General features: G+C 35.7%; 5 protein-coding genes across 5 annotated transcripts; all 5 read right to left on the reverse strand.

Moving 5' to 3' along the window:
• Window positions 1-5,433: 5,433 nt before the first annotated feature.
• LOC106830152 (olfactory receptor 52A5) lies at window positions 5,434-6,384 on the reverse strand. The gene has a single exon (XM_014839578.3). It carries the CDS (start codon window positions 6,382-6,384, stop codon window positions 5,434-5,436), a length of 951 nt encoding a protein of 316 aa, XP_014695064.2.
• Window positions 6,385-18,550: 12,166 nt separating this feature from the next.
• Window positions 18,551-19,489, reverse strand: LOC106830371 (olfactory receptor 52A1-like). The gene has a single exon (XM_014839953.1). It carries the CDS (start codon window positions 19,487-19,489, stop codon window positions 18,551-18,553), a length of 939 nt encoding a protein of 312 aa, XP_014695439.1.
• Window positions 19,490-32,875: 13,386 nt separating this feature from the next.
• Window positions 32,876-33,826, reverse strand: LOC106830372 (olfactory receptor 52A5-like). The gene has a single exon (XM_014839954.3). The coding sequence runs from the start codon at window positions 33,824-33,826 to the stop codon at window positions 32,876-32,878; it is 951 nt and encodes a 316-aa protein (XP_014695440.3).
• A 13,472-nt stretch (window positions 33,827-47,298) lies between these two features.
• Window positions 47,299-48,249, reverse strand: LOC106830153 (olfactory receptor 52A1). The gene has a single exon (XM_014839579.1). It carries the CDS (start codon window positions 48,247-48,249, stop codon window positions 47,299-47,301), a length of 951 nt encoding a protein of 316 aa, XP_014695065.1.
• An 11,350-nt stretch (window positions 48,250-59,599) lies between these two features.
• Window positions 59,600-65,508, reverse strand: LOC106830155 (olfactory receptor 52Z1P-like). The gene is made up of 2 exons (XM_014839580.3): window positions 65,480-65,508; window positions 59,600-60,512 (listed from the first exon to the last, which is right to left on the reverse strand). The coding sequence occupies exon 2, from the start codon at window positions 60,488-60,490 to the stop codon at window positions 59,600-59,602; it is 891 nt and encodes a 296-aa protein (XP_014695066.2). The 5' UTR covers window positions 60,491-60,512; window positions 65,480-65,508.
• Between the last annotated feature and the right edge of the window lie 6,581 nt (window positions 65,509-72,089).

The raw sequence follows: 72,089 nt of genomic DNA on the forward strand, positions 1-72,089 counted from the left end.
CCATCAAGAAAACAAAAAGGCAAGCCATAGACTGGGAGAAAATATTCACAACATATATATCAACAAAAGGACTCGAATCTAGAATATATATACAAGAAAATTTAATAGTAAGAAGATAAACAACCTAATGAAGAAGTGGGCAAAAGATTTGAACAGATGTTTCACAAACCAAGATATAAAGATATCAATAATCACAAGAAAAACTGCTCAACAGACTTGGTCATGGGGTAAATGCAAATTAAAACCACAGGAATATACTGCTTCACAAACATTGAAACAGTTAGAAACTAAAAAAAAAAATCATCAAATACTGGCAAATTTTGAAATTCTCATAAAATGTTGGTGGGGATGTAGAATGTTTTTGGAAAACATTTTGGCAGTTTCTAATACAAGCATACACCTATCTACAACCTAGCCATGTTATGCCTATGTATTTGCCCAAGAAAAATGAAAGCATGGGTCCACACGAAGATTCATAAATTTATGTTTGTAGCAGCTTTACTTGTCAGTCAGAAATGGGAAAGAACCCAATCCTGAACAAATGAATGGGTAAACAAATTCTAGTAAATCCATACAATGGAATACTATTTAGCAACAAGCAGAAAAGAACTATTGATGAATGAATCTCAAAATCATTATGGTAAGCGAAAAAAATAAAAGCAAAAATATAATTACATCTTGTATCACTGCATTTATATAAAATTCTAGAAAGTACAAACTGATCTTTAGTGATAGCAATTAGATACATGCTTGCTTGGAGACTGGGGTAGTAGGAGGGACATATTACAAGGCACATGAGGAAACTTTGAAGAGTAATGGATTGACTGTGGTAATGGTTTTATGGATATATGCATATATAAAGACTCATCAAATAATACATTTTAAATCTGTACAGTTAATTGGTTGCCATTTTCTAGAATAAAGCTAAAAAATTATGCAGTATACCCTAATGCACCTGTCACTAAAAAGCACTTATAAGTAGATTTTACATCTAAATATGAGAGAAAAATAAAGTGATTCTATCCATAAATACATAACAGTCAAAGAGTTCTTCAATCAGCATGGAAAACACTAGCCATTATCTAAATGTTTGGTAATTGAGCTTCTATTGAAATAAGGACACATTTAAAACTACATAGCAAGAAGATAAGCAATCCAATGAAGAAATGGGCAAAAGATTTGAACAGATGTTTCACAAACCAAGATATAAAGGTACCAGTAATGAAAAGAAAAATTACTGAACACTATTAGTCATGGGGGAGATGCAAATTAAAACCACAAAAACATAACACTACACAACCCTCAAAACAGCGAACATTTTTTAAAAAGTCCAATATTGACATGTTCTGAAATTCTCATAAAATGTTGGTGAGGATGTAAAGTTTTACAATTTTTGGAAAACAGTTTTGCAGTTTCTACTAGGAAAATGTACTTATCCTATGACCCAGCCGTTTTATATCCAGGTATTCGCCCAAGAAAAATGAAAGAGCAGGTACAACCAAAGGTTTGTAAATGTGTGTTCATAGCAGCTTTAATTGTCACAGCCACGAATTGGAAAGAACCCAAATCTGTGAACAAATGAATGGTAAACAAATTGTACTATATCTACACAATGGAATACTATTTAGCAACAAACAAGAGAGAACAATTGATGAAGGAATCTCAAAATAATTATTGTAAGCGAAAGAAGGCAGAAAAAAGTATTACGTATTGTATCATTACATTTACATAAATTCTAGAAAATGCAGACTGATCTTTGGTGACAACAGGTAGATACAGGGTGGCCTGGAGACTGCAGTAGATGGAGGGATGTACTACAAATTAACATGGGGAAACTTTGCAGAGTGATGAATTGATGGTGGTAATGGTTTTATGGATATACGCATATGTCAAGATTCGTCAGATAGTACATTTAAAATATGTAGAATTAATTGTGTGCCTTTCTTTATAGTAAAGTTTAAAAATTATGCAATATGCTCTAATTTACTAAAAAGTAATTCTCAATGAATTTTGCGTCCAAATATGAAAGAAATACGTCTGAGGTGACTATATTCATAAACATAGAACAGACAAAGATTTCTTCAATAGGCATGGAAAGTACTAGCTCTTATTTACATGTTTGGTAATTTGTATTACATTGAAATAAGGACATCTGTTCTTCAAAAGTACAACAAGAGTATCCTACAAAGAAGCAGAAAATGTTTTCAATGTGTATAACATAGATAAGGATTACTTCTAAAATATATAAAACTCTCACAAATATTAACTAAAAAGTAATATAGGCAATCCAGTATAAAATGGACAAAGGTCTCTAATTTGTGAAAAACAATATCCAAATGTGCCATGAGTGTATAAAAATTTGATTCAATCTAATTAGTTATCAGGAAAATGTCAACTAAATCACAAAGAGCTACTATTATATACGCACTACACAGCTAAACTTATTAAGGGCTGTATCAGGTATTAGGAAAGATGTTAAGCAATGCAAATTCTTATATTCTGCTAGTGAGTTTAATTGATCCAAGCATTTCAGAAATGTGTTACGTTTTCTTCTAAAGCTGGAAGATGTCAGTACCCTATAAATTAGCAATTAGAATTTTCGGTTCAGAAGCCGTCATTCTAAGTGCACCAAGATACATATACAGGGATACCTACGAATATATTCTTCATAATTGAGCCTTTTCAATGTCCGTAAACATAGGATGAGTAAAGAAATCATAGCATATGAATACCATGGTGCATTATGTAGGAAGAAAATGAGCATAATGAGGTACAAACAATATTCTGGATGAAAATCATGAAAACAAGACAGAAAAATATGTACTTTGTTATTCTATTTACATAAAATTTAAAAAGAAGTACAACCAAAGTATAAGGTTTAAGAATGCATGCTTAGGTTGTAAACATATATAGAAAAACAAGGAAGTAATTCTATTATCAGATGTTAGTACAAAGATTCCCTTTGGAGAGAATGAGAGATTGTGCTGACAAAGGGGCACATAGAAGGTGTGCAGGTAATGAATAGTGATTCATTTCTTCAGCTAGTTGGCAGTTTCATGGCTGCTTCCTTTATAATAATTGTTTTCACTTTTCTGTATGCGAGTTAGTTTTCCAAAAACAAAGAGAATATGACTGCACTTGTGGCTCTATTACTTATTTGTTTCCAAGCACGTACATCAAAGATTAAATTCTAACTACCTATTTTATGCAAGGTGACGATATTACCTTGTTTGTATTTGAACTGAACTGTCTACTCTTACAAACTGACCTATGTTTAAAAGTAGTTGTCAATTATTATACTTTGTTATTGCTCTCTTTAATTAATTATAGGCTTAGGTAGCTTGACTGCCAACCCACAGTCATATTATACCCTACATTCTTCATTTAAAAATTATTTTGACATTTCATAATATATATTTGTAAGGTCTTTATGGTTTACCTTCTCTCTTACTCTATAGGAGAAATGAAACCATGTGTTTCGAAGCATAGAGGATGTGTTTCTTTTTTTCTTGATACACATAGGGAATTTTTTTGCTTTTTGACTTGGGCTTTCCAAATATAGGTGTTTTTCTCATTTCATTTATGTACTTTTGTTTATTTTTTTACTTTATACTTTAAAATATGGTTTTTCAACTCACTCATGATTAATCTATTCTCATATTCTGTTTGTTTTGGTTTTCTCATTCAGGAATATCACACACATCATCTCCATTCTTTATCCTTTATGTACAATAATCTCTCATACGGAATTCATATATTAGCCATTTTTCTTATCAGTCATTCATTATGGATGTCACAAATTTCTGAACATTTAATGCTGTAATAGAGAATCAAAATGAATTAAGTTTTTATCTTATTAAACTTATTTTTAATATGTCTGATAGCCACTAACATGTTGTATTATTCCTTTTTTCACTGATTTTCATTTCTTACCTCAAATATTTCATATCTACATTAATTTTATTAAAAACCAAGAACACAATGAACCAAATTTATGTCTGTTTATTCAACAAGATTTTCTTTCCCAAATTATCCTCTACCTCTGCCTCTTGAAGGATATGGTCCCTTCCTTTCTTTGTAGTGAGATGTTTTCTTGGGTTATTTGTTCTTTGAATGTGAATCTACCCAAAATTAGAGATCCAGATGTCTCTCCTTGTAAACTTGGTTCTTCTTAAAAATCATCTTATTGGTTCTTAGTCTTGAAGGTTGCTTGAAGAAATTAAACCCCATCTCTATTGATGTAGCATCCTGAAAGAGGTCCAAGGTGTGGACAGAGCAATAGCAAAGAGTGAGGAAAGAGTCCAAGTATCTGTTTTAGCAGTTACTTTCTCAAGAGCCAATTTTGTGTTTGGGCCATACTTTATTTCAGGATTATGTAATGATTCATTCAAGCCATCATTGTTGTTTAAACTCTCTAGTGTGCAGATTTTCTGTATGGTGGTGTTGCATGTTACCTTAAAACCTCCAGATGGGTTGCTTTTGATACCATTGATGAACAGCAAGAAAATGATTAAATTTTTGTTGTTCAATGTTATTTTTACCGAGGTTCTAGGAAGTCTCAGACATTCTCCTATGTACTATTGATGCAAGTGTATATGAGACACAGGTCCAGTACTCAAGATACTTACTGTAGGCAATTACTAAATGCAGTGGAATTGTTTTTCTATGTGTTCCATTCTGGAACTTTAACCTGCAAATTCAGGTAAAACTCGAATTGGATAAAATCATTAAAATGAGTGTGTCTGGAAGGATCTTTCCTATTAAAACGTCTATGACATTTTTGTTTCCAAAAAGTATATTTGTGAATACATCCAATTTTTTTCTGTCAATATTCTTTTGTGCATTCTTTCCTTTGCCAATCCATCACTGTTTATGGTATATGAGATGCATCATATATTTTCTGCTTTTCTGATATTGGTATTACTGATATTATATTATTTTTATATTCAACAGTTTTTCAGAGAAAGTAGACAAAAATAGGTAAATGGTTATAATTTGTTGAAACATAGATTCACAAGCAGATATTAGAAAATGAGACATAGCCAGAATTAGAGCTATGGGTTGGGTTATCAGTTTGAGACTATTGAGTTGTGATGTGGTCCATGGAATTTACCTAGAATCATGTTGTTTTCTGCAATTTTGTTTCTATGTAGATCTAAGTGTTGCCTGAGAGGGGCCTCCAGGTTTAAGCAGACAGGTCAAAAACAGAAGAATAATGGAAATAGTTTGAAATCTCAGCATAAGAGGGTTCCGTTCTTATATGAGTAGCAAACCAAGGCTCTTAACAATTTCATGATTTCTCATATACCTCCTTCAATTATGAGCATATGATATTTTTTCCAGATATAGATATTTGTAGAAGATATAACTTTGCCAATTTCAATTTGCTACTTTGAACAAACCTAAAATCTTTATAGAAAGAACCACTAATCATCAAGGTGTTTTTTTGGAGAAAAACATTTTCAGGACGTGGTCGCGGATTTGTTTGGTCTTCACTCCATAGACAATAGGGTTGAGAAAAGGTGGGGCTAAGAGGTAAATGTTTGATAGTAGGATATGAACATATGGTGGTATGTGTGAACCAAACCTATGTGTGAAGAAAGAGAAGAAGGCGAGGAGGTAGAATTGTAGGAAGACACAGATGTGGGCAATGCATGTATTAAATGCTTTGAATCGTGCCTCCTTCTGGGGCAGTCGAAAGACAGTGATAAAGATTTGGACATAGGACAAGGTGACAAAGATTATGTCAAATCCTAAGATGGTGAAGGCAACAAATAGACCATATATCTTGTTGATCCGAATATCTTCAATAGCTAGCTTCACAATGGCCATGTGCTCACAATAAGAGTGGGAGATGATTGTAGTCCGATAGAGTTTCAGACGACATTTGATCAGTAAGATGGATGGTGCTACAAGAACAGCAGCCCTGAGTGTCACTCCAACTCCAATCCTAGTCAAGAGTCGTTGGGAAAAGATGGTGGCATGTCTCAAGGGGTCACAGATGGCCACATAGCGATCTAGGGCCATCACCAGGAGGACCCCTGATTCAACTGCCTGGAATGAGTGAATAAACCACATTTGTAGAAGGCAAACTTCAAAAGAAATCTCTGGCAAATTAAACCAGAAAATGCCTAACATTTTGGGAAGAATACAGGTGCTAAGCACCATATCTGTGGCCCCCAACATGGCCAAAAAAATGTACATGGGTTTGTGGAGGCTTTTTTCATATTTGATTATAACTAAAATTAGGGAGTTCCCGATCACAGCACTGAGGTACATGACAGAGAATGGAATCCCAATCCAACACTGCACTGACTCCAGGCCAGGAATCCCAATGAGTGTTAGCACAGAAGGCATGAAGATGGAGCCATTGAATATGAGCATGGTGGTGTGGTCAGCAGAACCAAGGAGTGACAATCTTGTTTCTTTACCTTGTCAACACTACGTGAATAAAAAATAAGAAGAAATTAATTTATTTAATTTATTTTAGCAAGTTATACTTTAGTTAGATTAGCAGTATACCATTTTAACTTTTCTAGCCTAACTACTCCTATCTAATTTTCTCTCTCTTTTCCCAAAGTCATTGAGAGGTCAACCATCAGGTTCAATGTTTCTACATGTCTCAATCATTTTCCATGAGTAAAAATAAATGAATTGGGTTGCCCCTCTAGCCCTCTCCCTCCCTTCTCCCCCTCTGGTAACCACCAATCCAATCTCTGTTGCTACGTGTTTGTTTGTCATCATTTTTATCTTCTACTTATGAGTGAGATCGTATGATATTTATCTTTCTCCCCCTGACTTATTTCACTTAGCATAATACTCTCAAGGCCCATTCTATTCATAATGCCACAGAAGTCTCTATGAAATATTATGTTTTCTTTGCTTATAGCCTTTGCGTCTTCTATCCACTCAAAATACAATTTCTCTGAGGTGACATTTTTCTTCTATGCATGTTTTTCATAGGACTGGATCCATCCTGTTCATGTCCCAGTCCTCCACTGGTTACTTCAAAACATAATGCTGTATGCTTCCAGGGCCTTCTGTAAGTGGCTTTGCCTTATCATTTTCCAAAGTCCTTGGGAGTTTTCCTCACTGATTCCCTGCAACTTGTACTTAACTTTTCTTCAAAAAAATATTTCCGCCACAGTATATGCAAAATGTTAAGCTACAAATTTTAATTTTTTTCTTTAATTATTTGCAAAGCTCATTTTCAGATACTATTTAGACAAATTATAAAACAGACAGAGGTAGAGGAGGACCTGAAACAACAGACTGGGAACGAGAAAAATTTCAGAATCATGTGCTGTCCATATTCTTTCAAGTTTTTTTTTCCCTTTGATAAATTTTGGTTGGGTCTGTGTTTGGCATGTGAAACGATACCTATAACCTCCCCCAGGTCAACTGTAGAAGCATGTATTTCTTCTTTTCTTAAACCTTAGTCAACTCTGAGCAAGGCCTTCCTTTCTGAGACTTTTTGTTCAGGAACTCCTCCTTCTAGTAAATACACAGTGTGCCAATGTAGATCTTCCTCATGTCAGACTGTACGCAAATTAGAAGATTATTTCCAAATGATTTTATTCAATACGCATTAATTTAGTTGCATAATATTCCAGAAAGCAACTGGGGAACGAACACAAATTTATTTTTCCTCCATGAAGCATGGACATAGTGCTGAGTGCTTAGAATTCAAAAAGTAACCTCCACTACTTATTAACTATGTATTATGTTATTCAACTTAAGATTTTTAAACATTTAGATTATTTTATTTCCCTTAGTTTATGATATTGGTGTCATTACACTATTTTATTAAGTAAAACTAAAGCTTATTTTTGTTATAAATAAATCTACTTGAATACAAATTCCATGGCATATTGGCCCTGAAAGAGCAACAAAAACAACTGTGTTCTTGAGATTTTCTAATTATATTCAGTAAGTTGGTGAGATATATATCAGTGTGTAACTAAATCAGACTGGGTTGTACAAAAGTATTCTAAAGACTTTAATCATTCTGTGCCTTTTAGATTCTGAAGGAAATAACCTCTATATTACCTTCCTAATTCACCAAATAGCTATAATATATACAATATAATATATGTTTATTAGTTGCTGCATGTCTGATATAAGAAATTTGCAACATCATAACATTCCTACAATTCATATAGCTGCCAAAAATCTCTGTGATTTGACTCAAAATATATGATACTGCCTTTATTAGGAATACTAATGTAGGAAATAACACAGGGCCACGTGAGTAATATTTGATCTAGAGTATTCTTGGAGAATAACAAGGAAGCTGAAGCTCTACAGAAATATATAACGTGACTAAGTGGGAAAGGGAGCAAAAAGATAAGAAGCAAGTAAACAAACTAGCGGACAAATACAATCAAAAAGACTGTCTTCAGATGCCAGCCCAGTGGCATAGCTTAGGTTTACGTGTTCTGCTTCTGCTGCCTGGAGTTTGCTGGTTCAGATCCCAGGCGCGGGCCTATGCACCGCATACCAAGTCATGCTGTGGCAGGGGTACCATGTATAAAATAGAGGAAGATGGCACAGGTGTTAGCTTAAGGCCAATATTCCTCAGCAAAATTAGGAGGATTGGTGGTGGATGTTATCTCAAGGCTAATCTTCCTCGAGAAAACAAAAACTGTCCTCTGTCTCAAAGACCATACATCATGTGAAGAAAACAGTTACCTTCCTTCTTGACAGTCTTATATTTCCAACTTCATGAGACCTGATTGATATTATTCTAGGGCAGGACAATTGCCATTTTAAGTCAGATAAATTTTTACTGTGGGAGTTATTCTCTATATTGTAGGAGATTTGGCAGTATTCCTGAATCCTACACATTAGAAGCCAGTAGCATTTTGCCTTTTAAACATTCAATCTGCTAGAAGCTTGATGGATAGCATGAAGGACAGGAAAACTAGGCATAAAGAGATCAAGTTAGAAAGATATTTGGGGTAGTTCAGAGGAGATATCATGGAGTGAAGTGGCAGTATCAGAGGAGTACCAAGGAAGCACTTTCTGTGAGACTCACTGACTTGATGTAGGAAATTGAGAGAGATGACGCTAAAGATGTTCTTGGGTTGAGAGTTGCAGCGCCAGATAACAGAAGACAAGGTGGAAGCAATTTTGTGCATACAGATAGGTAGATGTTTAGAAGAGGGAAGAAAGATTTCTCAAAGCCTGGAAATTCATACCCCAGGGAAACAATTATGAATCTTATGTATATCATCAACCCTGAACCATTAATATTACGTAAAACTCTAATTCTGACTCAGGATGATTCTCAGAAACAAAAGATTTAAGGGATTTAAGATCTAAATCCAGCTTCCTTACAATTTCAGGAAGCTTTTTTCTCTATAAAGTCTCTGACATTCGCTGTTTGATCTTTGCCTCAAGACCTCCAGTAATAGAGAACTCTGTTTTCTGAGACGTCTTGCCACATTGCAGCACAGCGCCAAATGTCAGATAGGTCTTCTTTCTATTAAACCTCAAATTGTCTCTGTCTTTATTTTTCAGCAAGGTTCTAAATCTTCATTCCAAGTTCCAACGATAAACATCAACCATAGATCATGGTGGTTAAAGCACAGGTTGTTAAGTCAACTGAGAGTTTAAATACTAGATGCTACTGTTTAGCTTTCAGGCAGTTATGAAACTTCTGTGTGTCTCAATTTCTTTATTGTTAAAATAAAGTTAATGGATAGAAACACAATACTGGGTGACAGAGAGGACTAAATGACATAATCCATCTGAATATTTAGAAAGAAATTTAAAATGAATTGAAATGTTAATAAATGCCAGTTACGAATCCACAGACATATATTCTCTCCTTCTCATGAATATCTTCAGATGTTTTATGAGTCTTTCACCTGAATTAGCCTTTCCTCTAAATGACTTGAAGGGCATCATTTCCCATGAATCTTTCCCAGTCTAAATATAGATAACTTCCTGATCTTTTAGCAAATAAGCTTTCTATTCATGTATTAGCCTCGTCTCTAGAGATCCTCTGTCACCTTCACTTTGAAACTTTTCAGCCATTGTGTCATTAACTGATTCAGAAATATTCTGAAAAGCATGAGACAAAAACTTACCAGCGCTGAACAATAAACTATTGTAAGATCTGTTGCTTTTTTGCCATCCTGGCCTCATATTGGTTCACATGGGATATTTATTCTCTTCGAAACCAGTCCTCCATTTCTCCACACCCGGTGCAGGATTTCAAGCTCAAAGACTTACCAGGGATCATCTGTGGTAAGACACATAGAAGCCATAGAGTGGATCTTTTGGATGTTTCAGTTAGTGAAGGATGATGTTTTGTACTATAGGACACACCTAGGGAACTATTTTTCACCAATCCCTGGTGAGCGTTTAGGTTCACCTGGGACAAGGGCAAGACAGGAGTCACCATATGGTTCAGAACTTTAAAAGAGTCATTGTCTAATAGAGGTTCTGCACCTAAAAAAAAGTCACAAACTCTAGTTTCTCTTTGGGGCTGTAAACCAAAATGACCCTTCTTTTAAATATTCCTAAGAGAGAACAGTGCCCCAAGACAACACAAATTAGCCAATGACACTTATTTATAAAAATAATGTGCCAATTAAGGGAAATAAAAATATCTTGGGATATTCACACAAATCAGTGTACACACGCTGACAGAAAAATAAAAGGAATATTTTCGTAATCTTATGCCAGTAGGGGAAGCTCTGATTTCTTACTTAAGTCCATAAAGGGGCTTACTGTGGAAAGGTCACCTCAGAGCCTCAATCACCTTCACTTTCTGAACTTCTTTCCCACGAGCTTTGGTGACACTATTCTTTCCTTTATCCAAACCTGCTCTCACCAAATTGTCCCAATCATGTTCTGAATTCTGATGAAATGAATAGATGCATTTCAAAATCTGTAGTACCAGCCACAATATCTATATGAATATCTCAGCTGGGAACTACTATTCAGAGTTGGTATTTACCTAGTTTAACGAAGGTTTTTGCCTTACCAAAGTGATGCAAAGCTTTAATGTCGTGAAGAGAGGAAAAGACTCCCACTGTCTGCCTAGTACAAGAGAAAGGCTATCCAGACTGGATTACATGCATCAGCCTGAGAGGCATGGTGACCTTACTTGAAGTCACAGTTTTGTCGCATGTCATGGGGTCAGGCCCTATTTAGTAGACCCATCTTTTTGCATTGAGAGACTCTCTGACCCCACCTTGTCACTAAACTGTCATAGGTTTATGTTCATCTGAGAAAAAACAATGGCATAAGATTGAAGGCAGTTATGTACTGGAGCCAGCTCATGCTGGCTTAGGAGAGCTGGCTGTGTATTTCTCTTCCCAGCTCTACACTCAGTGACTACATGTGGTAGAATGAAATCAGCCATGGCTGCATTTCCTATACCAGGAAAACAAACAAACAATGCTTAACAGAGTATCATTCACCCACCAAAGTAACAACAGATAGACCCAAATAAAATGAAATATTTTCAGGAAAAACAGGTGAATGCTTTTCAGATACAATATGAAGCAGGCAGAAGTGAGGTCAGCAGGTTCTGAAATCTGTACGCTATTCTTTATATGAATATAACTAATAATATAGGCTTATTGAATGACTCCCAAGATATTTCTGGAAACATGCAAAGATGTTTGAACCTCAAAGAATTGTAATTCTACAGAATGGTACAGATCAAAATATTTTTAGAGACTCAGTTTAAACAGAGCTGTGGGAGAATCAAATGTTTAAAACATATATAACTCATTTGGTGACAGATATATTTCCTTAATAATCCTAATATTAAATAGAAATAATTGGTTGCATAAGCTTTTTAGTGGAAATGTATTTCTCTTGGAAATGTAATAGGAGATGCATATGTAATATAGAGAGCAAGTTTTCAGAAGAGGCTCCTATTTCCTCATGTTCTCCAGACAAAACCTGATTAAAAAGAATTAATTTTTAAATATAACAGAATTAGAAATGGAAGTTAAATACTTTTTCTATGGATGATTGATAAAATCCTCAAGGGAGAAGAAATATGTTTAAATGAAATACGGAAAATATGAAATAGAAGAGCCTGGCCATGCCTACATTATTTGTGGAATTGTCTGAATTAAGATGGGAGCCCTTACCATGCATAGAGGAGAGGGATCATGGAAAAGCTTATGTAGCCAGAGTCCTGACTGCCAGGTGGAAGAGTAAACTCAGGTACATCCATGCAACAGAATATCATTCAGACATAAACAGAAATGAAGTTCTGATTTTTGCTATAGCATGAACAAACCTTGAAAACTTTATGATACGTGATAGAAGCCAGACATTAAAGGCTATGTACTGTATGATTCACTTACATGAAATGCCCAGAATAGTCAAATCCATAGAGACAGAAAGTTGATTAATGGTTGCCATGGTCATGTGACAGGACAGAATGGGGACAGAATGGGGAGTGACTGTTACTGAGAATGAGATATCTTTTCTGGGGTGACGAAAATGTTTGGAAGTAGATAGTAGTGAGGGTTACATAAATTTTGAATATACTAAAAACCAGAGGCTTTACACTTTAAAAGGTAAATTTTATGGTATGTAAACTCTATATCGATTAAAAAGAAATAACTCAGTGATTTTCTCTGGTGCTTGATCAAGTCAGATGTTGAACTCCTGGAATGAATTTTTTCAATTCCGTTATTGTATTTTTCAGCTCCCAAATTTCTGTTTGAATTTTTTTAAAAATATTTTCTGTGTCTGTTAATGTTCTCATTTTTTTCATGTATTGTTTTCCTTAGCTCATTGAGCATTTTAATTATGATTTTCAATTCTTTGTCAACTAATTAATATATCTCTGATTCTTAGGATTGATTTCTGGAGATTTACTTTGTTCCTCTGATTGAGCCAGGTCCTTCTGTTTCTCCATGTGCCTTTGAGTTTGTGCTGGGATGTATGCATTTGAAAAAATAGCCGCCTCTTCTAGTATTTATGAACTGGCTGTGTACTGGGAACAACCTTCATCAATCAGCCTGGCTAGAGATTTTGAGGGTTTCTGAGGATGTGTTTTATCTGGATTTGAGCAACTCATTTCCCAGTTAGAAGGATTTGATGGCTTTTTGTGAGAAGTTCATAATCTTCTTCTCTGTTTGACTTCCGTGTGGTACTGCAGGTCTGTGTAGCACCATAAAGCTACCCAGCATTTTTGTTCTCTGCAGTCCCCTGGTATCTATAGTATGCAAGGTTCCATCAGTGCTCCATGAAGGTGAGAGACACACCAGGGTCTTTAGTAGACCCTTGAACCTCAGAACCTTGGGCATTTGCTCCAACTCTTTCCCTCCCCAGGGTGAAACAAAACCCCCCACACTAAACTGTGATGGAGGGTACTAGGGAGAGTGAGTACATGCTAGTCCAAACCATTGCTTTTGTCCTCAGTGACCCCCAACCTGGCACCTTTCCTGTCAGCACTTAGATTCTGGCATATTGTTGAGTAGGTGCCTGTGTGGCAGTAAGAAGGTTCTGGGGCTTCCTATTCTGCTTCTTGTTGATATCATCTGTCTCTTGTTCTTTGTTTTCTTGTTGCCATTCAATTAAATATATCTTTATTTTTGTAACAATTCATGCATTTTTTTCAATGTACTCAAACTATTTTGTTGATAATAAAATTCTGTTGAGTTCTGTCTTAGCTCAGGCTGCCTTAACAAAATACCATAGAGTAGGTGCCTTAAACAACAGAAATTTATTTTGTCACAGTTCTGATGGCTAAAAGTTCAAGATGAAGGTGCCAACATGGTCCATTTCTGGTGAGAGTTCTCTGGCTTGTAAATGGCCACCTGCTTGCTGTGTCATCACATGGCAGAGAAAGAAAGAGAAAGCTCTCTAATGTCTCTTCTTATCAGGTCACTAATCCTTCTTTGTGAGCCCCACTCTCATGACCTCATCTAAACCGAAATATCCCTTAAAAGCTCCATGTCCCATGATGTCACATTATAAGTTAGGGATTAACATATGAATGTCATGGGGACACATTTCAGTCCATAGTAAGTGCCTATACTACTTTCTCAGAGTTGCCTTTTCATATAAAACGACTGAATTAAAAGGCTTTTGCTATTAATAATTTTTTTTAAAAAATGTATTAAATATTTTAAAAGATAATTTTGCTTTCTAATGTTTATGTCAGTGAAAATACTTTCTGCCACAAGTAGATAAATTCTGCCACAAGACTGGTTGCCACAATATTTTTGACTCCTGTTCTTTCTTCATAGTGAAAGCTTGGAAGACTGAAGACTGTTTGTTATTTAGAATATCCATCATTTCCCTGCAACTAAGATACAATTATGTACCAGGGGGGATTTGAGGAGATAAAGTAGAAAAAAAAAGAAAAAGAATATCCATCGTTTAAAGTTCTTTATTTCCTCATTATTATATTGAGGTAGTGTGGCTTTATGTTAGCTTATTCATGTATTGCTTTATTCATATCTGTGTAAACTCACAGAATCTGATTATACTCAATGAATTATAATCCATTACCATTGTTATTTATTTTTATGAACAAAATTTCCTACCTTTGTCCATAAAGACTGCCTTCAACTGGATCTTGGCTCATTTTCACATATTCCAATCATGTTTGAGCATTTCTTTGCTTTCTTTGCTTCTTTGCTTTTACTTTATACTTTCCCAGCTCAAGCCCTGGAAACAGCCATTTTTCCATGGAACCCTAGTTTCTTTTAATGAAGAAAGTTATTGAAAAACCAAGATCTAGGCATAGGGGTTATTTGTTGCTTCTGTTTAGTCTTTGCTTTTAGTTCTATCAGCGAACATAGCTAGGAAATTTATGTACAGAAATAAATGTATATACAGGTTTACACACAGAAACACACAATTATATAATTTATTTTACATATGTATGTATCTCTCTATCGAAAATAATGAATCCATACTTAAAAGTCTGATGAGTCCAAATCCTCAATGTTCATTTCTTTCCATATCAACCACTGTCTTCTTCAACAATATGAAAATTATCTTTCATCATGCTCAATATTTTTATCATTTTTTTCCAGCATAAAATATACAGAAAGTTGCCTCCAGTTTTCTAGACAATATTACTTTGAAAAGCACACATAATAGCTGTTCAGTTTTTATTTATACTACACTTTTGTTTTTGAGGAAAGATTAACATACAGTGAAATGTGTAAATCTTAAGCTTATTTTTTGACTGTTGAGTTACCCTGAAATTCTATCAAGATATAGAGCATTTCCATCACTCCAGAAAGTTCCCTCATCATGACCCTTTCCAATCAAAATTTGCTACCTCCCACCCCTACAGAGGAAACCACTTTTTAATTTTTTCTCCTTAGATTAATTTTGTCTGTTCTAGAACATCATATAAATAGAATCACAAAAATATGAACTGCTCAACTTGTTTTACTGGCCAATACGCTTTTGATATTTATGCATGTCATTGGATATCTTAGTATTTTTTTCTTTATGAAGTATCTAATCAACAAATTTGCCAATTTTTGCATTTTTATTATGGAATTGTAAGAGTTATTTATGTAATTTAGATTCAAGTATTTTGTCAGAATATATATATATGTTCTGTCTCTCTCTCTCTCTATATAAATATATATATCCTAATATATGGCACTGTCTTGCAGTGAATTTATTGCTTATTAATTTTCTCAAAATTATACTTTTGTTGAAGTTACACTTGTTAAAAAGTGCTGTCTTATAGCTTCCTGTGTCCTAATATGGAAATATTTTCCTATCCTCATGTCATGTAGATATTCTATATTTATTCAATATTTTACTTACTAGATGGTTTATGTTTAGTTTTTACATTTTAGTTTATTACTATTTTGTATGGTATATAATAAAAGTTAAGATTCTTTACATATATGCCAATTTTTACCAATTGTTGCAGTTCTGTTTTTTGAAAACACTTTGCATTTTCCATTGAATTGCAGAAAAAATCAATCGATTATACAAATGTGAGTTTACATGCATGCTGTCTATTGTGTTTCATTAATCTCTTTCTTTATCTTAATGCTGACATCATACTGTCTTAATTATTATAATTTTATATTAAGTACTAATTTCAGATATTTTAAATACTCAAAATTAATTTTTATTTTAGGATTGTTTTGGAGCTATGTCCTTTTAATTTCCATTTAAAACAGAATTTTCTTCTCAATTCCTGTCACAAATGTTTGTTAGGATTCCATTCAGCACTGCTTTGAATCTTTGATAAATTTAAGAAGAACAGACATATTAACAATGGGCAGATTTCCAATCCATGAACATGGTCTAGGTGTCTATTTTCTTAGGCTTTGTCTACTATCTCTCCAAGATGTTTTGTAATTCAGTATGGAATTCTCATAAGTGTTACTTTATTGTACCCATAAATGTATTCTAAATGTCTCATGGTTTTATAGCTATGTCAAATTACGAATGTTTACTTCCTGGTTATTTTTTCAATATGTAGATCTTGCTAATATCACTTATTAATTAATGGTATTAACTTGTGATATATTCGTTAAGATTTTTCATTAAAAAATTGTGTCTACTACAAATAAAGTTTGAAAATTGTCATTGTGTGGTAGGTTAAGGCCTTCTCCACAGGAGACAATATCACTATTTTCTGCTCTAATACACAATTATTTCAGAGTTATTCATAAAATGCATGAAATCATAACATATTGGAACAGTCATTTATCATAACCCCATCATAACGTTTAATTTCACTTTTGACTTCTTGAATTAAATTTTTTTAACTGTATTATTCAGGGATCTCCAGAGTAACAGAACAATAGGATATATAGATACAGAGAGAGAATAAGAGATTTATTATAAGGAGTTGGCTCACATGATTATGAAGGTTGGGAACTCCCAATTTCTGCAGAATGAGTCAGCAGGCTGTAGACCCAGGAGACCAATGGTTTACTTTCAGTCTGAGTTTGAAGGGCTAAGAACTAGAAGAACTGATGGTGCAGTTCTAGTTTGAAGGCCATAAAGTCAAGACATAGGAAGACTCAATATTTCAGTTTAAGCCCAAAGATAGTAAAAAGTCAGTATTCCAATTCAGAGACCATAAGGCAGGAAGATTTCTTACTTGGGGGAGGCTCAGCTTTTTCATTCTATTCAGGCCTTCAACTGATTGGATAAAGACACTACATTATGGATGGATATGTGCTTTACCGAAATCTACCAAATTAATTGTTAATCTCATCCAAGAGTACCTTACAGAAACACCCATAATAATATGTGACCAAATATCTGAGCACCCTGGAGCCCTGTCAAATGGACACACAATGTTTTATATCCACTTAGAAGATATACTGCCACATCTTCAAATAGGTACACAAACACATACACACACACATGCACACAAACAACACATGCCTTACTAAGAGATAAAGACTCTCTGATGATATATGACAGCTTTTAGAATAAGGTTCAACAACTTTGTATGGCGTCCATGGCGATTCTTGATATTCATGTTTTCCATGTCTTTCCAAACTGTATGTTACACTGAAAAAAAAAATACATCTGCACAGTTACTTTAAACTACATTCTTTAGATTAGATCTCCTCTATCATCTACCTGGCTTGTGGGGTCCTTACTTGCTGGACACTCATTCATCATTCCTTAAGAATCAGACTTTCTAGTTAAAATAGAAGACAAAACAAATATAACTCTTCTGATTGCTGTTTCAGTTAGATAAAATCTTCATTCTCTTGGCTAACCCAACAATCCATGCACACCACTACCATTCTCCTTCTCTTGCCTCTCTCTCTGACTCTCAGAAATATAAGGCTAAAACCTCAGGAAACTTAAGCAATGTGTGTAATTTACCACTATGCCATTATTGTCAAGCATAATTGTTATAATATTGTAGGTTTCTGATAACATTTAATGAATTAATAAAGAAACAAATAGTGGAGGTTGTAGAAAAAGTATTGATGTGTAAAATGGAACACTTGAGTTCTCATGATTTTTGTGCCTGAAGTCCCTAAATGACTCTGGAAATGTACTGAAATTTTTAGACTTTATTGTCTCATTAAATCCTTAAAGGGTTTGTTTTGTTTTGGATAGAACATGGTTAAGATGCACTTCTTCGGAGTTTTTTCCTTTTAGATGACTAGGAAGATCAAGAAACAAATCAACAGTGGTTTTCATTCAGTAAATGGGGAACCCAGAACAATAAGCCTTGAGTGCATTGAAATTCAGTGAGACAATCATAGAAATTCATGAATGCCTCTGGAGAAAAATTCTTTGAGGAGGAAGCTCAATCAGGGACTTAAAAAAAAGAGTAAGGACATATGTTCACTATTTTACTCTTTCAACTTTTCTCACTCTCATTTCCCAGGCTAGGATCCACAACACCATTGACTAATAGTTTTCATGAGATATGATTTGATTATCTGAAAACCACGTAACGTGTTGGCAAATTTCACAAAACTATTACACAGAAAACTCAAGCGTCTCAAATAATGTAGACTTTTTGTTATTTTATTTAATTTTGAGAGACTGATGCTATTGCGCAAAGAGGAAGGCATGAAGGTATTAATCAAGGTGAATTTTATGAACAGAATATTTTTACCACATGAACACGGATCTGCTTGGTCTTTGCACCATAGACAAGTGGATTGAGAAATGGAGGGACCAGCAAGTATAAGCTGGAAAAGAGGATATGGATATATGGGGGGATATGAGAACCAAACCTGTGTGTGAAGAAGGAGAAGAAGGCAAGGAGGTAGAACTGGAGGAAGACACAGATGTGAGCAATGCAAGTATTGAAAGCTTTCAACCTAGCTTCTTTCTGGGGCAAACGAAAAACTGTGATAAATATCTGTATATAGGACAAAGCGATGAATGTGAGGTCAAACCCTCCAACAGTGAAGGCGACAAACAAACCATAGATTTTGTTGACACGGACATTTTCTGCAGCCAGTTTCACAATGGCCATGTGCTCACAGTAGGAGTGGGAGATGACTGTTGTATGATAAAATTGAAAACGGCACTTTATCAGTAATAGGAATGGGGTTACTAGAATGACAGCCCTGAGTGCCAACACAGACCCTATTTGGGTGATTAGCTGGTGAGTGAAGATGGAAGCATGTCTTAATGGATAACAGATGGCCACATAGCGGTCCAGCGCCATGGCCAGCAGTATGCCTGACTCCATGGCTTGAAAAGTATGGATGAGCCACATTTGAAACAAGCAGGAATCAAAATAAATCTCTGGAATATGAAACCAGAAGATTCCAAGCATCTTGGGCACAATGCTGGTACTAAGTGCCATATCTGTGACTGCCAGCACACCTAGGAAAATATACATGGGCTCATGGAGGCTGCGCTCTGATATGATGATGATCAGAAGCAAGGAATTTCCAATCACAGCAATGAGATACATGGCACAGAATGGGATCCCAATCCAGCACTGCACAGACTCCAGGCCTGGGATTCCTATTAGTGTCAACATGGATGGCATGAAGACTGTGTTGTTGGACGTGGACATAGTGTCTTTGTGCCTCCTGATGCAAAAACAAAGAAGTTACTCAGTCAGAGCTACTGTTCCTTTCCCCCCTCCTACATTTATCCAGAGTAATTGTATTGAGTTTGTATTTTTTTGGTAGAACTCTAAGATCCTATCATGCATGCCATTCATATTTTTGAAGGGAAAATAGATCCACAGAGACACATCACTATTGTCAGGAAGGGCATCAACAAGCTACTTTTACAAAATAAAATGTTAGGTTTGTGGTAGGCCAACTGCATTAGAACAATCAAATTCACCTGGTTAAGGAAAAAAACTGCTGACCTGTCTGTTATCTATTTTCCAGACCTGTGGGAAAAATAATTAGACTTATTTATTTTGCTTGGAGATTGCATTTTAATCAGATTTGATGAATCTCTCCATATCCTACATTCCATTTACCTGTCCTATATTATGAGTCCCAACGGTATCTAAGTCAGGAAGTGTCAGTTTGGACAAGGAAATTCTTAGATTCTGACCAGTATATTAGTGTAAAACCTTCCAGTGAAAGAGAATCGAAATAGAAACAGTTGACACCCAAGAGCATAATATATTTACTTATCTGTATGATATATGTAGCATGATATCTATACATAACTATATTTTTCAACATATTTCTGGAAGACTGGATGTCCTTTCGAAAGAATTTGAAGCAAGAAGTTCAGAAAAGCTTATTCAATTCCATGTATTTTGGTGATCACCCTCAAAGTTTCTTGCTAATTTTTACATTTCTGGTAAAACTATTTTATTTTGCCTATGTTTCTAACACCTGAGTTTCTTAAATATGAGCTATGTGCTTAAAATAGCTGAAATTCTCTAATACACGTTACAGAACACCTACAGGGGAGGGATCTCTGGGAGGCAAGGAAACCTGCAGCAGCCATGCCTAGGGAAATAGGACTCATTTGTGATGCCTACAGGATACAGGAAAATGGGTAAATGGGTAACTCAGCCAGAATAGAGGCTATTTTCCTGTGTTTTAGGTGTTCAGTTATCATTATCATGAGATTTGGCCCATTTAGCCTCATTAATCCTTATTAAACTATAGATCATCTGGAATGCTTGAATTCTTTTGTGGGCTCAGGCTGAAGAAACTCATAGAAAATAAAGGGCAAAAGGGCAAAAGGGCAGGTTACACAAAAGGAGTCAAATAGATAACTAGAAACAGAAGACAGCTGACAGACTTTGGGATATTCAGGAGAGGGCTATAGGGCAAGTGAAGAAAATATAATCACCTCTCAATTCACTGAGGACTTAATTTTCTGAAAACTTGGGCTCTTATGCTTTATGTGAAAGTTCATCTCAGATGAAAATCATTCCTTTTTAATAATTAAAATATGGAAGCAAGAAGTTATCAATCCATTAGAAATGGTTGATATTTGGTGAAAAACTGGGTTAAGTTATTCCATTTCTTCGTAGACTCTCCAAGAAAGATGCTTTATGTCAGCTAAGGATATACTGAATGTCACCAAATATGCCAGTGATGCAGAAAGCAGCTGTGGTGCATGCTGCTAAACCTCAAGGGAAAGACCCAAGTCAGCGGGGGTCGTTTTGCGACAGGAAAGCTGTATCAGCTGACATTTCTCAAACAGGCTAGTCAGTCAACCAGGTTCTTTGGTTTCCACAGTTTTGCTACCCAATGATTAATTCTGTAACTCCCCAATTCATAGATCACTGATGCTTTAAATAGGGGTCAAGTTTTTCTTCTTCAAAGATAATCAGAATTAGAATAGAAATCCTTCAAGAACAATCACAGTATCTAACTTACTGAAGAGTAAGGCACTGTCATGTGGGCATTATCCAACAGGTACTGATCCTGGGAGGGCAGGTGGAAGTACATCACTGAGTTCAGGGCTGGTAGGATGGAGTGGTTATTGTTAGAAAAGCTGGCAATGAAACATTACAGGATAAACTTGGAAATAATGAGACTTAGTTGCCAGTTGTTCTCGGGAGCTGATTGTGCTCTTATAGGATACCTGAAGAGGATTCTGAATTCTTCATATCTCTATCACTCATCGCTTATCATTCATCAACTCTTTTCTCCTCCTGAGATTTCAGTCTCATTCCTGTGCATTTTGTGTTCTGCCTGCACCCTGTGTAACAGTTCCCAGTCAATGCGTGAACCTTAATCCATTTGGTGCTGGAGCCATCTGCCAATATTTGGTTGTCTCTTGGATAGCCTTCTGTGCTATCTTTTGTCTCTGCAATAAACCCTCTCCCTTTTCTGTAAGTCAGCCTGAGATCCTGTTTGTGCATTCATCCTCCAACAAACTCACAGCATGGTCTGTATTATTCCGGGGCACAGACCAATTTATTGAGCTGGAATTGGAGAAGAAAGCTACTAGACACCGATTGTAATGCTCCCTAGTGAATGTAATAGATAAGGAGGAGTTGTAAACATGGAATGAGGGATTTCCTAGGCAATTCGCAAAAACACGGGGGACCCAGAAGATTTTAATTAAGCCCTCTAGGTTTCATCCACACCTAATATCTCTGAAATCCTTTCTAAAACTTCTAGAAATCTCCTTTCTCTCCTCTTTTTTCTTTCCCCACAGGCTAAATGCAGAGAAAGTATTATGCATAAGTGTTCTTTTTATAAGTTGAGTTCGCTTTCTTCTGTCTTCCTTTGCAAAAATAATAAAAGTCCTCTTAAATATATATATATATATTTCCCTGCCAGTGAATTTTAATTAAGTAAATATCCTTGTACTTCTTCTTTCCTTTCACTCAGACTGTTCTGGAAGGAAAATCTGTATTCATAAAGACTGTTTTATCACACCTTTACCTCTCATTTTACTGTAGTCTCATTCTTCAGATTTTCATTTCATTGAAGCTATTTTTGAAAACAGTAATATTCTCAGAATTAGGATGGACATGTCTAATTCCTACCATATTGAACTCTAAGCCTACTGTTGCAAATTCAACTAATTTTTCTCCATCCCTCCCTCTATACTTTTCTCCCTGTTCTCTTTTCTTCTTCTCTTCCTTCCAAAACCAGTTGTTATATGCCTTATATATGTGAATAAATTTTGCCATGTGCTCTTGATGGAAAGAAAAAAATGATATATGTATGCCTTCAATTTTTTAGAAATTTTTGGAGATGAGTTAGAATATCTTTTATCATGACAACAAATGATAAATTCTAAAAGAAACTTATGCATATGTTAGCTTCCTCGTTGACATGTTTCACCTTATTTCCAGACATTCTTGTATGTAGCTAACCTTAAGTGGTACTTGAGGTCATGCTGGGACATTGGCAATTTCAGAAAGAATACTTTCAGTGAGATGGAAGAGGGCATTCACGGTGGATTTCAGGAGAATACTAGATAAGGGTGAAAAGACAAGAGACCCCTAATACTCTTTCCAGAATTTCCTCTGTGAAGGCATATGGAGCAATGCTACTGACTCATTGTTGAATGAAACTGATTCAGTGGTCAGGTTGGCATATGAGCTAATCTTCAGATTATTCTTCAGTCACCAACAATTTAGACTAGTTTACCACTTTGGTTCCCTTCTCTTCTTCTCTTCTACTGATTGTGTTTAAATGTCAGTGCTCCCTAAAGTTCTATCCTGGAGACTGTTCATCCTAAAGTTCTATACATTTGCTTGTAATTCTATGTACTGAACTGTCCCTGATCACTGCATTTAGCTCCAGGTTGGGTAAACAATGTTTTTTTCCACTGTATTGTAACCTTTGTAAATATCTTCAGACCTAGATCAATACCTATGTATTTTCTTTCTTTTTTTCTTTTCTTTCTTTCCTTCCTCTTCCATTCTTCCTTCCTTCCTTCTCTTTCCTTTCTCCCTTCCTCCCTTCTTTCCCTCCTTCCTTTCATTCTTTTTTTCTTTGCTTCTTTCATTCTTTCTTTTTTTCACTTTTTTTTTTTTTATCATTATGCCACTGAATGTTTCTCAGAGTAAAGGGCCATCAATTCTAATCTGTTTATCAAAAATACAGATATGCATTCATTATGAAGCATACATCAATCTGGCAATCTAGGCCTTTAGCCAACTAAAATCAATTAAGTCTATTTTCTGCCTATCTCTTACTTTAACAAGGTACAATAATTAAGAGACTCACATTAAGAGAATCACATGTCAGTGATTGCCACATTCATTGATGAATCATCAGGAGTCAAGAGTCAAGAAATTAATGCCCACATATAAAATCAATTGATTCTCAGAAACAATTTCAAGGCAATCCGATGGAGAAAGAATAATCTTTTTTAAAATAAAGCCAAAACAAATGAATATCCTTTTATTTTATTTTTTAAAATTTTTTAAAGATTTTATTTTTTTCCCTTTTTCTCCCCAAAGCCCCCCAGTACATAGTTGTATATTCTTCGTTGTAAGTTCTTCTAGTTGTGGTATGTGGGATGCTGCCTCAGTGTGGTTTGACGAGCAGTGGAGCGCGTGAACTTAACCACTCGGCTGCGGGGCCAGCCCCCTGAATATCCTTTTAAAATACTGACATTGTTCCTGAACAAAAATTAACTTGAAATGGGTTATAAACCTAAATCTAAGTTCTAAAATTATAAAGCTACTAGGAGAAAACATGACATTTTTATATGAATTTGTATTAGACAAAGATTTCTTAGAAAGGACCAAAAAGCATAAATCAAGAAAAGTAAATTGATAAAATAGAATTCTTTGAAATAAAAAAAATTGTTCTGCAAAGATGTTATTAAGATTAGAAGAAAAGCACACACTGGGAGAAAACATTTGTAAAACATATATCTAGTCAATTATTTGTATCCACAATTTATAAATACATTTACAACAATAGAAAAGATAAACAACTTATTTCTAATATTTTTGCTTAGTAACCCTTCAAATCTTTTTGCCCATCCTGAGATGATAGCAGAAGCACAGAAGAGAACGTAATGCTAAAGTTTTGCTTATCATCCCAAACCAAAAAACCTGGACAGAGAAAAACAAATTAAAGAACACATGGAGCCGAAAATATTTAGTATATTTAAGAATATTTCTAGAACTATGTGCAAAAGATTTGAAGTTACTTCACATACATACAAAAAAAGATACAAATAGCAGCCAAGCACGTGAAAAGAGTCTCAGCATCTTTAGTCTTTAGAGAACACAAATTAAAATCACAAGATGTAAATACACACCAACTCAAAGAGATGAAATTCAAAGACTGAGCTTGCCAGTTATTGGTGATAGGGAGAAACATCTAGGACTCTCATGTCCCCCTGATAGGAATGTAAACTTTTATGGCCACCCTAAAAAAGGAGTTTGAAATTTGTTTTAAAAATTAACCTTACATGTAGCACATGACCCTGCAATCTCACTCTTAGTATTGATCCAAGAGAAATAAAAATGTTAGCTCATGTGAGACTTTGACCCAAATAATCATAACAGTATTGCTCATAATAGCCTACAGTTTTTGGATATGTGGTTTCTTTTGAAAATTTAGTAACATTGGACTTTTATTCCTAAAAGAGAAAAATTAGCTGAAACTGCATAATTCTACATTCTTCATATAGGGAAAAGTCTCTTTTTTTGCCTCAGTCTTCACTAGTTTTTACTGGTTAACAACTAGTCAGTTTTGTTTGGTAATATTTCTGGTTGTATAAGCACTTTAGATTTTTTTTTATTTTTATTTTTTTAGATTTGGATGATAAACATAATTTGGTATCGTGTCCTCTGTGTGCCACTGATAGTGTCTCATGGTATAGTCAAGTCTAATGAGATTTTTTTTTGTGTGTGTGAGGAAGATTGGTCTGAACTAATATCTGTTGTTAATCCTCCTCTTTTGTTTTGCTTGAGAAAGATTGCTGCTGAGCTAACTTCTGTGCTGATCTTCCTCTATTTTGTATGTGGGACGCTGCCACAACACGGCTTGGCGAGTGGTGTATAGGTCCATGCCCAGGATCCAAACCCACAAACTCCAGGCCCCCAAAGAATAGCATGCAATCTTAACCACTATGTCACATGGCTGATCACCCAATGAAATTTTCACATAATATTTCCTATTTTCCTGCTAGAAATTGATGGAGTACTTGCAGTTATGTGTAGACTAATCAATAAATAAGAGACTGGACCTATTTAATTGTCATGTTTCCAGTTTCACAGGAGGAATAGTACTGAGCAAATCAGAGATAAAATAGTGATAACAGGAGCAATGGCTTGAGATGTTACATCATATTCAGAGATTTCTATCTCATCAGGCTATACTCTTTGACAAGACAGTTGATTGACTGTAAACCTATTATACATTGATGCTGTTTATTAGCATTTCTTGGTTTCCCTCTCTTCCATTCTCTTCCTTACATCAACAAATTTGTGGCATTTTAACTTCTTTTGTGTAAGTGAATGTGAGCAGACTCGATGTGCCACTTACAGGTGGAAGCATTAAAATTCTGATATTTATTTTTCATATATTTTTCTTTACCTACAGCGTCTAATCTAAGAGCTTCATAATACAATAATAGGATTGTCTATCAACTTCTATGATAATTATTTGGAGCATAACTCCACCGTCCACCTTCCATCCACAATGAATCTGTAGCATGAGAGAGAGTGAAATTTTACATTTTAACCCACTGAGATTTGAGGGCTACTTGTTACTGTAGTATAAACTAGCCTAAACTGCTGTGTCAATAACAGTGATGAGAGGAGGCTGATTTTTGGTGAGATCATAAGAGTGGATTAATCCCCTCACTTCTAGGAACTAAACTTAGAATGAATAATAAGCAATAAAACACAATAAATAATACTTAGCTGCTGTTTTTTAACATTTCTTTACCATAAGCATGAAAAAGAAATTTTGACCCACAGGATCTTAGTTGATATTTTTGATGATGGGGGATTAAGTAGAAGACCATCTCTTAGCTAGAGTGATGTCAACTGGAGACCCATTTTATAAAGATTCTCCTGCAGAAACATTTGGATATCATTTACACCACCAGAATAAGAGGCAACAGAGGTGAGAAAATTGTGCTCTTATGAGTCTCAAAGAAGAAAATGGTTTACATCATTCCTTGATATTCTTTAGATTCCAATTTTGAAACTGAATTTTTAATATATGGGACCATTCATGATATGATTGGTTAAAGAGTGCATTTTTGAATCAGATTGTCTAGATTTGAATCCAGATTCTGCCACTGACTAGCTCTGTGATTTGGGGCATGATCCCTCAATTCTCTATGTTTCCATTCACATATCTACACCATGTAGAAAGTACTCATTACAGTTCCATATATTTGTTCTGTGGATTAAATAATTTTAATCTACATAAATCACTTAGTATGGTTCACTGTATAGAGCTCTCGTCAAATAAATTTATGACTTCCATTGTTGATATCTCAACTTAAAATTAGGCTATCAAGCTATTAACATCAGGTATTCTGAAACTATTTCTGGGAATACTAAAATATTATGTGTTTATGTTAATTGAGCATGGAACACCTCTTCTTCCATATGTCTCTCTGATTTAGAAAATATGTAAATAATCCTTTTGTGTGAATGAATGCTTATTATATAATAATTTTGGCAAAATTTTTCATTAGTATTCATTCCCTCATTTCTTCCTTCCATATATATTTATCATTAAATATGTCATGTACTGTGTAGATCATGATCATACAAATAAATTAGACATGTGATCCAAGTGGAGGAAACAGTTACATAAAAAATGAGGGTAATGAGATAGTTGCTATGAAAGCTTTAGGAAGAGTATAGAAAACACAAAGGAAATGTCCAAAGTTCCTTAATTAAAGGACACACCTAACTAAATTCTAAAAGCTGAATAGTATTTAGGCAAGCAAAGAAGTACAAGTGTTTGCATACACAATAGAAAGAACAGTTTATAGATGCATCAAGCAGCTTATTTTCTGCAGGAAAATGCAAGGAATTTAAAGCATTCTAAAAACAATTAATACATAAAATTTGCAGGTGAGAGACTATGTTTTAAATTTAGAATGCAAACTTTGAAACTTTATGAAGTAGGACACACATAGGAAATAGAATAAATATGGAAAATATATATTATATTTGTCATAAATTCTCATGAAAGATTGACAATCGGCATAAGTAAAATCTAATAGAGGAGTGGGATCATATTTGAGAATTATGGGAGGCAATCACTAGGACTTGGTGTTTGAGCTGGTGTACAGTATTGGCCAATCGGAAGCAAATAACTATATGTTTGGATTGGTCAAGTGAGTGAATAATTGTACACTGTTCTGAATTGAGAATATTTTCAAGAACAGTGCTTTTAAAAACATTTTTTATGTGGATATAATTTTAAATGTAGAGAACTTTGCAAGAATATTTCAAAACACACATTTATAAGATTGACCCAGGTTCACAAATTGTTTATACTGGATTTTGAGCACTTACTTTACCATTTCGTACATAGATAGATAATTTTTTCCTTAACTGTTTATGAGTAAGATGAAGACACAGTGTCCCTTTATTCCTAAATATTTCTATATGTATTTACCATGGAAAAGGATATTCTATTGCATAACTATCATATTATAATCATCATCAGAACACTTATTATTGAAACAGTATTATAAGCTAACCTACAGTCAACATTCAAAGTTAGACAGAAGTACAAAGGAATTATACAGCTACATTTTTTCTTGCCCAGTATCCAATCCAGGGTCACACATTGCATTTAATATTCATGTCTCTCCAAAATCCTTTAATCTGCAACAGCTCCTTAGTATTTCTTTTTCCTCTCGCTTTCTATTTTTGTTTTGTTTCTGAGCAATTATTTACCTAATATTTTAAAAACTTTTCTTAAAGTCTAACTTTCATACAAAATCACATGTCGCACAGCTTAAATGATTTTCACAACGTAGACATCCATATGTAACCACCTCGTTGAGGAATATATATGTGTGTCTTTATGCCAATGTCATACAGTTTTGATTACTGTTGCTTTGTAATATGTTTTGAAATCAACAGCATGATGTCCCAGCTTGTTCTTCATTCTCAGGATTGTTTTGGCTATTCAAAGTCATTTCCAGTTCTATAAGAATTTTACAATTGTTTATTCAATTTTGCAAAAAATTCACTATGGATTTTGACAGGAATTTCATTGAATCTATGGACTGCTTTGTATATTAATGACATTTTTAAAATATTAATTTTTCCAATCCATGAACATGAGAGTTTTTCTTCTTTATTTGTGTATAATTTAATTTCTTTCAGAAATGTTTTGTAGTTTTAGTATTATTGTAAGTCTTTTAACTCCATGGTTAAGTTTGTTCCAAAGACTTATTCTTTTTGTTGCTATTGTGAAAGTGATTTTTGTTTTTTAATTTCCTTTTCAGATTGTTTGTTGTTAGTATATAGAAACACAACTGGTTTTTGCAGGTTAATTTTGTATCTTGCAATTTTGCATAATTTATTTATTACTTCTAAGAATTTGTTTTGTAGAATCTTCAGGACTTGCTACATGTAAGGTCATGTCATCTTTGCACAGAAATAATTTCACTTCTTTCTTTTTGATTAGGATGACTTTTATTTACTTTTCTTGCCAAATTGCTCTACCAAGGACTAGCAGAATTATGTTGCATGTAAGTGGCAAGAGTGATCTTTGTCTTGACCCTGATCTTAGTGGAAAAAAATTTTGATTTATTTTTTAACAATGAGGATGATGTTAGGTGAGGGCTCCTCATCTATGGTTTTATTATATTGAAGTACATTTCTTCTATACCTAATTTGTTGAGAGTTTTTATCATGAAATGTTGAACTTTGTGAAATGATTTTTCTGCTTTTATTGAAATGATCATATTACTTGTTCCCTTCGTTATGTTGATATAGTGCATCATATTTATTGACTTGCGTATGTTGAACTATCCCTGCAGCCCAGGTATGAATCACACTTAGTCATGGTGTGTGATCTTTGTAATGTGCTCTTGAATTCAGTTTGCGTATATATTGTTGAGAATTTTTGTATCTATGTTCATTGTGGATATTGGTCTGCAATTTTCTTCTCTTGTCATACCTTGGTTTCAGGGTAATGTTGGTCTCATAAATGAGTTTGGAAGAGTCCCCTCTTCAACTTTTTGGAAGAGTTTGAGAAGATATGAAGTCAATTCTTTCTTTCTTTCTTTCTTTTTTTGCCAAGGAAGATTAGCCATGAGTTAATATCTGTTGCTAATCTTCATCTTTTTGTTGAGGAAGATTTACCTTGAGCTAACATCTGTGCCAATCTTCCTCTGTTTTCTACGTGGGTTGCTGCCACAGCATGGCTGCCAGTGAGTGGTGTTGGTCTGTGCCTGGGAACCAAACCCAGGCCACCAAAACGAGTGTGCCAAACTTAACCTCTAGGCCATGGGGCTGGCCCCTGAAGTCAATTCCTTACTTTTTTCTTTTCCTTTTTTTTTGCGGGGGGGGGGCGAAGATTAGCCCTGAGCTAATTGCTGCCAATCCTCCTCTCTTTTGCTGAGGAAGGCTGGCCCTGAGCTAACATCCATGCCCATCTTCCTCTGCTTTATATGTGAGACATCTACCACAGCATGGCGTTCCAAGCGGTGCCATGTCTGCACCTGGGATCCGAACTGGCGAACCCTGGGCCGCCAGAAGCAGAACATGCGCACTTAACTGCTGCACCACTGGGCCGGCCCATGAAGTCAGTTCTTTAAATGCTTGGTAGAATTCACCATTGAATCCATCTGGTACTGTGTGTTTATTTACTAGGTGGTTTTGATTCTAATTCAATCGTCTTATAAGTTAGGGACATGTTCAGATGTTCTATTACTTCATGATCCAGTCTTGGTAGGTTGTATATATCTAGAAATTTATTCAGTTTTTGTGGGTTATCCAATTTGTTGGCTTATAATTGTTCATCATAGTCTCTTATGATTCTTGGCCTTGCTGTGGTATCAATTGTAATGTTTCCTCTTTCACTTGTGATTTTACTTACTTGAATCTTCTCCTCTTTTCTTACTTTAGTTAAAGGTTTGTCAACTTTGTTAATATTTTAAAAATCAAATCTTAGTTCTTGATGTTTTCTGTTGTTTTCTATTCTCTATTTTGTTTCTTTCTGCTCTACTGTTACTTCTTCTGCTGTTAATTTGGATTTAGTTTATTTTCCTTTTTCTAATTCCCTGATGCAGATTTAGATTATTTTTTGATGTTTTTCTTTCTTGTTTAATATAGTCATTTATTGCTATAAACATCTGTCATAGTACTGCTTTTGTTACTTTCCTTATGGTTTAGTATGCTGTGTTTTGTTTCATTGGTCTCAAGTGATTTTCTAATAACCCTTTTGATATCCTCTTTGAACTATGACCCATCACTTGTTCAAGAGTGTGTTCATTTCTACATTTTGGTGAATATTCTAGTTTTTATTCTGTTATTGCTTTCTACTTTCACTATAGTGTAATCACAAAAGATACTTGGTATTATTTCAATCTTCTTACACTTTTAAGATGTGTTCTCTGACAAAACATGTTATCTACCCTGGAAAATGTTTCCATTGATGCTTTTGGGTAGGATGTTCCGTATATGTATATAAGGTCCATTTGGACTATAGTGTTCAAGTCCTCAGTTTCCCATTGATTTTTGTCTGGATGTTCTATCCATTATTGAAAGTGAGGTGTTGAACTCTTGCTATTTTTGTGTTGTGGTCTATTTCTCCCTTTGTATGCACTAATATTTGCTTCATATATTTGGTGATTATATATTGGATATATTTTTGTAAGTATTATATTTCCCCTGTGAATTCACCCCTTTAATATTATGTAATGTCTTTCTTTGCTTTTTATGACAGTTTTGAGTAAAAGTTTGTTTTGTCTGATGTAAGTCCACTCCTGCTCTCTCTTGATCACTGTTGGCATGGGATAAATATGTCTGACTATCCATTAACATGTTGTTTTATTCCATTTGTCACTGTGTTGTTCACTCCCGTTTCATATAGTTGTGTTTATATAAATTTTATCAAAAGCCAAGGTCATTATGACTCAAACTTGTTTCTGCTTCATTCAATGAGTTTTTTGTGCGAAATTATCTTCTACCTCCACATCTTGAATGATATGGTCTCCTTCTTTTTTTCTAATCACGTTTCTCAGGTTATTTCTTACTCTTATGATGCATCCGTCCAGAATTAGAGATCCAGATGTCTCTCCCCATACCCTTGGTTCTTTTTAAAAATCATCTTATTGATCTTGAAGGTTAATTAAAGAAAATTTATACCTGATGTCTATCGATGCCGCCGTCTGAAAGAGGATGAAGCTGTGTGGAGAGAGGAATAGCAAACACTGAAGAAAGACCTGAAGTCTGTTTTAGGAGTCAGTTTCTCATACTCTAGGTTTATGTTTGGCTCATACTTTACAGAATGTCTCGTTCAAGCAGTCTTCTTTGTTTACCATGTTGGCATAAATTCTCTATGATGTTGCATAATACCTTGAAGTCTTCAGAAGTTTTGCTATTGAAGACCATTGAAACACAGCAAGGAGATGTTTAAATTGTTTATTGTTCAATGTCAATTTTACTTAGGTCCTAAAAAGTCTCAGGCATTATCCTGTATGTCATTAATATAAGTGTAAATATGACACAGGTCCTCTACACTAAATATTTGCTGTAGGCAGTCTCTAAATGCAGTGGGACTTATTTGTCTATGTATTCAATTCTAGAACATAAACCTCCAAATTTAGGTAAAACTCAAATTAGTTAAAATCATTAAACCTTGCGGCTCTGAAAGGATGTCTTCTATTTAAGTACAGATCACACTTTTGTTTCCCTAAAAAATACATTTTTGAACATGCCAATTTTTCTCTATCAATCTTTTTTGTGCGTTCTTTCTTATGCAATTTAGTCAATGTTTATAGACTTTGGCTTGCATCATATACTTTTTGTATTGCTGATATTGGTATTACTAATTTTACATTACTTTTATATTCATCTTTATTTCAGAGAAAGCAGACAAAAATAGATAAGTGATTTCAAATTTCTCAAAATAAAGATTCACAAGCAAATATTTTAAAAATAACCAGAATCCTAGCTGTGGGTTTGGGTTAGCTGTTGAGAATATTGATGTGTGACATGGTCCATGAAAGTTACCTGCAATCAAGTATTGTTGTCTGTAATTTTGTTTCTATGTTGGCCTACGTGTTGCCAGAGAGTAACCTCTAGGTTTAAATTGTTAGGCCCCATATAGAAGAACAGAAAAAATTTGAAATCTCCGCATAAGAGAGTTTGTTCTTTTTATGAATAGCAGATAGAAATTCTTAAGTATTTTGATGATTTGTTAAAATCTCCTTCATTATAAGCATCTGATATTTAAAGATTTGTTTTTTGTATTTGATATTTGTAGAAGATATAACTTTCCCATATTCAAGTCACTCCTTTTAACCAACCTGAAATCTCTATAGATGGAGTCACTAATGATCAAGGTGTTTTTTTGGAGAAAAACATTTTCAGGACGTGGGCACGGATTTGTTTGGTTTTCACTCCATAGACAATAGGGTTGAGAAAAGTTGGGACTAACAGATAAAGGTTTGAAAGGAGGATGTGAACATATGGTGGTATTTGTGAACCAAATCTATGTGTGAAGAAAGAGAAGAAAGCAAGGAGGTAGAACTGCAGGAAGACACAAATGTGGGCAATGCATGTGTTAAAGGCCTTGAATCGTGCCTCCTTCTGGGGCAATCCAAAGACAGTGATAAAGATCTGAACATAGGACAAGGTGATAAAGATTATGTCAAACCCTAAGATGGTGAAGGCAACAAAGAGACCGTATATCTTGTTGATCCGGATATCTTCAGTAGCCAGCTTCACAATGGCCATGTGCTCACAATAAGAGTGGGAGATGGTTGTAGTTCGGTAGAGTTTAAGACGACATTTAATAAGTACCAGGCATGGTGCTGTAAGTATAGCAGCCCTGAGTGTCACCCCAACTCCCATGTAAGTCAAGAGTTGTTGAGAGAAGATGGTGGCATGTCTCAAGGGGTCACAGATGGCCACATAGCGATCTAGGGCCATTGCCAGTAAGACCCCTGATTCAATTCCCTGGAATAAATGAATAAACCACATTTGTAGAAGGCAAGCATCAAAAGAAATCTCTGGCAAATGAAACCAGAAGATACCTAACATTTTGGGAAGAATACAGGTGCTAAGCGCCATATCTGTGGCCCCCAAAATGGCCAAAAAAATGTACATGGGCTGATGGAGGCTGTTTTCATATTTGATTATAACTAGAATTAGGGAGTTCCCAATCACAGCAATGAGGTACATGACAGAGAATGGAATCCCAATCCAACACTGCACTGACTCCAGGCCAGGAATCCCGATGAGTGTCAGTACAGAGGGCATGAAGATGGAGCCATTGAATATGAGCATGGTGGTGTGGTCAGCAGAACCAAGGAGTGATAATCCTGTTTCATCTTCTATTCCATGGCAAGACTTCATGAATAATAAATAAGAACAAATTAATTTATTTTAGCATAATATACTTTAGTTACATTAGGAGTATACATTCATATCTTTATTATTGAAATATATTTGACATATTACATTTTGTAAGTTCAAGGTGCACAACAAATTGATGCATATGTTGCAATATGATTGCCATTATAGCTTTAGCTAGCAATTCTGTCATGTCAACTAATTGTCTTTCTTTTTTTGTAGGGAGTGTAATTAAAATCTAGTCTCTTAGCAAGTTTAATATTTATAAGACAGTGTTGTTTATTATCACTCTACTGTGTATTAGATCTCCAGAAGTTATTTATCCACTAGTTGCAAGTTTCTACCCTTAAATAACATCGTTCTAATTTCGCTAACTGTAATTCCCTGGTAACCATCATTTTACTCTCTGTTTTTATGAGTTTTTCTTTTTTAAGATTCTACATATTATACAGTGATATAATAAAGCATTTATCTTTCTCTACCTGACTTACCTCACTTAGCATAACGTCCTCAGAATCACAAATGTCAGGATTTCCTTCATTCTCCTAGTTGATTAAAGTAATCATCAGAGCAATGCAATTCAAAATCACAATGAGATATTATCTCAGACCTGTTAGAATGGCTATCATCAAGAAGACAAGAGATAATAGGTGTTGGTGAGGATATGGAGAAAAGGGAACCCTGTACACTAATGGTTGGAATGTAAATTTATTCAGCCACTATGGAAAACAATATAGGGATTCATAAAACAATCAAAAACAGATCTATCCTAGTATCTAGTCATTACACTTCTGGGTAGATATCCAAAGGATATGAAAAAAGAATATTGAAGATGTATCTGCACCACCATGTTTACTGTGGTGTGATTCACAATAGCCTAAATATGGAAACAACCTTAGTGCCCACCAACAGATGAATGTATGAAGAAGATGCTGTATATATATACAATGCAATATTTTCCATCTTAGTTTTTCCTTTGCAGTTACTCCTCTCTTATATTCTATCTCTTTTCACGAAGTCACTGCAAAGCCAACCATCAGGTTCTATGTTTCTACTTCACTTAATTCTTTTCAAAGAGCAAAATTAAATGTATTTTTCTTTCTGGTCCTTGACTACTGTACAAAACAGATTTCCTTTATCTTGCATTTGTTGCACGTCTGTCGTTTTTCATGACCTACCAATTGGAATTAGGAAAAGAATCATTGAACGCAGAGTAAAGCTATTTCAAGGACTCCAACTTCGTTGCCAATAAAGGTTTCACTGTTGTGGTAGACCTCTCTGCTGATCATAATCAGAAAACAAGTTTGATGAGAATATTTTCTGTTTTGAAGTTCACTAGCTTGTCTTCTCAGGTTAATCTCGTCATAGTCTGATCCCTCTCCAATAGATGCAGAATGCTTTTAACCTAATTTTTCAAAGTTTCAGTGTTTTCCAAAACCCAGTCACACATTGCGCAACTCTTCCTACTTATTATCTGAGAAAAAACATCAATTATTTTAAATTCACATCTATGTTCCTTTGCTGTCCCTTACTACGCCCTGCTATTTGCACATCTTTTGTATTCAATGCCAAGCTCCAATCTATGCCTTTTGCTCTTTTCTCTCCCCATCAATAACCATTATTCCATCCTTAAGCCTTCTTATTAAGAATTTATAATAGCATAGACTGTCTATGAATCGTAATGTTTTCATTTCTTATACCCTAACGCATCTTATATTCATTCTAAATACTATGATTTCTATGGATGTGATAACTTTTTCTATACATTGTTTTTCATGGAACTAGATCCATCCTCTTTCTCTTGCCCTTCACTGGTCACTCCAACATACAACACTATAATTTTCAAAGCCTCCTATGAATGGCTTTATCTTATCATTTTCAAAGCCTTTGAGGTTTCCTTGCCTGCTGATTGCTTAGTCTTTATTTTTCTCTTCTTCAGGAAAATATTTCCTCCTCACAATATTCAAAATATTAATTGACAAGTTATATTTATTATCTGTTAGTAATTCCAAAGCTCAATTTCTGAAATTATTTCAGCAAAGTATAAAACAGATAAAGACAGTGAGAAGGATCCAAAACAACAGATTGGGGACATAGAAAAATCTCACAGTTGCGTTCTCTCCATCATCCTTCAAATGTTTTCACCTGAAAAACGAAGAGCATCTGAGACCTCTAAGGTCACCTAGAACACAACTCAGATATTTTGTGAGCATTTCATCTAAATGAGCATTTTTCCTGAATGACTTGAAGGGCATCACTTCCTCTGAATGTTTCCCAGTTTAAACAGGTATAATTTCCTGAGCTTTTAGCAAATAGGGTTTCCGTTCATTTATCAGCTCAGATCATTCTCTAGAGATCATCCTATTTGTCAACTCACTTTAAAATTTGTCATCCATTGTGTCATTAACTGATTCAGAAATGTTCTGAAAAGCGTGAGACAAAATTTTTATACTATTTGAACACTCAACTACTGTAAGATTCTATTTATTTCCTGTCAACCTGGCTTCATATAGGATCACATGGATTATGTGTTCTCTTTGAAACCAGTCCTCCATTTCTCCACGCTCAGTGTGGAAACTCAAGCCCAAAGACTTACCAGAGATCCTCTGGGGTAACACACATAGGAGCCATAGAGTGGATCTTTTGGGTGTTTCAGTTAGTGAAGGACAAGTGTTTTGTACTATAGGACACACCTGGAGGATTGGTTTTCTCCAATCCCTGGTGAGTGTTTAGATTCACTTGGGACGAGGGTGAAAATGGAGGCACAATATGGTTCAGAACTTAGAAGAGTCATTGTCTAATAACAGTTCTGCAACTAAAAGAAATTCCCAAACTCTGGTTTCTCTTTGGGCCTGAGAACCAAAATGGTTTCCTTTTAAAAATTCCTAAGAGAAGAAAGTGTTCCAACACAACACAAAAGAAGTCAATGACAGTATTTACAAAAATAATGAGCAAATAAAAGTAAATAAAATTTATTTTTTTGTTGTTGTTACTGAGGAAGATTAGCCCTGAGCTAACATCTGTGCCAATGTTCCTGAATTGTTTGTATGTGGGTCACTGTAGAACCTGACTAACAAGTAGTGTGGGTCCGTGCCAGGATCCAAACCCGCCAAGCGAAGCGCGCCAAACTTAACCACTATGCCATGGGGACAGCCCCTAAAAATTCTTGAGATATTCAGACTAATCAATATAGATACACTGACAGAAAAATAAAAGAAATATTTCTGTAATCTAGTTCCAGTCAGAGAAGCACTGATTTCTTGTTTATGTCCATGAAGGGGCTGACTGGAAAGTTCACTGCAATCACCTTCACTTTCTGAGCTTCTTGCGATGAACTTTGATGACCCTAATCTTTCCTGTATCCAAACCAAGTCTCACCAAATTGTCACAATCACATTCCAAATTAGGCTGAAATGATTTTATGTATTTTCAAAGATTTTAGCATCATCCATTATATCTTTATGAACTTACCAGCTGAGAGGCAGCAGCAGAAAGCCATTTAGCTCTTTTGTTCTCTGTAGTCCCCAGGCATTTTAGTTTGCCAGGTTCCATCAGTGCTCCAAGAGAGGTAACACAGAAATCAGCGCTTCGATCGGTCCCTCAAAAACCCAGATCCTTGGGGAGTCACTTGGACTCACTTGGAGAAGCAAGCAGTTGGAGATTTCTCCAGCTCCTTCTATACTGAATTGGTGGTTGGGGGGATAATACGGAGAGTGACTACATGCTAGTCCAAACCATGGCTTTTCTTCTCAGTGGCTCCCACCCTGGCACCTTTCCTGTTAGCACTTAGATTCAGGGACGTTGTTGAGTGGGTATCTTGGCGGGAATAAGAAGGGTCTGGGGCTTCCTATTCTGCTTCTTATTGATATTGTCCCTCCTCTTGTTCTTTCTTTTTTTTTCCTTTCAATTTAACATGTCTTTATTTTTGCAAGAACTCATACATTTCTTTCAACAAACTCAATTCTTTCTGTTGATAAGAAAATACGTATACTTCGGTCTTTATTGGCTTAGGCTGCCATAACAAAATACCAGTGACTAGATAGCTTAAACAACAGAAAACATTTTGTCATAATTCTGAAGTCTAGAGTTCCAAGATGAAGGTGCCAAAATGGTCAGTTTCTCATGAGAGTTCTCTTTCTGGCTTATAAATGTCTGTATTCTTGCTGTGTCCTTACACGGCAGGTAAGGAAAGAGTAAGGTCTCTGCTGTCTCTTCTTATGAGGTCAGTAATCTTATCTCGTGGGTCCCACTTTCATGACCTCATCTAAACCTAATTATCCCTCAAAGGCTCCATGTGCCATTATATCACCTTGGGAGATAGAGCTTAACACATGAATTTTGGGGAGTCACATTTCAGTCCATAGCAAGTGCTTATATTACTGGCTCAGAGTTGCCTTCATATAAAATAACTAAATTAAAATGAAAAGGTTTTGCTATTAACAAAAATTCTTAAAAACTGTATTTTTACTTAAATGCTTTAAAAGATGATTTTGCTTTCTAATGTTTATTTCAGTGCAAATATTTTCTTTTATTCTAATGTTGTTACAAAAAGGTGGTGAGAGGTATGAACATTTAGACACAACAGGCCTTTCTTAGTATTAAACTCATTCTTTTTCCTTAAAGATTGGCACCTGAGCTAACAATTGTTGCCAATTTTTTTTTGTCTTCTTTCTGCTTTCTTTTCTCCCCAAATCCCCCCAGTACATAGTTGTATATTTTAGTTGTGGGTTCTTCCAGTTGTGGCACGTGGGACACCACCTCAGCATGGCCTGACAAGTGGCACCATGTTTGTGTCCAGGATCTGAACCAGTGAAACCCTGGGCTGCCGTATTGGAGCGTGCAAACTTAACCATTCAGCCAAGGTGCCATCCCCCTAAATTCCTTTTTATGTGAAATTTTGTGAGCTGAGTCTTTATGACTTTCTAATTTACAGAAGCATCATAAAAAGATACGCATTTCAAAAAACAATCAACCTCAGTGGTTTCTCTTTGTTTTTTTTTTGAGGAAGATTAGCCCTGAGCTAACTACTGCCAATCCTCCTCTTTTTTTGCTGAAGAAGCCTGGCCCTGAGCTAACATCCATGCCCATCTTCCTCCACTTTATATGTGGGACGCCTACCACAGCATGGCGTGCCAAGCGGTGCCATGTCCGCACCCCGGATCCAAACCCGCAAGACCTGGGCCACCAGAAGCGGAAGGTGCGGACTTAACTGCTGTGCCACCAGGCCTGGCCCCAGCCTCAGTGGTTTCTATGGATAAAACAAATTAGGTAAATGTCACATGGCAATGTGATTTTAATAAAAAAGGAAAATTACACCCAAAATGATATGTTGCTTGAAAAAAAATCACATTGGGAGCACAGTCTGGCAATGGAGAACAGAGCCATCCAGTAAATGGGCAGTGCGTGTAGTAAAATGTAAAATTACTGATCACGAGTTAGTCTGTCAAGCATTTCCTTGAAAGTCACCTCCTCCTCCTCGTGTGTTTCTCTCCCTCATCTTCCTCCATCTAAAGGATTTAAAACAATTCATGGGCTCTAATGCTATCAGGATGTAATGTAAAAATTAATGATAAATGTTTAAGAGCAATGCAAGCCCTGCATTTGCATGATCCTGTATGACCCTCGTAGCTACTCATGCGGCACTATATTAGGGAGGATTACACAGAGGCTCAGAAAGTTCTGTGACTTGCTGAAATTCACAGAGTTAATATGGGTTGGAGATGGACTTCAGGTCAGGCATTGAAATCTGAATCTCATGCTTGTTATCACTATATTGGAGTTAATTTATTCAAATATAAATATTCATTATTCAGGAGTAATCCTCAGATATTCAGGTAGAAGTTGACCTGCACTGGGCCCTCCCGCTCATGTGAATAGATTACTCTCATTCTTAGCCATTGGCTGGTTCCATCACAAATAACCTGGTCAAAGAAGCCCATGTGTTCTCACTCTGAGAAACTTTGTAACTAGACTGTTTCTCTATCCAGATGAATTAGGGTTGTTCACCTCTGGTGTTGGCTGCAAACAGCAAATTTGAAATTGTAAAGTGTCAAGTATCAAAAGGTAAATGTTTTACCTATTTCGATGTGGAATCTGTTCTGGAACAGACCTCCAAACCACTAAAATCTTCTCTATTATGGTAGGATGGAAAATTTAAGAAATATATTTAAGGGTGGATTTTAGTATCCACCGCATATGCAAGAGAATGTAGAGTTAGATTTTTCCTGTTGTCTTTGAATTGTGGCTAAACCCAAAGCTGTGGACACAAGGCACTGGGTTTTCCTTAGTCACTACTAGCTGCCAAGGTTGCTAAATAGCATTTGTCCCTACTGCCACCACTAGTTATCATCTCTCCTCTTCCCTATCCACCCAGTTTTCTCCTGTTGTGTTAGAACTTGAACGACAGAGAATATTCACAATTTACCCTTGAAGTTTCTTCCTTCCACTGCCCTTGGAGGTGGAGACTGGTGTTTCTCCATCCATGGAGCAAAGTGAGTCAGCTTTATTAAGATCCTCATGAAAATTGGAGGTGTCTCAGAAAAGGGGAGACTGACACTCTGTCCCTCTAAATATTTACTTAGCTGCAGAATCTGGAGACTTATTCTGTTGCTAAAAGTAGGACGTGCTTTGCTTTTGTGTCTCTTCCCTCACTATGGGACTCCCTCACAGCTAAGGGAAGTGTTCGTGTCTGTTGTTGGAAGAGATGTTCCTGGTCAGGATGAAGGAGATAAGTTGCCCCTTGGAGGGGCCTTGGGATGCTGGACGGATTTCTGACACAGATAAATCATGCATGAAACTTCACATACACACCGCTTATGTAAAGGCTGCCACATGAGAAGAAGCCACCAGAACCAGATTGAAATCAGCCTAAACTGGAGGTAGAGCAGGGACCCGCCCTAACCAACATGTGGAGACCATCAAATAAGGAGAGTTTTGTTACCCTATCTGCGTTCCCTTCCTGTCTCTATGTCCAGAGTAACAAATAAATATTAGAAGGAAGAAAAGAAGTTGTCTCAGAGACAAACTACCCCCCCCCATCCACTTCAAACACTAAAGATTGCATGTTGTGGGGGAAGGAGATAAGAGAGCAGAAGAGTTTTGAGTCAAGTGTGAAATTCAAGTTTTAAAAAAGAACCGCATTCAGTCTTATTTACTGGAAAATTTCTGGTAACTGGAAATGACCATGGAATCATCCAAAGGCATTGTTAAGGTAGCAATCACCTAGCTGGAGAAGCAAATTTGACCAGCAATGCTGTTGGGCATAGTTGGAAGAAAACAGTCATTTCATAATTAAACTCCAAGAAATTGAGGCTTCTCAATCAGTAGGTTGATTTATAAGTGAATTGTTGCTCCCGGCAAGTTTCTGTGTAATTTTCCTTCTGGATAAGCTTACACTTACTTTTTGTTAAGTAGACCACAGCTCACCAATAGAATTTTCTGTCATGATAAAAATGTTCCATATGTGTTCTGTCCAATATAGTATCTACTAGACACATGAGGTCATTGAGACTGAGGAACTGAACTCTAATTTATTTTAATTTGATTAGTTTTTATTTAAATTTAAATAATGCTATTTTCCTAGTAGCTGCAGAGTTGAACAACCTTGGTCTACATTCTTTAAAAAAGAAAATTGGTTAGAGGCCATAGGAAAGGTAAGGAAAGTTCTATGCTAACAGTTGTTTTTCTTTTCCTGTAAATTAATTTATTCCTTTATTAAAGGGTACTATAGAAGCATCAATGCGTATTAACTTTGCCAGGACTTATATTAATCCACTTAAAAGAAAATCTTGGTTTTTGAAGTGCGACATGTTTGAATATCCATTTGTCAACTTAATATTGTGGAAAGAACTAAATGCTTGGATTTTGCTCCAGAAAAATTTAGCTGTAGAAAACCACCCTGAAAGATCATTTCTGCGTGTGTATTTTTCCAGAAATATTTGCTTTGACCTTTAAGTTACATTAAAAGCAATCATTTCTTCCTTAAATTTATTCTGTTTCCCAATACTGCTGTCTTTTAGGTAGAGGGATCACGCTGAAGAATGGCTAAATTAAGGAGTTTAAATAGCCAAAATGAGCCAGGTACCTTTTTAGTGCATATGGGTTCTTAATAATATGCCTGCCAGGATCACGATGGACAGGATGGTGTTCTTATACATTTCTGATATAAGAGAGCTATGTTCTACATTCCCTTCTTATCAACACAAACCAGTAATAAAATTATTATTAATTTTTAGATGAAGTGGATGTGTATAGATTTGTTAAGGCAAAAGAAAGACAAACAGAATTCCTTATACTGATGATGTTCTGCATTAGAAGGAGCTGTTCATCATGATTGCCTAACCATTAAGAGAGCTAAAATATGTTTTTTGGCTGATGAATTTCAGTATTCAAATAGTGAATATGTTCAATATCTTTACCCAACAACTTGGCATTTTATTGTGAAATCTTCCTGCGTTGTCTCCACAAGGAGCACTGCGGCTGCAAATCAGTTATTGTCAGCAGATGCCCCAGCTGGCTGCCTGCAGGACAAATTCTGCCATGAAACTCGCTGCCACGGTGAGTTTTTTTTTATTTTTATTTTTTTTTGAGGAAGATTAGCCCTGAGCTAACATCCGCTGCCAATCTTCCTCTTTTTGCTGAGGAAGACTGGCCCTGAGCTAACATCCGTGCCCATCTTCCTCTATTTTATATGTGGAACACCTGCCACAGGATGGCTTGACAAGTGGTGCATAGGTCCGCACCTGCTAATCCTGGGCTGCCGAAGCAGAACATGCAAGCTTAACCGCCGCACCACTGGGCAGGCCCTATGTTTCTGTATTTTTGACTGTTCTTCTTTCTTTATAGTGAAAGCTTTGAAGAAGCTAGACTATTTATTATCTAGAATATCCTTAATTTGTGTTTCTTTGATGTTTCCTCATGATTATATTCAGGTAGTGTATTTTTGTTCGTTTATCCTTGTATTGCTTTATTCATACGTGTGTGAAAGAATAGAATCTGATTTTATTCAATGGATTATATCACTACAATAATTATTTATTTTGATGCTCAAAATTCCCTGAATTTGTGTAGAAAGAGCCCCTTCAAACTAGATATTGTGCCCTTTTTACACCTCCCAGCCATATTTTGAGCACTTCCTTACTTTCTGGCCCAGCATTATGGTCCTGACTTACTTTACACTTTCCCAGCTCCAGCCCTCGAAACAACCATTTTTCCAAGGAGCCCTGGTCTCTTTTAAGGAACAAAGTTATTGAGAAACCAAGATCTAGGCACAAGGGTCATTCGTTGCTACTGTTTGCTCATTGCTTTTAGCTCCTCTCAGTGAACGTAGCTAGGAAACAGATGTACAGAAATAAACGTGTATACAGCTTTACTTACAGAAACTCCCAATTATGTAATTGGTTTTATATTGCATATGTATGTATCTCTCTCTATTAAAAATAATGAATCCATACTTAAAATTCTAATCAGAATCCAAATCCTCAGTGTTCATTCTAGTCTCATGTCTTTCCATAACGGCAACTCTCTTCTCAACACTATGAAAATTATCTTCCACTATCCTCAATATTTTTGTCATTTTGTCAAGCCTAAAACACACATTGAGTAGGCTCCAGATTGATAGTCAATATTATTGTGAAAACAAACATAATACATCTTCAAATTTTATTGATATATTTTGTCTTGTGGAAATATTTACATATAGTAAAAAGTGTAAATCTTAGGCTTATCTCACGACTATTGTATTTCCCCCAAATTTATCAAGATATAGAATATTTCAATCACTCCAGAAAGTTCCCTTATCATGCCCACTCCCAATCAATGTCTTCTGCCTCCCACTCCTGCTGAAGATATTGCTTTTATTTTTTTCTCCTTAGATTAATTTCATCTGTTCTAGAACAACATATAAATAGAACTATAAAAATACGAACTGTTCAGCTTACTTTACTCACCAAAATGTTTTTGATATTTATTGATGTCAATGGGTATCTTAGTAGTTTTTTTCTTTTATGTAGTGCAAAAAATTTGCCCATTTTTGCCTTTTAATGATGGAGTCGTAAGAGTTATTTACGTAATTTACATCTAAGTCTTTTGTCAGAATATATGTGTGTATATACATATATACGGCACAATATCATAGTCTGTTTATTAGTTATTAATTTTCTCAAAATTACACTTTTGTTGAAGTTAAGGTTCTTAAAAAGATGATATCTTATAGCTTTGTGTGTCCTAATGAAAGATTTCGTATCTTCAAGTTATGTAGATAGTCTGTATTTATTCAATATTTTTCTTCTTAGAGGATCTGAATTTAGTTTCTAACTAAACATTTCAGTTTTATACTATTTTGTGTGGTATGTAATAGAAGTTGTTTCTCTCTCTATATGTATACTAATTTTTACCAGTGGTTGCCGTCCCATTTTTAGAAAAGGCTCTCCATTTTCCACTGAATTGCTTTATAAACTGTAGAAAATCAATCAACTATAAAAATGTGGGTTTACTTGTGGATTTTATATTTGGTTTCCTTAATCTATTTCTTTATCTAAATGCTGATACCACACTGTCCTGATTGTTATAGTTTTATATTAAGTATTAATTTCAGGTATTGTAAATACTCAAAAGTAATTTTTTATTTTCAGATTACTTTGGATCTACTTCCTTTGAATTTCCATTTAAATATAGATTTAGGCTCTCAATTCTTATCACAAAAGTTTGTTAGGATTCCATTCAGGACTACTTTGGATCTTTAGATAAATTCAAGAAGAATTGACCTCTTAACAACATCGAGATTTCCAATCCTTGTACACGGTATAGCTCTCTACTTTTTTAAGTCTTGTCTACTTTCTCTCAACAATGTTTATAATTTACAGTATAGAATCCTTGCAATTCTTTTTTTGTTTTCTTTTTCAGGAAGATTAGCCCTGAGCTAACATCTGCTGCCAGTCTTCCTCTTTTTGCTGAGGAAGACTGGCCCTGAGCCAACATCCGTGCCCATCTTCCTCTACTTTATATGTGGACGCCTACCACAGCATGGCTTGACAAGCGGTGCCACGTCCACACCTGGGATCCGAACCGGTGAACCCCGGGCCGCCGAAGCGAAACGTGCACACTTAACCTCTGCGCCACTGGGCCAGCACCGCAATTTTTTTCATTTTATTGTCCACATAAGCGTATCCTAAATGTCTCATGGTTTTATACGGATAGCAAATTCATATTTTGTATAGCAAATTATCAATTTTTACTTCCCAGTTATTTTTTCCAGCATGTAGATTATATTAAAAAAATTATGTTGACCTTATATCTTACAACCTTGCTAAAATCACTTATTAATTAATGGTATTCACTTTTTGATATAATGCTTGAGATCTTTCCTGTTAAAAACTGTGTCCACTACAAATAAAATTTGAAAATTGGCATTGGCGGTGTGCAGCCTGAGGCCTTGCCCATAGGAGACAATATCACTATTCTTTGCTCTAGTACCTTCTTCTTCTCAGAGTTATCACCTAAAAGGTATGAAATCATAAAATACGGGCACAGGTATTACTATATAAAAACCCCATCATAACTTTTAATTTCAGTTTTAACTTCTCAAGTTAATGGCTTTTTCTTAAAAATCATTGTACTAGTCAGGATTCTCCAGAGTGTCAGAATCGATAGGATATATTTAGAGAGCGAGAAAAAGAGATTTATTAAAAGGAATTGGAAATTATGGATATTGGCAACTCTCTCAAGTTATGCAGGGTGAGTTGGCAAGCTAGAGACCCAGGGGATCCAAATGCTTTAGTTCATTTGAGTTTGAAGCCTAAGAACCAGAAGAGTTGATAGTGTAGTTCTAGTCTGAAGGCCAGCAAACTAAGACACAGGTAGAGCCAATGCTACAGTTCAAATCCAAAGATAGCAAAAAAGTCAATATTCCAATTCAAAGGCCTCAGGAAGTGACATTTCTCACTTACTTGGGAAGGGTCAGCTTTTTCCTTCTATTCAGGTCTTCAACTGATTGGACAAGGACCACCACATTACGCAGGGTGATCTGCTTTACTTAGTCTACCAATTTAAATGTTAATCTCGTCCCAAAGCACCCTTACTGAAATATCCAGAATAATGATTGACCGAATATCTAGGCATCCTGGGGCCCAGTCAAGTTGACACATGCTGTTTTATATCCACTGAGAAGATATACGGCCACGCGCTCAAGTCGATTCACACGGGTGCACACACAGACACACACACATGCATTCACACCAACAATACATGCCTTACTCATAGAGAAAACCCCTCCAATGACACATGATAAACTTTACACAGTGTCCACGGCCATTCTTGGTCTTCATATTTTCTTTGTCTTTCAAAATTGTACCTTACATTGAGAGAAAGAAACAAAAGGAAACTGTGCAGTTGCCTTAAATACATTCTCTAGTTTAAATCTCCTCTATCATCTACCTGGCATGCTGTGTCCTTACTTGCTTGGACACTTATTCATCATAACTCAAAAATCAGACTTCCTAATTAAAATAGAAAATGAAACAAACATAACTCTAGTGACCGGGGCTTTCAGTTAGATTCGATGTTTCATCCTCTTCGCTAGCCTCATAATCTTTGTGGGCACCACTGCTTCTCTCTCATTTCCCTGACTCTCTCTCTCTCCCAGAAACATAAGGCTGCAAACCCATGAAACATAAGCATTGTGTCAAATTTAGCAGTATACCGCTATTCTCTAGCATAATATCTATAACATTATAGGTTTGTGATAGTACTTGATGAATGAATAAGGAAATAAATGATGGAGGTAGCAGGAAAAGTATTGATGTGTAAAGTGGAAGATGAGTTCTCACGATTTTTGTGCCTGTGACTTCCTGAACGACCCTCAATAAGTACTGAACTTTTGAGATGTTTTCTCATTAGATACTTGAAGGGATTTTGTTTTGCAGGGGTGGAGGAGTTGTTTTAGTAGAACACGATTAAGATGCACTTACTCTGATTTTTTTTAAGATGACTGGGAAAATAAGAAAAATGGTCAACAACATGGCTTCATTGAGTACGTGGGCACCCTAGAACAATTAGACTTGGGTACATTTAAAATCAGTGAGAGAATCATAGTAATGTGAGAATCCATCTGGAGAAAAATTTTTACAGGAGGAAGCTGAACCAGGGACTAAAAAATAAAAGAGAGAAAGAAATAACATATGTTCACTATTTTGCTCTTTCTACATTTCTCATTCTTATGACGATGGTAGGATCCACGACCCCATTGACTGATAGTTGTCATGGGCGATGATATTTGAAAACGATCTAACATGCTGGCAAATTTCACAAAAAAATTAAATAGAAAACTCAAGCTTCTCAAATAATGTGTAGTTTTGTTATTTTGTTTAGTTTTGAGAGTGTTATTGCATAAAGAGGCATGAAGATGTTAATCAAGGTGGATATTGTGAACGGAACATTTTTACCACACGGACACGGATCTGCTTGGTCTTTGCACCATAGACGAGTGGATTGAGAAATGGAGGGACCAGCAAGTATAAGCTAGAAAAAAGAATATGGATATACGGGGGGATATGAGAACCAAACCTGTGTGTGAAGAAGGAGAAGAAGGCAAGGAGGTAGAACTGGAGGAAGACACAGATGTGAGCAATGCAAGTATTGAAAGCTTTCAACCCAGCTTCCTTCTGGGGCAAACGAAAAACTGCGATAAATATCTGAATATAGGACAAAGTGATGAATGTGAGGTCGAAACCTGCAACAGTGAAGGCCACAAACAAACCATAGATTTTGTTGACACGGACATTTTCTGCAGCCAGTTTCACAATGGCCATGTGCTCACAGTAGGAGTGGGAGATGACTGTTGTATGATAAAATTGAAAACGGCACTTTATCAATACTAGGCATGGGGCTACAAGAATGGCAGCCCTGAGTGCCACGACAGCCCCTATTTGGGTGATTAGCTGGTGAGTGAAGATGGAAGCATGTCTTAATGGGTAACAGATGGCCACATAGCGGTCCAATGCCATGGCCAGCAGGATGCCTGACTCCATGCCCTGAAATGTGTGGATGAGCCACATTTGAAGCAAGCAGGAATCAAAATAAATCTCTGGAATATGAAGCCAAAAGATTCCGAGCATTTTGGGCACAACGCTGGTACCAAGCACAATGTCTGTCACTCCTAGCACACCTAGGAAAATGTACATGGGCTCATGGAGGCTGCGCTCTGATATGATGATGATCAGAAGCAAGGAATTTCCAATCACAGCAATGAGATACATGGCACAGAATGGGATCCCAATCCAGCACTGCACGGACTCCAGGCCTGGGATTCCTATTAGTGTCAACACAGAAGGCATGAAGACTGTGTTGTTGGACGTGGACATAGTGTCTTTGCACCTCCTGATGCGAAGGACAGAAGTTAGTCAGCGCTTCTGTTCCCTTTCTACCTCCTATTTTTATCCAAGGTCATCGTATTGAATCTGTCAGAAATAGGTGAAACTCTAAGATCATATCATCTATATCATTCATACTACTGAAAGGAAAAGAGACCCATACAAACACATCACTGTTTTCAGGAAGAGCCTCCACAAGCGCTGTATCACAATAAGGTGTTATGTGCATGGCGGGAAAACTGCATTAGAAGCAGCACAATCACCTAGGTAAGGGAATTCGCTGCTGATCTGTCTGTTATCTCCATTCTGGACCTTTGGGCAAATAAATTAGACTTGTTTATTTGGCCTGGAAATTGCATTTTAATTAGAGTCTGATGTATCTCTTCATACTCCACATTCCAGATACTCCCCTAGAATGCTATTATCCTCAATTGTCTCTAACACAGGAAGAATCAGATGGGCAAGCCAATTCTTAGACTCTTATGAGTATTAGTATATAATGTTCCCTGTGAAAAAGATAAACGATAGAAACAGTTGACACCCAAGAGCTTAATATATTTATATATCTATATATATCTATATGATCTATGCAACATTATGCCTATACATAATAACTATAGGTTCCTATATATCTAGTAAGACTGGATGTCCTTTCAAAAGCATGTGAAGGAAGAGCTTCAGAAAAGATTTTTCAAATCCATGTACTTTAGGCGAGTCTGGGTCAGAATTCCTTGCTACTTTTTACATTTCTAGTAAAATTTTATTTTATTTTGCCTATATTTCCAACAGCTGAAATCCTTAAAATTAGTTGTGTGATTAAAATAGTGGAAATTCCATAATATATATTACAGAATACCTAGAGGAGAGGGATCTCTGGGAAGCAGGGAAACCTGCAGCAGCAATGCCCAGGGGTAAGCGGATCCATTTGTGATCCTTACAGGATACAGCAAAATGGGTAAATGAGTAACTTCACCAGAATAGAAGCTAGTTTCTTGGGTTTAAGCTTTCAAAGCTACCATTAGCATGGGATTTGGCCCATTTAGGCTCATACATCCTTATTGCACTATAGATCATCTGGAATGCTTGAATCATTTTGTGAGCTGAGGCATAAGAAATTAATAGAAAATAAAGGGTGAAAGGACAGGTTCCTTAAAAGGAATCAAATATAGAACTAGAAACAGAAGACAGAAGGTAGTTTTTGGGACCGGAAATGATTCAGGAGAGGGCTATATGGCAACTGAAGAAAATGTAATCATCTCTCAATTCACCGAGGACGGAATTTTCTGAAAACTTGTGTTCTTATGCCTTATCGTAAAGTTTACCTGTGATCAAAATCATTACTTTTTATATTACATATTCTGAAGCAATAACTTATTAAGCAGTACATTAGAGAAATGTTTGTGATTCTGTGAAAAATAGAGTCAGGTTATTTCATTCTTTCATAGACTCTTCAAGAAAGTTGCCTTAGGTCAGCAAGCTCACACTTAGGCAAACATATACTGAATGTCACCAAATATGCCAGTGATGCAGGAAGCAGCTCTAGATGATGCTGCTGAGCCTCAGGTGAAAGAATCAAGTCTGCAGGGGTCATTTCATGATAGGAAGGCCGTATCAGCTGAGATATATTTAGGATAAATTATTCAGTCAGCTAAGTACTCTGATTTCCACAGGTTTGCTCGCCAATGCTTAATTCTGCTACTCCACAATCCATAGATTACTGACTCTTTCTAATAGGGGTAAAGATTTTCTTCTTCAAAGATAATAAAAATTAGAATAGGCATTCTTTAAGAACAATGACAGTGTATGACTTACTCAAGAGTAAGGAGCTGACATGTGAGCATTATCCGACAGGTGTAGATCTTGGGCTGGTAGGTGGAAGTACATAAGTGAGTACACAGCTGGTGGGATGAAGTGATTATTATTGGAAAAGCTGGTAATAAAAGTCATGGAGACAAACTTGGGAATAATGAGACTTCCTCGCCAATTGCTTTTGGGAGCTGGTTCTTCTTTTCCAGGATACCTGAAGGATGTTTTTGGTTCTTATTATCACTATCAATCATCACTTTTCACTCATCAACTCTTTTCTCCTCTTGAGGTTCCAGTCTCCTTCCTTTGCATTTTATGTTCTGCAGTGCCTTTTCTTCTATCTGCACCCTCTATATCAGTACCCAGTCAATGCATGAACCCCAATCTGCTTTGTGCTGGGGCCATCTGCCAATATATGGACATCTCCAGCATAGCCTTTCATACTTTTCTTTTGTCTCTGCAATACAGACACTCTCCCTCTTTGATTTAGTCTGTCTATGATCTTGATTGTATGCTCATCTTCCAACAAAACTCACAGCAAGATCTGTATTATTGTGGGGTGCAGATCAATTTATTGAGCTTGAATTGGAGAAGAAATCTGCTAGCACAGATTGTAATGTTCCCTGGTGAATGTGTGGAGGAGGCATTATAAACATGGAATGAGGGATTTCCTAGCTTTAGAAAAACACAAGGAACTCAATAGATTTTAATTAAGCCCTCTTGGGTCCATCCACATCTAATATCCCTAAAAGCCTGTCTACAACTTGCAGAAATCTACTCTTTCTCCTCTTTTCTCTTTCCCCACGGGATAAATGTAGGGAAGTTAGTATATTCAAGTTTTCTTTTTATAAGCTGAGTTCCTTTTCTGCTGTCCATATTTGCAAAAAAATGTTAAGTCCTCTTACATGTAGAGACATTCCTCTGCCAATAAATTTTATTTAAAGAAATATCTTTGTGTCCTTTCTTTTAACTAAGGCATTTCTGGAAAGAAAAATCTCTATCCATAATTCTCTTTTATCACACATTTAAATTTCATTCTCTAGCAGCCTCATTCCTCAGATTTTTAGTACATCGAAGCTATTTTTGCAAATTTAGTAATATTATCAGAATGACTAATTATGATGGACATTTTAAATCCTACTATATTGAGCTCTGAGCAAGTTTTTGCACATTTGTCTAAAGTTTTCTCCATCCTTTTCTTCATACCTTACTCCCTCTTTTCTTTTCATCCTCTCTTCCTTCTAAAAGCAGTTGTTACATGCCTCACATATATAAAGGCATCATACCATGTGCTCATAATGGAAAGAAAAAAGGGATACGATATATATATGCCTTCAAATTTCAGAGATATGGTGAGATGAATTAGTATGTCTTTTATCATGAGAATAAATGATAAGTTCTAAGAAAGACTTACGTACATGGTAACTTTCTCCTTGACATAGTTCACCTGGTTTCCAGACTTTATTATATGTAGCTAACCTTAAGAGGAACTTGAGATAATGTTGAGACATTGGTAAGTTTAGGAAGATTATTTTCAGTGGAATGGAGGAGGGCATTCATAATGGATTACAGTGAGAATAAGAGATAAAGATGAAAAAACAAGTTACCCTAAATACTCTTTGCAGAATTTCCTCTGTGAAGGAGAGTGAAACAAAGGCACTGCTTCATATTGAATGGAATTGATTCAGAGGTCATCTTGGCATCTGAGCTAATCTTCAGCCTATTCTTGAGTCAGAAACAAACTATTTAGATTAGTTTATCATTTTAGTTCCCTCCTCCTCTATTCTACTGATTGTATTGAAATTTTGATGCTCCCCCAAATTCTATTCTTTTGACCTTCAACTATACAAATTTGTTAATAATTCTATCCTCTCAAAATAAGTTAGTATTTAACTTTATTGTGCTAACTCCTAACAATATTTCTAGCTCATATTTTCTCACTCTGCTCCAGAAACGTACAGCCAGCGTATCTTATTCATTCATGCTGCACATCCTTTGAAAAATTACCCCTGATGACTTCATTTAATTGCAGGATAGGTAAACAATTTTCTCCCACTTTCTTGAAACCTTTGGAAACACCTTCACACCTAGATCAATACATACCTATTTTATTTCTTTTTTCCTTTTGGTTTGGCTATTAAATATTCTATAAAGTTATCAATTCTAATTTGTTTTCCAAAAATATAGGTATTATTCATTAAGAATCATAGAGCAATCTGGCAGTCCAGGTCTTCAGCAGAATAAAATCAATTAGATTTATTTTCTGTCCATCTCTTTTTTTAATAAAGCTGCTGCCGTTAAGAGATTTGTATTGCCAAAATCACTGAAAAACATCTGAATACAGAGTCGGAAATATATGTCCACACATAAGATCAATTGATTTTCCAAAACAACGTCAAAGTAATTCCATAGAGAAAGAATAGTATTTTTTACAAATAATCCTGAATCAACTTGACAGCTATAAAAAAATCAACCTTGCTACAAAACAAAAAGTAACTTGAAATGGATTATAAACCTAAACGTAAGATTTAAAATTATAAAATTGCTAGAAGAAAACATAACATTTTTTGTGAACGTGTATTAAGCAAAGATTTCTTAGAAAGGACCCAAAAGCATAAACCAGGAAAAATAAATCCATAAATTAGACTTCATCAAAAAAAATTCTTCTTTCAATGATGCTACTCAAGAGATTAAAATAAAGCCACAGACTTGGAGAACATATCACATATGTAGTCAGTTATTTGTATCCAAGATATATAAAAACACGTTTACAATAAATAAGACAAATTAGCTTTTCCCTAAAATATTTGTTTAGTAGCACTCCAAATCTTTTCCCCATCATGGGATTATATCAGAAGCACGGAAGAGAGCATAATGCTAAATTTACACTTATCTTCCCAAACCAGAAAAACTCAAGGAGGAAAAATTAACTAAAATATCTATAGAGCGTGAAATATTTCATATGTTTAGAAAGATTTGAAGTTGCTTCACATACACACAGAAAAAGATACAGATGGGGCATAAGCACATGAAAAGAGACTCAGCATCTTTAGTCATTGGAGAATGCAAATTAAATTCACAATGAGATGTAACTACAAACCAACTACAAAAGATTAAAATTAAAGGCTAAGATTGATGATTTTGGATGATAATGATGAAAATCTAGAACTCTCATGCACTACTGGGAGGAATGTAAAATTGTATGGCTACCTTAGAAAGGAGGTTAATGTTTGCTTTAAAAGTTAACCTTACATGCAACATATGACCATGTAACCACACTTGTCGTATTTATCAAAAAGAAATAAAATAGTAGCCTGTGCAAGATTTTTACCCAAATAATCATAATAGTATTGTTCAAAATAGCCTAAAATTTTGGACATGTGGTTTCTTTTGAAAATACTGTAACATTGGAATTTTAATCCTAGTAGCTGAAAATCTACTGGAGCTGCATAGTTCCTGCCTTCTTCATATAGGGAAAAGTATCTTCATTTTGCTTCAGACTTCACTGGTCTTTATTGTTTTACATCTATTCTGTTTTATTTTTGTAGTATTTCTCGCCCTATAAATATTTTAGTTCTTTTTTTTTTTGGCTTTTCAGGTTTGAATGATAAACGTAACTTTAGCATCATGTTCTCTCTGTGCTACTGATAGCATCTCATACTGCAATCAAGTTCAGTGAATTTTTGACACAGTTATTTTCTCTTTTCCTGCTAGAAATTGATGGAATACTTGCACTCATGCAACACTAATCAATAAATAAGAGACTGGAACTAATTAATTGTTAGACTTGCAGTTTCGTAGGGAGATTTGTACTGATTGAATCGGAGCTAAAGCAGGGATAACAAGAACTATAGCTTGAAATGTCACATCACATTCAGAGATTTCTATCTCACCAGGCTGTACTCTGATGACAGGACAGCAGGCCGACCATAAATCTAAATCTATGTGACACATCACTGCTTTTTACCAGTATTTCCTTGTTTCCTTATTGACTATTCTCTTCTTTACATGTATAAATTTGGGGCTTTTTATCTTCCTTTTCATCAATGAATGTGAGCAGAATTGATGTGTCATTTATAGGTGGAGGCATTAAAATTCTGGTATTTATTTTCCATATTTTTTTCTTTCCCTGCAGAGCCTAATCTACGAGCTTCATATTGAAATAGTCAGAGGCTTCGTCAACTTCTCTCTTTGATAATTATATGAAGCAGAACTCCACCCTCCAGCCTCCATCCACAATGTAAACGTAGCATGAGATAGAGAGAAATTTATGTTTTAACCCACTGAGATTTGAAGACTATGATTACTGCAGCATAAACTAGTCTAAACTGGTGTGCAATAATGATGAGATGAGGCAGATTCTTGGTGAGATCCTAAGAGTAGATTAAGCCAATTATATCTAGGAACTAAACTGAGAATGAATAATATGCAATAAAATGTAATAAATAAAGTTTAGTTGCTCTTTTTAATATTACCTTATAATAATCATAAGAACCAATTTGCCCCATAGAATCTTAGAGGCTATGTCTGATGGTGTGGGGATTAAGTGTAAGACAATCTCTTAGTACCTAGAGTGGCGTCAAGTAGATACCCATTTTATAAAGATTCTCTTGAAGAAACTTTTAAATATCATTATTACACGACAAGAATTAGAAGAAACAGAGTTGAGAAAATTATGTCCTGATGAATCTCAAAGAGGAAAATGGTCTATTTAGTTGCCTGATATTCTTGAGATTCCAATTTCAAAATTAGATTTGAATTTTTAAGTTATGGGAACATTCATAATACAGTTGGTTAAAGAATGCATTTTTCAGTTGGATTGCCTAGATTTGAATCCAGATTCTGCCACTGACTGACTCTGTGATTTGGGGTGTGATCTTTGACTTTTCTGTTTCCATTTCCGTATCTGCACCATGTAGAAAATACTGATAATGGCTTCATATATTTGTTCTGTGGATTAAATGTTCTTGATCGACGTAAATCACTTAGTCTGGTAAACTCTATAGAGCTCTCATCAAATAAATTTATGACTTTATGATGTTTTTGAATTTAAAATTAGGATATAGAGCTACTATCAGGCAATGTGCAATTTGGCTGCATGATTCACATAATTTCATCCTCTTTGGGGGGAAAGCAATGACTATCATATAATAAAATCTAAGTACACATTGAGCAAATTCTACTAGGAACCACACTAACTGCTTTATATGCATCACTTTGTTTAATCTTTAAACCATCAAAGCTAAACTCTATTTTATCCCCTATTTGTAAATGAGGAAATTAAATTCACACAGGTCAAATCAATAGCAAAGTCCCATTGATATTAATAGTGAGATAGCTAGAGTTTGGACACAAGTATGTCTGATTCAACTGTCCACCAGCAAATTGCAGACTTAATTCATGCAGGGGCCACTTTTTCTTTGTGTAATTTTGATAAACTTACATAAATTAACTTAGTTTTTTCATTTGCATAATTAGATTAGTATTGCTATCTAATTTAAAGGATTGTCACGGAGATTATCAGTAATTATTGTTATAGAATGGCTTCTGAACTACCTTGAAAAGTTAAGGACTAGGCTATTAAAGTCATCGTAGTCCATTTTTATGAGATTTGACTGAATTGAGCACTTTCAAAGATAGATATATAAAAAATTGATTAAAACAGTAAATTGAGTAGATTAGATAAAAGCAGAAAAGAAAGTAATATAAATGATGCCACCCATCAACTATACACTTACATTTGTTCTAGATAGGAATCTTTTTTTTTTTAGGAAGATTAGCCGTGAGCTAACTACTGCCAATCCTCTACTTTTTGCTGAGGAAGACTGGCCCTGAGCTAACATCCATGCCCATCTTCCTCCACTTTATACATGGGATGCCTACCACAGCATGGCTTTTGTCAAGCTGTGTCATGTCCGCACCCAGGATCCGAACAGGTGAACCCCGGACCGCCGAGAAGCGGAACGTGCGAACTTAACTGCTGTGCCACCGGGCCGGCCCCAGAATCTCTCTTAATTACTTGGTTGACTGGTGATCATCCAAGACTGTGTGGTTTATGAGGATACTCACTGCAGTTTGTGGAAAGCCAAAATCACCTGAAAAAGAAAAAAATGAGCCCTCTAGGCCCTCTCTGGGAGAGTCATCTCAAATTGTTTCTTCTCTCTCTGCCCTCCTGTTGATCAGACGCATGTCTACTACTGAGTGATTCATGACAGCTACGGCTGTTACAGAAGTTGGGGCTTATGTTTTTTTAAGATGTTTCCTCCTAGAACCAGTATTTTCTGATTGCTGTGTTTTTCTAACTCATTAAAAATAAAATAGTTCCCTGAAGTCAAATATTTTTTACTGACCAAATCATTCTGATCAATTGAAAGTTATCTCTGCTTCATGACACACATTTAATGAAGATTTAATATCAATGCCGTTATTTTTTTATTTTTTATTAAAAAATTTAATTATGTAGAAAGTAAACAGACTATTATAATGAACCTCCATCTAGCCATCATTCTGCTTCCACAATTGTCAATATTATGCCATTCTTGTATCCTCTATACTGCCACCCCATAATGCATTATGCAACCTAATAATTATTGCTGTTATTATTATTATTTTATTATTATTTATAGGTTTCGAGGTAAAATTGGCATACATTGAGGTATGCTAATATTAGTTGTATCATTTTGACAAGTGGATACAATCATGCAACTTACATCCCTAACACAGTATAGACCCTTTCCGTCTTCCTAGAAATTTCCTCATGTGTTTCCCCAGTCATTCTCTCACCTCTACACCCATAAGAAGTAACCAGTGTCCAGATCTTTTTCACATTAAATTAGTTATACTTGTTCTAAAACTTTATATAAAGTGAATAATACAATACGCATTCTTTTGTGTCCTGATTCTTTACATTCACAAATATGTATCACTGTATTGCATGTCCCTGGGAACACAAACTGCCCCAGGACACATTCTACCTATTCCCAGGGGGAAAAAACAATTGCGTTGAATGTTCAGGGATTCAATAGACAAATGATGTCCTCACCAGGAAAAAGCCCAGGTTCCATGACTCCTTGTATAAGCTTACTTCAGAGTAATGACATTCTCTATTCTGCTAGGGAAAGTGTGGGGCTATTTTTCTTTTCTCCTTCTACTAAAGTTTGTAGCTCATTTATAAGCAATAAAAAACTATGGAATTTTTCCCATTTGCAAGGCTAATATCCAGGCTATAAGGTGTGATCCAAGTCCCTGTGTTCTTGGGATAGTATCTGTCTTGATTAGACCTCATCCTTCTATCTAGAGAGTGGATGAACAATACTATTGAGAAGTTCCATGGTTTTGATGCTATAAACAATGGAATTGACCACACTTAGGAAGAAGAAGTAGGCATTGGCCATGACAGTCTGCAGAGTTGAGGTAAATGCCATCCAAAGCAATGCAACAAGGAGAAGCTGATCATGGGGATACAGTATGAAAGCATAGCATAGCAGTGTGATATACATGCTTTGGGTGCCCTCCAGGGTCCTGCCTTAAATGCTGTTCCTAGTACTGTGTGAAGAATCAGCACATAAGAAACCACAATGAACAATGATTCCAGCACAAATGTGAAGTTAATGACAATCAGACCCAGGATGCCATTGGGATGGTGTCTCCACAGAGTAATTTGATAGATCTGAGTAGAGAGAGTAAGAGTGTGTAAGGGTGTTGTGGCACAGAAAGGCAGACACTTCGGGAGAAAGAACAGTGAGAACATGAGCTTCACACTTCACAAAGCAATGGTGGTACAGGGAATTGTCAAGATGGTTGTGCAGTGACGTGGGCTGTAGATGGTCGTAAAGTGGCCTACACATGTAGTCAGAAGGACACATGACCCCATGAAATAAAAGAGTTCATGAAAACATCTGGAGCAGACAACTACCAAAACTGATATCATTCATGCCAAAGAGGAAAATGGTTATCACAGGGTTCACGGTGGAAGCAGAGACATCAAGTTCAACAAAGGCCAGAATGGCCAGAAAGATGTATGTGAGTTGGTACAAAGCAGAGTCAATCTGGATGATATGAAGAATGATGCCATTTCCTAGGAGGATTTTGGTGTACAACAGGCAGAAGGAGATAGATGTCCAGATATGGTCTGCCTCTCGCCCTGGGCTGCCAACAAGAGTGAACATTATCAGTGTGAACTTAATGGAAACATTGGTGTGAACTTAATGGAAACATTGAAAATGTCATGATGAGAATTCATCCAAAGATACTGAGATGCATATAGGTAGTGGAAAATATAGATCTCTAGTCACTTACTGTACTGAGCTCCTGACAGTAATATTTAACACATTTCCTTACAAAAGAAACAGAAAACTTATTTCTTAAACAGGGACACACATAAACCACAGTGTGTGGAAGAGAAATCCGATTACATGTGTAGAAGTGTATTCCTAGATGGGCTACATGGCAAACACAGAAGTCACTAATAGAAATCTCTGCTGGGTCATTTATGGCAGTGAAAAGCAGTGATAACATGCAAAGAGATGACAGCTTCACTTGGAAATTGAGGACTGAAGGATTCGACAACTTTCTGTCATTTGTACGGGAGTGAAGTGTGTAAAAAAAGCAATCTAACAGTCATCAGGAAAACTCAAGATTTTAACACTCAAGAGATTTGTGATCTTGGGGAAGCCACTTACATTATCTAAGATCCATGTATTTGAAGTAAACACAACAATAGTGATATAAGGTAATATATGTCAATTGTTTATCATTATGTATGGAACATAATAAATATTTAATAAAAGTATCTGATTTTAGAATTCACATTTTAAGTTAAGAACAGGTGCAACACAATTAACTACAATATGATGGCTTCATGTTATTGGTCCACATATTTGCTGATTACAGTAGAAGTGTTTTATACTTCAGCTGAATTTCAACTGTCTATAAGAGAAGCTCAATTACTCACCCCTCACTTCCCATCTCTACACAGGAAAAGTGCATCTATGTTAAACTCTAAAATATATTTCCTTTTTCTCAGAGTTACCTTGATGTATCTTTTTTTTTTTTTAAAGATTTTATTTTTTTTCCCCCACAAAGGCCCCTGGTACATAGCTGTATATTCTTCGTTGTGGTTCCTTCTAGTTGTGGGATGTGGGACGCCGCCTCAGCGTGGCTTGATGAGCAGTGCCATGTTTGTACCCAGGATTCTAACCAACGGAACACTGGCTGCCTGCAGCAGAGCGCGCGAACTTAACCACTCGGCCACAGGGCCAGCCCCTACCTTGATGTATCTTTAAGAATAAATTAAAATGCATGATAATAGAATTCTAGGAGAATTGAGAATATCATTAATTTAAAGGTTTTTTTTCAAAATTTTTAGCTTTAGGAAAATGCATTGGAAACTTTGGAGGATCTTATCCTTTTAAGTGTGTTTGAAGGCTTTTTATGGATTTCATTTATTCCTATCCCTCATTGAAACAAACATTTAAACAGTGTGTGTGTATGTCCTTTATTCAGAAATACTCAATATTTAGCATTATTCTTAATTTTACCAACATGTGCTGATGGGAGTGAAAAGCAAAATCACTCGATCTTGAATCTGTTTGGTCTTTACCCCATAAATGATGGGGTTGAGCATAGGGGGCACTACCACATAGAGGTTGGCTACTAGGATATGGATGTGGTGAGGGATGGTTTTACTGCCAAAGCGATGGGCAAAAAATGAAAAGAATGCTGGGGCATAGAACATAAGTATGACACAGATGTGGGAACCACAGGTGTTAAGAGCCTTGAATCTGGAAGTCCAGGAGGCTATCTGAAAAACTGTGCAAAGGGTCATCGTGTAGGACATGATAATGAACACTATATCCAATCCTGTGGACAGTAAAGCCACAGTCAGGCCGTAAATGATGTTGACATTGATATCATCACATGCCAATCTGGCAACGCCCATGTGCTCACAGTAGGAATGGGGAATGATGTTTCTCCCACAATATATAAGTCGGTGTACCAAGAAGATGAATGGAAAGCAGATGATAAAGCTCCTGAGCACAGCTGCTATGCCAATCTTCCCAATGACTGAGGAGGTTAAGATTGTGGTGTACCTCAGAGGGTAACAAATGGCCACATAGCGGTCGAATGCCATTGCCAGGAGAATAGCAGATTCTGACACAAAGATGAAATGTATGAAGAACATCTGGGATACACAGCTCCAAAAGGATATATACGTGGAATGGAACCAGAAGATGGCCAGCATCTTGGGGACTGTGGCTGTAGAGAGCAGGACATCTGCTAAGGCCAGCATGGAAAGGAAGAGATACATGGGCTCCTGGAGACTGCGCTCAGTCATGACAAGGAAGATCAAGAAGATATTGCCTATGACAGCCACGATATACATAGAACAGATAGGGATGGAGATCCAGGTGTGAAAATCTTCCATTCCTGGGATTCCAGTCAAGATATACCACACATTCTGAGGATTTGTGTGATTGTAAAAGAAAGGAGCCATCTATGGCTGCATATTCCAGGCCTAGTACCTTTAATGAGAGACCTCCAGGCTGACTGAGGATTCAGGAGCACTACCTTAGACTGAATGACGTCGGATCTGCTTTTTTTCACCAATATGTTCTTTGTGAAAGGACAGTGAGATAGATTAACTGGCCAAAAATTACTCTGACTCCCTCCATGGAAGAATTACATCTTGTATCTTGAAAAAAATAATAGTCAGCATTTAATAAATGCTTAATATGTCATATTACTTTACATATGTTAACTTATTAAATCTTCACAATAGCCTGTTGAAAAGACCTTTACAATAATCCATGACATAGATAATGTTATTATTCCCAGAGATGAAAAAAAAAGCCCCAGAGAATTTCAGTCTCTTTTCCTAGGTCCCATTGGATTCAAAGTCAGGCAGGGTAAAATCTCTGATCTTAACCAACATCCAATACTACCTATAAAAATAAAACTAGATATAAAAACATGTCATCAAATTATTCACTGATCATAACCCTGAGTAAAATAGACACATGTGAAATTGAATTGTACTGCTTATGGAAGAGGAAGGGAATTAGATTTTGACAAAATAGATTGCAAACAATATGGCATATATGCCATCTTCAACATTAGTTAACCACTGACTTGATGCTAAGTTCTATGTTAAACATTAATGACACACAGGTGAATTAAATTGATCCCTGTCTGTTAATCAATATATTCCTTAAAATTGTAGGATGAACATTAAAAACCTAAACTATTTTAAAGGCCAAATTGAATTGAGTTCTTGAATGGATATGCCTAGCACGTGGTGAATGAATAATATTCTATCCCACTTGGGTCACTGATTGATAATTAGACCATATAGTATATATTTCAAAATACCACCAGCAGATGACAATGTTTTCATATTATAAAGCAGGGGTCCATAGTCCTTCAATAAAATGGACAGAGGGTAATTTACTGATTACTATTCATCTGGAGTTCCAAAAGAATGTGGATAGAAGCAAGGGAGATGTTGGGTGAAAACGCAAGCTAGGAGATGCAACTGCAGGGTAGGCTGGATATGTGTGTGTGTGTGGTTTTCATATAAACATAGGACCCCAGCCCCGATTCCCAAATAAAATCTAGCTAAACTCTTTATTTTCTGAGGTGATACATGGGCTTAAGGAATGACTGCTTCTTCATCCCTTGATTCTGCTGTAGTTCAGTATGCTAATCATTTGATGGTATAGTTCTACTACTTTTATTTTTTATTAGGTATTCAGTATTCTGACCCTCATTTTATATGATTGAAATATTTGGACCTCATTTTTTGAGTTACAGTTTAGAACATATAATACTCAAATGGTCAGCCCATTAGGCCTTTTCTTAAGTTCATATACAAGTCTTTAAAAATACTATAATAAAATATTGAGATGCTTAAGTCTATGGATCTATTTTAATTACATAAACCAATTGTTCAGCCATTTAACATATAGCTTAAGTTAGTTTGAAGTTTCTTTTAAGTGGGATTGTGTGTTCAGAGAGTGACAGAAAAGATTAATTTGGGAGCATGCCTGACAAGGATCCATGCCAGAGCCAAGTGTGTGAGTCAAGTGTAGTTATGGGGAAGGGGCTTATGTGAGTGGAGCTTCCTAAGGACATTAGAGGTGGGGGTGAGAAGAGTCTGAGTGATAGAAAGAAACACAGAAATGGAGGTGGGAGAGAAGGAAAACAAAAATCAGATTTTTCTTCTAAGTGATCTTTTGGTGACAGCGGTGATCGTCTGCTACACCAGTGATCTGTTTCGTTCTATTTGCCATTGTTTTGAGTGTAGCATTATCACCTTCAGTTACCTAATTCATAGGCCTGGGGCTCCTGGAAGCATTATTTTATAATATTACTGATAGCGTATTCTGACCGAATCGTGGGTATACGGACAGAGGCATCACGTTCTTAATAAAAATATGTGTTTCTGGGGCCACATAGAATTGGATTTAAATACTGGTTACCTCATATTGTGATTGTATGAACATTAAAAAGTTACTTAATTTGGAGGTTAATTTTCCTTTATAAAATATCTAAAATTAAGCACCAATTAAAAATGTGCATCAATTCCGAAGGTAATATTTTAGATGGTTGCTATATAAATCAGATAAATTTCTATCCAAACAACAGTTGAAAAATTACCAGTATTAAGACCAAAATAATTGTTACTTGAACAAGTTTAATTTTCTGAACTTCAGGCTTATGATCCACTAAACAGAGATTGAACTAGTTTAGGGTATTCATAAAGGCAAAGATATTTTCTTACATTGAGCATATAGTATCAATTTGTAATTTTCTCCCCAAATCTGTTGCTTACCTTTATAAAATGCAAGCAGTTCAGCATAGTGATGAGCACTTGGGCTTAGAAATGGAGATTTATTCTTGCCCCATCACCAATGTAACATCTTTGTTATATAGGGAAAAGAGTTAAAATCCCTGAGTTTCAGCTTCTTAATCTATGCCTAGCCTACCACCTGATATATAAGGAATATTCAGTAAATTCTATGGAAAAATTGATGCACATATTCATGTATGTGTACATATATATATTATCTTTAACTACTGAACTTGTTTAACCACTGAGCCTTGTTTTTAACTACAAGAATGCATCTAAGTACAACATTCAGATCTGCATATCAAGAAAAATGACCATTGCATAAACACATGCTAAAAGGGGAAAAATACATAAAAAAGAGCACAAAGAGATACTACAATAGCAGACCAAGTCAGATTAAAGCCACGTCCAATACATCATAGATCAGGGTTCAGGAAAATGCAAGATGATTGCGTTCTAGGAAGAATGAGCAGCTTCTGCAGTTTCCTGACTTTTTTTTCTGGTGTCTTTTTCTACGTGTCTTCACTGAGCATAAATCAGTTTACCTACCCATATTTTCTAGGGTCCTGAAGATATATAACTTGTTGAGTGGAGAAAAAATAAGAGCAAGGAGATGCCCAAAACACAAATAGGAAACCTGGAATGGTCTATTTATATCTCCTTCTAGGCATCTCTCAGGCCCAAGATCTTCAGCCCCCAGAGGATTAAATTTTACTCCCCTCGTGCAAAGAGATGACCTAGAGCTGGCTCTGGTCTCTCCTCAGGGAGATCTACCCCGGCTTTCTATCCCTCTACAATTTGTCCATTTTTTCCTCTGATAAGTGCTCTTGGAGCTTACCCGGAGTGTTAACCCAAGTTAACACATACCTACAGCTAAATATTCAAGTTTATTTTTCATGTCAGAGACTGATGCTATGGCAGTGACATCCTGTTCCCATGGAGGCATCTGCAAACATAAGTTGTCAATGCCACGTGTGGAAGATTTGTACACTTCTTAGAAGATACCTTAAACTGCATTCTGTCATCTTATTTATCCTGAAATTTTAAGGCTCCTTAGTTTCCTCTCTTCCATTGGTCACACAGTAGGGTTAGTCATCATCAGAGGAGTCCAGAAATACCATCAGCCACTATAGAGATCCCTTTCATTTTTTTAAAGGACACTTTATTGAGGGATCCAGAAGGAGGAAAGGAGAAATAAAGACAAATTCCATTATATTCATGGGATTCAAAACTGACTCCATGTGGATTTTGGGATTGGTGGAGAAAGATGTTTTAGCATCAATTTCTTTTACATAGAAGCTTCCTAATATCCATGATTTACTGGTAATTACCAGGAACTTCTTGAGAACCTTTTTCACTTATATTAATATAGCTTTCCTATAAATATGATGACTGACTATCAGCTGACCTTGATTAGACAATCAATGACAGGTTAGTGCCCAAATCCCTCAATAACTTATCTAGACACCTGAGCTCCCTGGCTGAGAGAAGCTGTATCTTGTTACACAGTGTGAGTGCTATACGGAGAGACACTAAATGTTCCCTGCATTTCAAACGTTTTTCATCCCAAGGTCTTAAAACCATAAATGATAGTTAACTTGATAGTTTCTCCTTGCAGTTTTGGATATAAAAAAGGAGAAGTACTTATCCTGCCTATCCTTGGGAAAAAAATTAAAGGAATCAAATTATATTAGATGAAAAGAGATTGAGGAAGAACAGTGAGGAATCAGGTGACAATATAAATTGGCCTCGGCCCTTGATTGTCTAGTGGTGACCAGAAGAACAAAGAATAGGATCTACAGGTGGAGGCAGTAGGCTCTACTGAAGACTTATTCTGATATTTCTAAGTCTGGGGAATCTACAGATCTAGCTGTCCCATCCACTTGAAGAGTTATGCATTACTTTTTGATCAAAGTGTTTTGGCAGATAATGATCTCACATACACATAATAAGCAAGAAGGCATAAACTGTTACTAGTTTAAAACCCACTTCCAGTAATATCCTACAAAGATGGATTAATTACTATCCATGCCTTTCAATACATTTAGTTTCTGTCTATAATCCATTATCTGAAATCCTTAGGCCACATCTTTTAGGAAAATAATTTTCCATGTTTTAGAAAAATTGATATTAGTTAACAAAATCATAGGGGTCTAAATGAGTACCTCATAATCAAATAGATTGATATTATTTCAAAGAACATAGGAATATTTAATTATGTAGGATAAATAAAGATGATAAACATCACCACATCAGTTCGCATCAGGTTTTGCAGTCACTTTAGGTCAGGTTGTGCAGCCAAAAGCTTCAGGTTTCAAAGTTCTATGGATTTCAAGAGAATGGATAAGGGATTGTGGCCCTGAAACAAAATAGTGCTAGAAATTCCATGGGCCATGGCTTTCTTTTCTGTAAATTAAGGATGTTAAACTGGTTGAAGTTTTAGCTCTAAATCTGCTTTAACATTTGAGATTATCCACACTAAGCCTACATGGCTGTTTTATGGACAAGATAGAGTTCTGAATGTGGGTACCTCAGCCAAAACACGAGAGGGAGAGATTCTAATGAAAGCCATAGGGCCTGAATATGGAAAGATTGTAAAGGAATCTCAGATACTCCTTCTTTTGGACACCTAATTTAGACATAACTGGATCCCTGCTTTTTTCTCATTTATGAGCTAATGCAGCTGGAAGCTGGTATTAGGAAAGAGGGCAAAACTATTTACTTATTTCTTTTTCATTGGTAGGATGTAGAGTTTCTCAGTGGTTGGGAGCAGCATTTCTGAAGCATTGAACTTTTCTCAAAATAATCTGTTCTGCCACATTGAGGAGTAGCTTCAGCAACAGCCCCTATTCTGTCCATTTGGAGTTATTAAAACACTTAGGTAAAGACATTTGTCTAGAAATAATTACAAATGTAGCATCTCTTAGATTAGCTAATAACAATCTTTTTGAGGAGGAATATACCAGGACCTTCCTTAAGGAGCTTTGTGCTTTTTCTAATATATCAAAATATCTGTCCTGTACATAGACAGATTTGCATACAGGCCAACAGATTTAATCCTTTCTTTTGTCTTATTTTTTTCAATTTACTGTATTTTATTAGATTTTGTTTAATTACAATAGTAATGCATGCCCATTACAACGAATCAAACAACATGGCACACATAAGGCAAACTTTAATAATCTTTCCTTCTTTTCTATGACATTCAAAGTGATCAGGGTAGGATGAATTATTTCACTTCTTTCTTTATGATCAGAGACATGAAAACCTTATGTAAGTGTGTGTTATCACAATAGGAAGATAATACCTGTTTTATTTAGCAACTTAATTATTTTTTGCTTAATAAATAATAGACAATCCCCAATTCAATAAATATTAATCTATTTCATTGTTTGTAACAGTTGGGCAATAATAAGTAGATGGATGTACCATGATTTATTCATTATTTGTCTTTTCCTGACCATTCAGATTTGATTGAGGAATACTTATCAAGGGAGAAGGATACAATAGAACATATGGGTGGATTTTTTCAAAAATAATTAAGGTATGTTGAACAGAGTAATTGGTGGAGAATGATGAGTACAATTAAAGGAAATGCATTAGGTAATATAGTGTGTGGAAGGAATTTGATTAGTTGTTTTTAACATTTATAGTAGTGTTCTTGTATGTTGTAGGAATATTTGGTATGTTACTTAGTAGAAATAAGCACCCCAAACTTGAAGATTGAAGAAAATATGACTTGATAGACATATGAAGATGTATAAAGATACTAAGAACAAAGTGCAGCCTCACAAAGTGAGGTTTATGGACTCACTATAATGAGGAAGACAGCACACCAAAGAACCAGAGGGCGTTTCCCTAATCAAAGAAAATGATAGAGCTACTATTGGATTCTGGGGAAGGATTAGATTTAACTAAATTTCAAATAAATCGAAAGGTTTTTTTACAGCTTTATTGAAGTATATTTGATATACAAAAAGCTGCACATATTTAATGTATAGAATTTTACAATATGGTGTTTTGTGCTTAAGAGGGTAGATCTCATGTTATGTGTTCTTACCACAACAAAAAAACAAGCACAAAGGAAGAAAAGAAGACTTTTGGAGGTGATGGACATGTTTATCACCTTGATTGTGGTGTTGGTATCATGGGGGTATGAGCATGTCCAAACTCATCAAATAAAGCCCTTTTTTTAATAGACTCAAAGCAAAGCAGGGATGTATAAAGAGGTCAACGTCAGGTCTGAACTATAAAGTGCAGTGTGGAAGGTTGTGTCCAGGTATCCTGTTTTAGACGCTCTGCACCTGAAATGTGTACTAAGGCTGCTTCTCTGTTTTGAATTGACATATATCTTCTAGGCAAGGTGGGAAGTTTCATTCTTACTGATATAATTTTAAACAGCAACAGTTCTGATAGTTTATGATTTTAGAGAACAAAGTTTCTCAGTGAGTAAGAAATCAGTAGTTACCCAAAGAAGGGAATTGTTACGCATTACAGCTGCAGCGTGCCTTTGGAAGAAATACAGTTTGCTGTTAACTTTGCAGATGACTGCATCTGTCATTTTTATTCTAGCCTGATGAATGGAAAGGTGAATGTTTATTTTCTCAATCTGAGCTTTTTTTTTTTAATGCTTCCTCAGGTCTAGTAACTTTTCTCTAAATGCATTAAAATTTTCTAGGTTGTTTGCTCAAGTTATAAAATAAGGCCTTTCAATGTAAAGATTAAAGTTTTAATTTTTTTTCCAGAAATACTTCTTAAGTTATAATTTTAATTTTAGTTTTGTTTTATGGTTTCGTGTTGATTTTTTTTATTTTCCAGAGAATCTGTTTATATGTGTATAAAACCTTTTTGCCTTTTCTGTATCTATTACTAACCCTTACACTATTTTTTTTCCTCTTGATTATTATCTTTTTTCAATTTCTAGTACTATATTTTCACTATTCTCTTGTGGACACCATGGAAGGTAATCTGAGAAGAGGAGTGTAATCACTTTTTCCCTCATCTGTGTGTGTGTGCCATTGCTGTCATCGGTGATGAAGCCTCCCCTTGAATCTGGAATTCAAGATAGTTATTTTAACCAAATAATGTGGGAGGAATGAGGGTTGTTCTTGAGTTATTGAGCCAGAGTAATAAGAAGATTGGTGACTTCTGCTTAGTTTCTAATCCAAAGCCAGGCGCCAATGTTAGAAACATGACTCCACTGAGATCACCATCAGATGACGTTAAGTTATCCATATGGAGAGAGTGTGGCTAGCAGAGCAGCACCCAGGCGTCAGACACATGAAAAAAGTCTTTGTGGGCCTTCCATCTGAGCCCAGTTCCTAGCTGAATGCTGCCTACCAAATGACCACAGCCAGTTCCTTGTGAAGCAGAACCATATTGTCAAGCGCTACCTGAATTAGTGACCTACAGAATTTTCAGAAACAAGAAATCATTGTTGTTTGGAGATACTAAGTTTTAGGGTGATGTGTTACACAACAGATGACAACTGTAATGTAGCAATTATTTCTAATATGATTTTTTCCCTTCAATTTCTATCCCAATTTCGAGCAATTCTTAAATCATATCATCCAATTTTTGTCCATTTCTAAGTTTTTTATTTTCTTATTTTATTCCCATATCTACAAATTATTCATGAAGATAATTACTTTATGGTGAAGGAATATATTGTAGTTTTTTCTATGATGTGTGAGTGTGTGTGTGTGAGTGCGTGTGTGTGTGTGTAGTTTCAGGTGGGGAAAATAAAACATTCATCAATAGAAACATTTTAATTTTAATTTTCTACTTTTCATAGAAACTCTCCATTTGAAACGTCTCGTGTTTTCCTGGAATAGCAATATCAGTTGTATGTAGAAGAGTAAGGTGTCTTCCTAGTTCTTCGTTTTAACTGACACCCATTTCTGTCGGTGGAGTGAATGGCAGCGCCTTCATTCTATGCTGCTAATTTTGGTTTGGACACGGCTGCTGTGTCTTTTCTTCTTGTCACTTAGTTGTGTTCCTGCTGGTTCTTTAATTTCAGCTTCTTGCTTCCTTCTTCTCCACAACCAAGCCTCCAAATGTCTCCTTCACTTTCCCAGTATTGTTCCCCCGACACAAAATCAACACTTTCTCAAGACTGCTTTTAAGCCTTTTTCATGCACCTTTAATCATTTCTTTTAATTCCCCAGTTGGAGATGTCTGATACAAAATGTCTCAGATCTTTTCTCACTGTTTTACACCATTGGGGTAATAACTCTCTCTTTTTAGTGTGTTTGTAGGCGAGGGGGTGGTATTATCAGTGTTTCGCTAACAGTCATCTGCTGCTCCCCAATCTTCTTCTTTCCCTGCACAGTCTGTGTTCTAGTGTGGATTCCGGTACACACAGGCTCTGAAGGTTTGGGATTGTTTATTTCCCTATATGTAAAAATAGGAGTGGTTATGTTTGCCCTTCTTTTGATCATGATGGGTCAAAGAAGTTGGGGTGAATGTGTAGACATATTCAGATATTAGTAACTACCAATATCTTTCAGGAGCCCAGTAGCTTCCTTCAAAATTTGGAAGGGATTTCATGCTATCTTCTAGATCTCTGTGTTGCTGTTGAAATACAAGTACCATTCTGCTCTCTGATCCTCCAGATATAAGCTATTGGTTTACTTATATATTCATTTTCCTTTTGAAGTTATTAGTATGTCCTAACTCCCATGTTGTATTTAAGATTTAATTATTATGTGTCTAAGTGTGAATTTTTCATTTTTAAAATGATTGCTGAACCAATGTTGATACATTATTGTCAGCCAAAGTCTGCAGTTTACCTTACAGTTCACTCATTCTGTTTACAGGTCTATGGTTTCGGCAAATATGTAATGTCATATAGCCACCATTACAGTATCATACGGAATACTTTCACTTCCCTAAAAATCTCCTGTGCTCCACCTATTCCTCCCTCCCTCCCTCTCCCCAAACCCATGGCAACTACTGATATTTATACTATTTATATAGTTAAACCTCTTCCAGAACGTCATACAGTTGACGCCCTATAAACATGTAGCCTTCTCTGGAAGATTTCTTTCACTTAGCAATATACACTTAAGGTTTTTCCATGTATTTTCACAGTTTGATAGTTCTTTGGTTTTTTTAATCAAATAATAAGATTCCATTGCATGAATGTACTACAGTTTGTTTACCTGTGTATCTTACTTGCTTCCAATTTTTGGCAATTATAAATAAAGCTCTATAAACATTCTTGTGCATGCCTTTGTGTGAACAGAAGTTTTCAACTCATTTGGGTAAGATGTGTAGGTGTGTGGTTGCTGGATCACATGGTAAGATTAAACTGTCTTTCAGAATGATGTAATACTTTGCATTCACACCAGCAAAGAATGACAGGTCCTATTTCTTCACATCCTCACCAGCATTCGGTGTTGTCAATGGTTTGCATTTTCTATAGTGATATCTCATTGTTGTTTTAGTTTATAATTCCTTAATGACAAATGATATTCAACATCTTTTCCTATGTTTATTGTTATTTATATAGCTTCTTTGGTCACGTGTCTGTTGATCTTTTGTCCACTTTTTAGCTGAGTTGTTTATTTTCTCCTTGTTGAATTTTAAAAGCTCTTTGTATATTTTGTATTAGAATCATTTATCAGATATGGATTTTGCAAATATTTCATGCTAGTCTGTGGCTTGTCTTTTTGTTCTCTTAACTTACTAAGAAATTATATATATATATGCAGATATGTGTGTATATTTGTTTTTTTGCTGAGTACTTGGTGGATACTCTCAATTTGGACTTGTGACATTTTGCTCTGGGAGAAAGCCTTGTATAATTTCCTGATAAATTCCTAATTCTAATAAATTCCTCTTATATTTTTCTTTTTTGTCTTTCTGGTGTTCTTGGATTGACTGTATATTTTTTTCCTCTCAGTCTCCATATTTATCACTTTATCCTTTAGTTCTGCTTTCTTAAATTTGTCTCCCAAAACTTCTATTGGTTTTCCTGTCATCTCTCATATTGTTGTTTAATCTACAAATAATCTTCTATGTTCTCTGTTTCCTATTAAGAGTAATTTGTTCTTTTATCAAGACTGTAATATGACTATTTCATTAAGAGTATCAATTATGGACTCATTTTCCTTTTAAGTCTTAATCTCTGCTCTGAAGAAACTTTGTTCCACCCAGTTAATTTTCTTTTTTAATATTTATTTTGGATGTATGATTTTTGTATTGGCGGATTTAATAACATCCCTGGTAATCCTTGGCTGTCTTTCCATATTTCATGATGAGGGACAAGGATCTAGTAGGGATTTCGATGAGCATGGCGGGATTTGATACCTGGTCAGTTGCTTTGTAGGCTGATGAGGAAGGAGCCTACCCAATTCAGCGAGTGAATACTCAGAAGCCAGTATCTGTTAGTCTTTTCTTTTGGGACAGTTTTTATAGTGAATAGCACTACAATCACTTAACTGTGGAACATCAGTCTGGTTAGCCTGTTAAGAGATGAATGGGGAAAAGTTCTCCTTGGACTTCAGCATTCAATATGTATTATTTTATGTAACCTCTCTCTTTTATATATGATATCTATTATCATATTCCTAGTATCCTTTGTATCTAATGCCCCTATGTCTGGATCATACTTGATTTAATTACTACAGAGACCAATCATTTTGCCAGAATTAAAAAAGAGTGGGTTTCTGGGTACTTTAGTAAGGAAACCTTACAAGGATGTTCACCTTTTCTGCCATTCTCAGTCCCACCTCTCTCCAGTACCTTATAAGAAATTCCTGTGTTTTTCCAGGATTGTTCTGTTCAGATCATTTTTCTTCTCATTGGTATGCCTGTCTGCAGGCACCTAGATTTCATATTTATCTATCTTGTTTTGTCTTTTAAGAATAATATCTAAAGTTTCTCTATTTATAAAATTTGTTTCCATATACACTGAAATCTTTCCTCTTATGATGTCTCTCTGTGTACATCTGTAGCTTTAGTGGATTATAGAAAGCAGCAGAAATAAAAACATATATTTAACATACCAGGATTACCTGTAAATTGACACTTAGATATTCCTTAAATTTATATTTTATTATTAAATTAAGTATAAAAAGATACATAAATAAAGATAAAACTTGATTAATTGCCACAAAATTAATGAAAGCTTATAACCAACACTCTGACCAAGAATGAGAACACTACCAGC

The sequence above is a fragment of the Equus asinus genome, chromosome 20 (genome assembly GCF_041296235.1).
Source record: "Equus asinus isolate D_3611 breed Donkey chromosome 20, EquAss-T2T_v2, whole genome shotgun sequence".
Lineage (NCBI taxonomy): Eukaryota > Metazoa > Chordata > Mammalia > Perissodactyla > Equidae > Equus > Equus asinus.

Coding starts and splice junctions, on each gene's coding strand:
- LOC106830152 (XM_014839578.3), bottom strand. CDS start 6,384: ATGCTCATATTCAATGGCTCCATCTTCATGCCTTCTGTGCTAACACTC.
- LOC106830371 (XM_014839953.1), bottom strand. CDS start 19,489: ATGTCCACGTCCAACAACACAGTCTTCATGCCATCCATGTTGACACTA.
- LOC106830372 (XM_014839954.3), bottom strand. CDS start 33,826: ATGCTCATATTCAATGGCTCCATCTTCATGCCCTCTGTACTGACACTC.
- LOC106830153 (XM_014839579.1), bottom strand. CDS start 48,249: ATGTCCACGTCCAACAACACAGTCTTCATGCCTTCTGTGTTGACACTA.
- LOC106830155 (XM_014839580.3), bottom strand. CDS start 60,490: ATGGAAGATTTTCACACCTGGATCTCCATCCCTATCTGTTCTATGTAT.